This window comes from Erythrolamprus reginae, chromosome 1, assembly GCF_031021105.1.
Source record: "Erythrolamprus reginae isolate rEryReg1 chromosome 1, rEryReg1.hap1, whole genome shotgun sequence".
NCBI classification, from domain to species: Eukaryota; Metazoa; Chordata; class Lepidosauria; order Squamata; family Dipsadidae; genus Erythrolamprus; species Erythrolamprus reginae.
This window is the reverse complement of record NC_091950.1, coordinates 105,635,211-105,706,070: the sequence shown is the minus strand read 5'-3', so window position 1 is coordinate 105,706,070 and position 70,860 is coordinate 105,635,211. Positions and strand designations below refer to the sequence as shown.

Here is a 70,860-nt window from a genome sequence, read left to right as displayed (position 1 = left end):
TGAGTAAATCCATTTATAATCCATCATGTGGTTAACAGATAGGAAGCTCATACAGCCTGGGTAGCTTCAAGGCAGGGCTAGACAGATTCATGGATGCCAAATGTATCGGTGGTTATTGAAACGGATGTCCAAGTGCCACCTCTATGTTGGTTGAGGCAGGCAGGATTCCCTTGGGTACCATTTGTTGGGCGTCAATGGAAAGGGAGGGTTTTGCCTTCTCTTTCTGCTCAAGATCCCCATGTACAACTGGTGGGCCACTGTGTGACAAAGAATGCTGGACTCGATGGGCTTTGGCCCAATTCAGCATAGCTCTTCTTATGTTCTCACGTTTTTCTATATCCATATTTATATCCATATTATTTTTTCTAGGTATATTCTTATTGCTATCTTAATGCTGCCTCCTTTACTGCCTAATTTTGTCACCTGGATCTAACACCTTCAGCTTTCTATTTTTCTCTAATTTATTTGGTGTTATTTATCTTCTATGCATATTCATTTTCCATCCAGTTAAAATCGCCGAAATCTTGCATACATGTATGTCCCTCATGATATTTCAGTGTGTTTTTGCTTCCTACGCATGGCAGAAGCAAAAACATTCTGGAACATACATGCATACTGCATGCGTAGCACACAAATGTGCACACGCATGTGAGAAAATTAAAGCACTGGGAGCGGCAGTAATAGCAATCCCTCCCTGATCAGGTCCCATTGAATTTACAGTATATAAACTTATTTTCCTTCTCCCATATAGCTATCAGGCTCTCTGCCTATGATGATCTCTTCCTTTAGTTGCTGGAGAATCTAAAATGTCACCTGTTTTGTTCTGACTTGTTTGATACAGTGAATATTGACCTGATGAAAGACTGCAGCTTTTTCTGCTAATGATATTGGTAAGAAGTAAATAGGACTTTTTTTAAAAAAATCAGGACAAAAGCGTCTGGAGAACACATCCTTCTTTCTCTTTTACTGTCTCATACTTCAGCAGGTGTGTTCATTTTCTTTTGATCCTCTTATCAGAGTAACAAGATGAACAAGTCTGTATGTATGCATTATCAGAAAAAGCAAACCAAATCTTTATTTTCATTTTTGTCTCCTTGCAGGACTATTTCAAGTATAGAAGCTTGAGAAGAAAGAAGCAAGGAAGGAACATGATACTCCATAGATTACAACAAAACAGCCCTAAGAAAAAGTGGAAGGATAGGAGAGATTTGAACTTGAAAATGAATGTAATGAACACATGAAGACATAGTTAGAAATGAATGTCTGGCTGTGAACAAAGGTCTAAAATGTATGTCAGAATGTAATATTTCAAAGTTTGGTGATAATTACATGTTATTCTTTAATGAATAGTGATAACATAAGAACCAGATAAGAATTTGATGGAGTCATATATGCAGCGTTGAGAAGGAATGCTCTCCTGAACAGGAACATTTTGCTAGGTAAAACATGCCTAAAAACAAGTTGAACGCATATTTGTCTGTCTGTTTGTTTGTTTGTTTGTATGTTTGTTAGTTTGTTTTGTCACGTATGTGTTCTGTCGAGCTCTCTGGCAGAATCCTCCCAAAAATTCAGATACAAATTTCAGACACACATACGTTTGAAAATGCAAAACAATTTCTTCATAATGAAAATTCATTTAACTAAGCCCTCTTTTTGTATAGCAAAGAGCACTCGTCTCCAAACAAACTGGTAATTGGTACAAGTCTCTTATCAGTTCTGAGATACTTAGCTTGCAGCTGTGAGGCAATTCACAGTCCTTCTTCTTTCACAAAGTGAAACAACCTTTGCTCTGCTTTAGTTTCAAAGCGAGGAAAAAGCAACAGATCAAGGTTGAAGTCAGCAAGGCAGGCACGAAACACAATGATCAGATAATCCTCCATAATGGCCGAACCCACACGCTGCTCTTTATAGCAGCCTCACTAATTACCACAGCCCCACCCAACCACAGGTGGCCTCATTTTCTTTGATAATAATCTCTCAGTTGTTGCTGCCTATGCATCGGTCTCCACATGCGTGGCTGTATCATTAACTCTATTCTGAATCCAAGGAGAGAGATAATTGATCTCCTTCTGAACTGTCTGCCACACTCTCCTCCTCCCTGTCACTCATGTCTTCTTGGTCAGAGGAGCTTTCATCAGCAGATTCCACCGGGAGCAAAACAGGCCTGCAGCATGTGGATGTCTCCCCACATCCACAACCCTTGGAGCAGGGGCTGGGCCAGAGCTAACCACAACACGTATGTATTGGTGGTATACAAAGATATAATATTTATATACATGATACTAGTAAAAGAGAAACAGTAGGACAGGAGATGGAAGGCACTGTGGTGAACTGATGCACGCTCCTTATTGACCTCTTAGGAATCGAGAGACGTCAACAGTGGATAATCTAAGGATAAGGTTTAGGGGGTTACGCGATGGTACTAGAGAGTCTGGTAGTGAGTTCCATGCATCAACTACTCAATTTCATTAAATAATTGAATAAAGAGGAAGACAAGGCTGTTCTCTTGATTGTTTAATATAATAATGGATAAACATATGAATTGTTTGGTGATGTTGGATAATATGTTAGTTGATAATGTGAATGCATGTGTACAATTGAAGATTAACCCTATTGATTTCCAGAAGCGGTCGGTTCCTCCCAGTTCAGACTGGTTTGCCCGAACCGGTAGCAACCTCTTGGTGACGTCACAATTGCATCACTGAACTGGATCGGTCGGTGTCGGTCCGTGGGTGCCGCCATCTTTTTTTGAATTTTTTTGAATCTTTTTTCCTTCTGAGCATGTGCAGAGGCTGAGTTCCAGCACTGTGCATGCGTTCATCATCTTTTTTTCCAGGTTTGGGGGGGGGTTTCCATTACTGCACGTACACATGCATGTTAGGCATGGCCATCCAGTGAGGGAGGGAGCAAACAAACTGGCAACAAGATAAATTGGAATCCACCACCCCTGATTTCGAGTGAATATGAGGTCAATTGTATGATGCCCCAAGGAATATGGAACTGAAAATTAATGTTTCACTAACACATAAATGTATTTGACAGTGAAAAAGAAATGAAAACTTTCATCTTTTTGCAAAAAGCTGGGTCAAGGGGGTCAGTTTGTGTACCTAGCTAGAAAGTTTACTAAAGGTGGGAAAACAAAGGGAGACATTTTCAGGTGCTAAATCTGGATGACTCTTGCAAGTCAGGAGTAAAATTATCAGATAACAGTCACTTCAAATATCACGTGAAAAATGTGAGTCCAGCTGTATTGTCCCTTTCTCTGTCATGAGTCATAAAATTCCTGAGGTTCAGTGTACTTCAAGAAAGCAACTTTTTCTTCTGAGAATCCACCAGAAGACTCTATGTTCTTATGGGGACAGGTCACAAAGCCAAAATACATAAAACGAGGAGACATGCCCACACAGATCCATAGGCAGTATGGAAAACAAAAGATCCATGAGCAAATAAATGATTGAGCATTGATTATTTTTTTACCTTAACACTAACCCTCCCCCCCCTTCAATTAAAAAAAACCTGCTGGACAAAAAGGTTATTTATGAAAACTTTACCCAAATGATTAATTCCAAGATTAACATCATACCAGCAATTAAGTAAACAATAACCCAATCAAGGAACTGTCAAACAGTAATCAGTCGAAACAAAGAACTTCTAAGACTACCCCACCAACACTGAGAGGGCGAGCCACTAGAATATTACCTGAGAGCAAACACACTCTTTACTAGCAGTGATGATGCCGGTTTGGATAATGAAACATCTGCAAGAAAACAACCAATCTCATAGAGCACCAAGCAGGGGTGAAATTCAAAAATTTCCCCTACCCGTTCTGTGGGCGTGGCTTGGTGGGTATGGCAGGGGAAAGAGACTGCAAAATCTCCATTCCCACCCCACTCCTGGGGGAAGGATATTGAAAAATCTTCATTCCCACTCCATTCTGAGGTCAACCAGAGGTAGCATTTGCCGGTTCTCCAGACTAATCAACATTTCCGCGACTGGTTCTCCAGAACCCCTCCTACTAAGAATCCTGCTCATAAAGACCTTTGTGTCCAACAGTTTATCTTCCATTGAAAGGGAGAAAAAGAAAGCATAAAAAGACCAGTGATCAATAATTTATTTGCTCAGTGGTTTTGTCTTGTTTATCAAACTGCTTATGGATTTGTGTGGGCTGGTTTCTTCACTCTGTGCATTTTGGCTTGGTGACCTGAAGGAAGGTGTCCCCAAAGCGGCCATCATTGCAGCTGTTCTCCCTCCCCACAGCTCAGAGCTCCAAGCAGAAGAGGTCCTTGGCTGCTGTGAAGAAGCAGGAGCTCTGGGTGTGCCACTCCCGCTTCATTCTCTGAGAGACGCTTTGCTGGAATATCACTCAAGACTTGGCTCTTCCCCTAGATGCTGAGGTAGAGAGAGGTCGGTGAATGTTTATATCCATGATGGTGAACCTATAGCACGCATGCCAAAGGTTGCACACATGGCCGGTACATGAGACTTTGCCGTGTTTCAGCTCCAACTGATGTTTGGCCTTGGGAAAGGCCGTTTCACCCTCCTGAAGCTCCAGAGTCCAAAAACCAGCACAATGGGAAAGCAGGAAGTGCAGTTTACGAACTTCCGGTTTGTCCGTTCTGCTGCTTTTTTGCACTCTGGAGGGTTCATGAAAGCTTCCTGAAGATTCAGAGTGCAAAAAAACAGCACAATGGGCAAACAGGGAGCGCAGTTTCCGAACTTCCAGTTTGCCATTGTGCTGGGGGTTTTTTGCACTCCAGAGGGTTCAGGGAAGCTTCCTGAAACCCCAGAGTGCAAAAAAACCCCCACAATGGGCAAACAGGAAGTGCATTTTCCAAACTTCCGGTTTGCCATTGTGCTGGTTTTTTTCACTCTGGAGGGTTCAGGAAAGCTCCCTGAAACCCCAGAGTATAAAAAACAGCATAATGGGCAAACCGGAAGTGCATTTTCTGAAATTCTGGTTTGCCCATTGTGCTGTTTTCTGCACTCCGGAGCTTCAGGAAGCTTCCCTTGAATCCTCCAGAGTTCAAAAACAGCACAACAGCAAACTGGAGGTGCATTTTCCCTAACTTCTGGTTTGCCATTTGGGAATTTTTTTTACCTACCAGGCTTCAAAAAGGCCTGTGTGCATGCATGCGGGAGAGGGAAAGGATGTGTGCATATGCACGCATGCTAATACATCTGCAAACACCTCTTTTGGCATGTGAACCAAAAAAGGGTTGCCATCACTGGTTTATATGATGGGTTGCATTAGTGAAGTATGATTGCAGGATCAGGTTTTTCTGTTTTAGGTTGTATTGCCTTTTATGAGTTTTAAGCCTCTACATTGCCACAAGTTTGGCTTTAAGATGGGAGGCTATCAAATGTGTTAATTAAATTTAAATAAAAATATAATCAGCTTAACCTTTGCCTGGATTAAATACAGACTTTAGAGCAGTGATGGTGAACCTAAGGCACGGGTGCCACAGGTGGCATGCAGAGCCGTATCTGCTGGCACACAAGCCATTCCCCTAGTGTAAGAAATGCAATACACGATTTCTTCTATTCTTTTCTTTATTCACAGCAGGAGGTTAACAAGCGGCTGTAACACTTTCACTCAGCCGCGCTTCCAGCAGAAGACGCGTAAGACCAGAAGCCGTCCTATTTATAACATTTAGCCCAGCAACAAGCCGCGGCTGACAGCTATCCGATCTTGGCGCCAAATACAACAACCAATAGGAAACAGGTAAACAGTTTACATTACTTTGGATTATTTCTGCTTAACAACAAGTATTGGAAATTTACCTAGAAACAATTCTTTTTTATTTAACTGTGGACATAACACCCCTCCCCCTTCTGGTTAGTATTTATTCTGTCAAATAAGTAATATAATCATCCAACCGGGCAGGTCTTCGGGGTGTCCTGTCTGACCGGCGAGGATCATGGGATACTTGGGTGTCTACGGAAGAGGAGGGTTCCTCATGTCCTGATGCATACGATTCTCCACGACTGACAGGTGGTAGAGAAGGGGCAGCGCTGGAGAGGTCAGAGTGCCCAGGTAAGTCCCAGTCTATTTGTTCCTGGTTTCTGCCCGGTCTGTTGTAACTCCCTGCGGGGAGTGAAGGAGTAGAAGCCCCATTATTATTGTTATTCCCATTTTGTCTCAAACTGGCTGTCTCCTGTCTTTCCCTTATGTGGTCTATGTGTCTTTTCCACAGACGTCCATCAGTTAACTTGACCATGTAAGTCTTTGGGCCAGGTTGTTCGGTCACAGTGCCACGTTCCCATTGCTGGCCCCTGTCAAAGTTTTTAACAAAAACTGATTGACCTATGCACATTGCCCTTTCTGGAATAGTCATATTTACATTTTTTTAATTGCACAAAAGAGGGGTGCAGTCTGTCCAGGGGAGACCTCAACTTCCTCCCCATAAGCAGCTCGGCTGGACTTTTGTTAGTGGTCAAACTGGGTGTAATATGTTGAGTAAGGAGAAAGGTGTCCAGCCTCTCCTGCATCTCCCCTGCTGATGACCTTTTAATGGCCTCTTTGGCCACACGCACATATCTCTCTGCCATCCCATTAGACCAGGCTGCGTGGGCCGATGTTAAAGCATGTCTGACCCCTAGATGTGCCAAGAACACCTCAAACTGCCTTGATGTGAATTGGGGCCCATTGTCCGACACTATAACGTCTGGACACCCATGTATGGAAAATAATTTTCTTAAAGCAGTTATAATAGCAGTAGAAGTAGTGGAACCCAACAAAATAATGTCTAACCACTTAGAGTAGGCATCCACTATGATGAGGAACATCTGGTGGCCTACCGGTCCTGCCAGGTCTATGTGTACTCTTGACCATGGACTTTGGGGCATGTCCCACATTGCAGGGGTGGTTTTAGGTGGATTAGGTCTCGAATCTTGACACTGTGCACAAGTGGCAACCCAATCCTCAATTGCTTTATCTAATCCAGGCCACCATACATAACCTCTGGCCAGAGCTTTCATTCGAACCACCCCCAGGTGACCCAGATGTAACATCTTTATGACTTGTGGCCTTAAAGCAGCGGGAATGACCACTCTGTCACCCCATAGAATGCAATCATGCATGACTGACAGCTCCAAACGTTTAGTTTTGTACTCCCCCACACCTGGGTCTTCTCCATTAGGTGGCCAACCTTTTAAAATATATTGTAGTACCCTGTGTAAGGTAGTATCTTTTTTTGTTTCTATAGCCACTTCTTTGGCTGTAACCAAGGGGTCAGTATTTAAATCTATGAGGAGGACATCAGCTGCAGGGGCTGGGTCCTCTACCCTCTGACCCAAGGGGCAGCGGCTCAGTCCATCAGCATGGTTTATGCTTGAGCCACCTTTATGAATGAGCACATAATCATACCCAGCGAGGAATATTGCCCACCTAGACATCCGCGGAGACATAAAGGGAGGAGTAGGGCGACCAGTGGCTAGCAAACCTAGGAGAGGTTTGTGGTCAGTAATCAATTGGAAAGGGCGACCTAATAAATAGTGGTGAAATTTCTTCACCCCTGCCACTAGTGCCAATGCTTCCCTGTCGATTTGAGCATAATTCCGTTCGGCCATAGATAATGTTCTGAAGAAATAAGCCACTGGGGCTTCTTGACCATTAGGGAATACATGAGCAAGCACCCCCCCCACGCCGTACGGTGAAGCATCGCATGTAAGTCTAAGTGGTAGGGTCGAGCTGTATTGAATAACAACACTATTCGATGTCAATAGATTTTTGACAGCTGTGAAAGCTAGATGTTGTTTCTCTCCCCATTCCCAAGCTGCCCCCTTGTGGAAGAGCCGATGAAGCGGCTCAGCTGCGGATGCCTTTTGCTTCAAAAAGACGGAATAAAAATTTAAAAGACCTAGAAAGGCTTGCAGTTCCGCTTTACATGTGGGAGCTGGGGCATCCTTGATGGCCTTTATTTTGTCGTCTGTGGGGTGTATTCCCTGTGAGTCTATGCGGAACCCCAAAAATTCAACAGATGGTGTTTCCCACACACATTTTTCAGGCTTAAGTCTCAAACCCTTATCCCGTAGATGAGAGAGAACTTGCCTAATTCTGCCATACAACTGCGCAGGGTGTCCCCACAAATTAGGATGTCGTCAAAATAGGGGACCACCCCTTTAAGCCCACTCAGCAGTCTTTCCATCAACCTTTGGAAAATACCAGGGGCTACGCTGACACCGAATTGTAACCGTGTACATTTGAAAGCGCCCCGATGTGTAACAATCGTCTGTGCCAATGCTGCTGGTATGCCTGGGCAAGGTCCAGCCTCGCAAATAATTTTCCAGCCCCTAGGGTATGCAGCAACTGCTGTACAACTGGTATGGGGTATGAGTTATGCTGCAACGCTTTGTTAAGGGTTGATTTATAATCTGCACATACTCTGAGTGAGCCGTCCGGCTTTAATGGGGTTACTATAGGGGTTTCCCAAGGGGCATGTTCAACAGGGACTAGGATGCCTTGCCTCTGCAGCTTCTGCAATTGTGCATCCAGCTTCTCTAATAAAGGCAGTGGGACTCTCCGTGGCTTTAAACGAAGGGGAGGGACATTAGGATCCAATGAAAAAGAAATAGGAGGACCCTTATACGTGCCCAAACCCTCTTGAAATACCTCTGGAAATTCGAGTATGAAATTAGGCGTTCCCCAGGTGGTTATTTTGTGGAGGCCAGTGACAGCCAAACCCAAAGGAGACATCCAATCCAGACCCAAAAGGGAGTGATTTGCCCCTTCAACAACTAACATTGGCAACACATGGTGAACATTTTTAAAAGTGACAGGAATTCTAATTCTCCCCAAAACCTGAATAGGATGTCCCTGAAAGTCATTAATGGCAATGTCCAACGGTTGTAAAGAGTCTCGAGACAATGCTGGCACATAGAGCCGCAACTTATGCCACGGCATTAAAGTGAACTTTGAGCCAGTGTCAAGTTCCATGTGGCAAGGCAGGTGATTGAGGAGGATCGGGACAACAATTTTATTGGGGGGGGAGAAATAGGTGCCACAGTCGGAGTATGGGTTATTACCTCGGGGGGTCCACGGACGTCTGGTTCCTCTGCCTTGCTGCCTGAAGGGGCGATAATAGCGTCGGGAAGAAAAGGTGGGTAGAAATTCTTGGTTGCCAGAGAGATCATCTGGTAGAGTGGCCCGGCAGACGGCGGCAATGTGGCCTCGCTTGTCGCAGCGGCGGCAGAAGGCATCTTTGAAGGGGCATCTGGATCTCGGGTGCTGGCCTCGGCATCCGGCGCAGGGCTGGAACGGCTGACGGAGTTGTCTCGCTGGTGGTCCTCGTATTTGACAGCAGTAGTCTTCATAGGAATCGAGGTCTTGAGGGTGGTAGTCGTGGGGACGATTCCCTGGGGTGCGATGAGTGTCAGAGATTTTACAAACAGTTGGCAGCTTGTCATTTGATTTGAGGTCAGCTGCAGCGGCTTCGGCTACCTCAGCTGTTTGAGCAGCTTTGATTACATCCTGCAGGGTGGAATCTTCCGCTGCCAAAAGTTTGTTTCTAATTGTGACATTTCGCATGCCAAAAATAATGGCATCGGTCAATCGAGCTTCAGGATTCTCGAATTGGCATTTAGCTAAAATCGTCCTAAGACGAGTAGCAAATTGGTTAATGGACTCTCCCTCAGCCTGAGAGGTACGGGAGAATTGGTGCCTGTAAACCCTCGCAGGCTTTGTGGGTTTAAAATGAGATGCCAATTTTTCTCTCAGCGTGTCCCATGGCACGGAATTAGCGGGCTCAGGATCAGTCAAAGTGCCCGCCAAATCAAAAATTTGAGAGCCACAGTAGTTAAGAAAGAGGGCTCGTTTTCTTCCGTCTTCAGCATCCTTCATTCTTGCTGCCTCAAGGAATATTTCAAATTTAGCCATATAGGCAGTCCAGGTTGACCTCTCGGGGTCAAATAACTCAGGAGGTTGGATGATCGATGGGGTCGACATTATGATTTTTGTTTAAAAATAAAATCACCTCTAGACCCTCGTCGCCACTGTAAGAAATGCAATACACGATTTCTTCTATTCTTTTCTTTATTCACAGCAGGAGGTTAACAAGCGGCTGTAACACTTTCACTCAGCCGCGCTTCCAGCAGAAGACGCGTAAGACCAGAAGCCGTCCTATTTATAACATTTAGCCCAGCAACAAGCCGCGGCTGACAGCTATCCGATCTTGGCGCCAAATACAACAACCAATAGGAAACAGGTAAACAGTTTACATTACTTTGGATTATTTCTGCTTAACAACAAGTATTGGAAATTTACCTAGAAACAATTCTTTTTTATTTAACTGTGGACATAACACCTAGCTCAGCTCCAATGTGCACCAGTGTGCTGGCCAGCTGATTTTTGGCTCACACAGAGGCTCTGGAAGGCGTTTTTGGCTTCCAGAGAGCCTCCAGGGGGGTGGGAGAAGGTGTTTTTATCCTCCCTCAGCTCCAGGAAAGCCTTTGGATCCTGGGGAGGGCAAAACACAAGCCTATTGAGCCTACCAGAAGTTGGGAAAACAGCCTGTTCCTGGCCTCCAGAGGGCCTCCGGTGGTGGAGGCATTGAATGATGGGTATGGGCACTCACACAGGTCCATGCTCTTTCGGCACCCAAGGGAAAAAAGGTTCACCATCACTGCTTTAGAGAGACTTATAAGAATGCTTCTGGTTGAAGAACCAAGCATTTCAGATTAGCACATTAAATTTCCAAAACAAAGCCAGCTTTGTTTTGTACTTTTTATTACTAAACTTATTCAACTGAACCAGCTGAATTCCACCTCTGGTTGTGGACTGTGAAAGTTAAAGAATTCCAATAGACATGGTCCAGGAAGACAGCCTCTCTGCCATTGCCCTGCCCTGCGGAATATTTCCTTCCCCTCGTCACCATCAGAAATGAAGTAACACCCCCCCCCCCTTCTGGTCTTCCAGAAAGGAATGAAATTATTTATTTATTTGTTTGTTTGTTTGTTTGTTTATTTATTTATTTATTTACTTACTTACTTATTTAATTTGTCAATCAAGTATAGGATAGTAGTTTATATAAACATAACATAGAAAGTAATGATAAAAAAGACAACAGGACAAGGAGGTAGGCACAATAGTGCACTTATGCAACCCCTTACAGACCTCTTAGAAAAGGGGACAGGTCAACTATAGATAATCTAAGGTTGAAGATTTGGGGGTTGTGGGAAGAAACAATAGAGTCAGGTAGTGAATTCCAGGCGTTGATCACTCTATTGCTGAAGTTGTATTTTCTGCAGTCTAGTTTGGAGCGGTTTAATGGCCTTTGAGGGGAGCCAATAGGAGCATACAACGGTGGAGTTTGTTAGCACTCTTTGTCAATTTTTAATAATTTTTAATCACTTTTGCCGGTTTGTTAAATGTTTAACTTTTATATGCTCTTTTAATCTTTTAATATTTTATCATATGCCCTCCAGAGTCCCTGTGTGAAGGATATGGATGATTTTAAAATGGGATAACAACTATAAAAGCATAAAACTAAATTAAATTGAATTGAGAACCAAGCGCACAGAGGTCTTGTCTGTCTGTCTCTCAGTCAGCCACACTGGGGGTGGGGGGGGGTCCACTCAACAGGCAAATTAACACATATTTTCTCACTGTTTCTAGTCCGAGTTTTTAATACCAACATGTGGCTTTTCTAAATTTAAGCATGTTATCCAAACAAAAAGTATCATTTCCCACTAGGAGTGACTTTGCCCTAATAAGTGCTAAATAAATAGGCTTCAAAACGCTATATTGGATGGTAGCCACTCTGAATGTGGACAGTTCATTTAATCACAGACAAGCCACTAAATGTTGATAAGGAAGTATGTAGAGATTCTCCGTCATCCAGGACATGGTTTTCCCACAGGTGCTTTTTCAGCAGGCAACTGGACTTTGTTTTTTCTTTGAAGACGTTTCGCTTATCATCCAAGAAGCTTCTTCAGCTCTGAGAGGATAGTGGCAATGTATGTTTCCTGCAGGAATCCTTCCATTATATTCCTTGTGTTGATAAGGAACCACTCACAAAAGTGGGAAAGAAGTGGTGTGTCATTCACTGCTACAACTAGAATGGTTTAGCTTACAGGAGAAGCTTCAGCTATGCCAACAAAAAGAGCCTCAAGGTACACACAGACACAAAATCAATTCAGTCTTAAATATGCAATAACACTTTTATTGCAACAATGGCTTGCAAGTTAAAATGTAGTTGACAGTTTTATGAGATTCAAAAGATGTTCTGAACAAAAGTAAGTCTTTATATATCTGCATTTTGCTAATGTGAATGTCTTACAGATTAAATGTAAATTTCCAATAGAAATTAAGTAATGTAAGGAAAAATATGAAAAGTGCAGTACAGCAGTAAAATCGATCTATTTAATACTGTATCTTAATAATTTAATCTTTTCCAGGGGGAACACTTTCTCAAAAGATACCAGTGTTCCGTATTTTTTTAAACTGAAAGACAAGGCCCCATTTCAATTCTAGACTAAAGACTTTAACATATGAACAACAGTCAGCAAGAAAGAACCACTGAGAACTATTTTGCTAATTACTACATTTGGAACATTGTTGTTTTTAGTTTCTACAGTTGGAGCATTGTTGTTTTCAGTTTCCACAGTTGTAGCATTGTTACACAAATCACTTTGGCAGCACCTATATCTGAAGTTTTTTAATTTGAAATGGTCTGCAATAAAGTCTACATTGCAGTCAGAAAACTTCCAGCAGCTGGATTTATTTTGTGCACCTTAAAAGAAAAATAAACCAAAGATTATAAATTCAGTTTTATCCTACTTAATTAAAAAAGTTTTCTGTGCATATAGGTGGAAAATATAGTCTGTTCAATAATTTCAGTCTTTAAAATCAGTTTTTAAAGTAAAAACACCTTAAATGGTTTTGTAAGACTTTTCTATATGAATCCCCAAAAAGTTTTTAAAAGTTTCTGTAAAGATTTTGATTTGGCCCAAATCCTTAATCAAAAATATTCAATCTTATTTTATTGGGAGATTTTACCATCTCTATTTTATTATCCTTCTATCCCTACATTTGGTAAAAGCCTTAGGCTAAATAAATCAGAAAAAATAAGAAACATTCTTTTTTTCACCTCCAAAAAAGGAAGAAAATAAAATCAGTAATGATTCCTTAGCCACTCACTAGAAAACAGTTTGCATAATTAAGCATTTTAGTAAAAGTTACTACTGTCTCCCTGAAAATACAACCTACTTCAAAAACAAGCCCTTGCCTGATTTTCACATCTGCATGTAATATAAGCCCTACCCCCAAAATAAGCCCTAGTAAAGCCCTACTCACCACCGGGTTGTAGAAGGTGGGGCGAGGTGCATGTGTAAAAATAAAGCCTAGAGTGGAGGTAGAGCTGCCCCACACCCGCTTATCTTAGGATCGCCACAATCAGTTCTCCCATGTCCCGACACCTGTTGCGCTGCTGCTTGGCTTCTGTGGCTGGATGCCGTGCTGCTGATCACGCTGGTGCTGCTGCATGCACAACAGCACACCACACCACAAGATCTCCTGCCACAAGCAGCAGCATTGGCATGAGCCATACAATATAGTGCCGCTAGCAGTAGCACTGGCCCAGTGCAGAAGGGCAACTGTGTGACAGGTATCAGGGCATGGGAGGCATGGCTTTGGTGGTCCTAACGTAAGTGGTTGTTGTGGTCCACCAGCAGGCTGTGCAGCTGGTAGCTGATTCCAACAGCGCAGAGGCTGATGTGATGATGAGTTGGGACAGTGAGGAGGTTGGAGAGGATTCCACGCCAGAGGCGGAAATTCAGCCTCTGGTACAGAAGGATCTTCAGAACCTCCTGAAGCTCCCATCAGTGACGAGAAAGAAGAAGAGGAGCCCATTCCCAATGTCTGCAGAGCTGCCAAAAGGCAGGAATGGTTCCTCAGGAGGAGATCTCCTCAGGAGTAAGGCTTGAGACTAATTGGCCCCTCCCCTAGCATGTTTAACAGATGACAGCAAAGGAGCAATTTGCAGGAAACAATGTCATTCATATTCCTTCGGGTCTTGAATTCAGAAACTTCTGATTGGCTCTTGGTCTCCCTCTTGGAATTTTTCCTGAAAATTGCTTCTTTGCATTTTTCCAACCACCATAAGATCATTGTTATTTACAAGACTGTTTACTCAGCCTTGAGTTATTATTTTGTGAACTTGTGCTGGCTGTTGATGAAGTTGAATTAATAGGTGGTGTTCACTAAAAATTGTTTTACATTGCATTTGTGTTTGATGACTGCTAAGAAAGCTCATTAGTAGTCCTTAATTAATAAATTAAAGTTTGTACAGACTTTGTATGTGCTGCATTTTTTGTGGTCCATAGTTGGGGCAGAACAGTGGATAAGACATTGTCTGAAAATAAGACCTGGTGCTTATTTTGGGACCCCAAAGAAACTAAGATTGGGTCTCATTTTGGGGAAAACACTTTATTAGAATTAGAGCCACAGTTGCATAATTCTAACTGTTGAAAACAAACAATTCCAGAGAATTAGCTGTTGTCACTTCAAATGAATTCACAAAGTTGTGAGGAAGAAGGAAATTGCTTAAGCAGATGGTTGGATTAGAAGATCTCCATGGTTCCTTCCAACTCTGTTATTGTGCTATAGTGTGACTAAAAGAATGTAAGATTTCATTTGGAAATGAGCATGTGTGAAACATAGGTTAGTTTTCTCACTTTTGAAATTTCAATTTTAAATTTCCTGTATTTTGCCAACCATTGGAAGATCACTATTTCTTTACAAGACTGTTTACTCAGCGTTCAGTTATTATTTCGTGGACTCATGCTGGCTGTTAATGAAGTTGAATTTCAGCCAGTGTTCAACAAAGAATATACAGTATTACACTGTATTTTTGTTTGATGACTAAAAAGCTTCACTTTGTTAAGTTGTCTAAAACAATAATAAAGCAGTCTTTAAAAACTAAGTGTAATAATTTGAACATTCTATAGACATTTATAGTTATTGACTTACCTCCTTACATCTAGTTTCAGCAACTGATTAGCACATGAAAATAAAATTCTGCCTGTGTCTCTCCCTCCTGGCAATTTGCCTCCTTACCGTTTTAGTTTCACTTTAATTTTAGCACAAGTTGGTGCTAAAACAGTTGCTGGCCAGGAGGCCAAAAATCAGTTGCTTGTGCTACCAACAAGCTTTTAAATTCTACACAATGGCCACCTGCCCAGTAATCTTCCTGCCACCTAAGTGACTTTCAAGATTTTGACTGCCACACGTAAAAGCCCTATATGGCATAGAAACTAATTAACTGTGGGATCATCTCTTTTCTATGGTTTCTGCTCAACCTGTAAGAACTGACAAGAGGCTGGATTGCTGCAGATCCTATTGATTAAGCAATGCAATCTTCTACGATCCAGCAAGAAATATCTGTGTCACTTTCCTTCTGCAACATCCTCCCTGGAGATCTGTTTGGTCTGCCACCTTACAAGTGTTATCAGTACTTTTTTAAAAAGTACTAAAAACATACCATATTTTCCCAAAAATAAGCCTTATATTTTTTTTGAACCATGAAATAAGCACTTTATTGCCATGCACCCAAAAAAACCGATTGGGCTTATTATCAGGGATGTCTTATTTTGGGGAAAACAGGTAAATCTGTTCTATCCTAGAGGTGATGTGGTGGTGGGAACTGCTTTTGTTTGATTTTATCTCTACAATTGGGGGAGAGAGACAGTTCAATGTAATGATGAAGGCATCAGGCTAGAAACAGGAGACTGTGAGTTCTAGTCCTACCTCAGGCACAAAGTCAGCTGGGTGACTTGGGGCCATTCACTCTCTCTCTCAGCCTGCAAAAGAGGTAATGGCAAACAATGGTTTGCAGGGAAAACTGCAGGGATTTGTTGTGGCAGTCATCAGAAGTAAAAAATGATACAAAGGCACACAAGTAAAAGTGGGTGGGGGCAGGGGCAAGCTACTGCCCAGACGGGGGGGAACGTAGTTAGGTAGCGAAAATGGAGCTCCACCTCAGAGCACCCAATTTGCACTGAAAGATGTTGGAAGAAAATGCATAAGCCATGCCCACAGTGTGGTAGTAAAAATTTTGGTAGCCCTTCACTGCCTCCAAGTGATACTATACATTGAAATTTTATTGCTGACTTCATTGTATGGATATTAAACTACTCAGAATAATTAAAATCAGTCTAAATATCAGACAAATACATTTGCATATTTCTTCAGAAATTAAATACAAAAATGATAAAATAAAATAATACTCACCATAATTTACTATTAAGCATATATCTTGTTCACCTGTGCAGGTTACCTGATTGTCACAGTTAGTACTTGGACAATCATAGCACACTAAAGCATTTCCTAAATAAACAAGAAAAAAAAGAAACTAAACACAATGTTCCTTTGTGAAACAGAATCCCTGTGTCAGGAAACAAAATAGCATCTGAGAAATAAATCACATCCTACTCCTGTGCTCACACACACAAGGTTCGGATTTATTAACATGGCTAATTTGGCTTCGATGAAATTCATTCCAACGCTGAACTTCCCTCAGTTTCTGTTCTGCCGGTGTGTTTCAACTGCCCGTAATTACAGGGTAATTAGTCCAGGAAGACACACACCACATGATAAAAGGAAATGCCAAAAGTTTTTATAAACAGAAAAACAGAAACAGCTCCCTTTTTAAATGTCAAAGGGATTTTCTGATACACACAAGGCACAGGTTAAATGCAATTCAATTGCTCACCCAATAACTGGGAAATTGAGTCTAATTCTAAAGTCCAGAGAGTCCACACACAATCTTGAAGAGCACAAAACCCACGATCTTGACGAAACAATGAATCAGATAAACTGCCATGAGGCTAAAACACCAGGCTGCACTTTTATCTGTAGCACTAATTACAGCAGCCCCACCCAACCACAGGTGGCCTCATTTTCTCTTGTAATAATCCTTCAGTTGTTGTCTCCTATGCATCACTCTATGCATGCATGGATGTGTCATTAATTCTTGTTCAGAATCTAGGGATGATACAGATGATTGATCTCCTCCTGGGCTGTCTGCCAAACTCCCCTCTTCCCTGTCACTCATGCTTCCTTGGTCAGAGGAGGCTTCGTCGGCAGATTCCATCGGAAGCAAAACAGGCCTGCGGCATGTGGATGTTTCCCCCACATCCACCTGCACATTCCTTGGGGCAGGAGCTGGGCCAGTGCTAACCACAACAGTTTCCATCCAGGTAAAAGTTCATTTTACATCCCCACACCCACAAATGCAATCATGTGGACCAATGTGGTCCAGAGATTACTGGCTTCTTCATTTTCAATTGACCTTGGACTGCATAAAGAAATGTGTGTTGGTATCAATCTCTCTCTGTCTCTCTCTGAACCCCCCCCTTCCTAATCGCTGCTAGCTGTGTCACGCCAAAAAGCTCTAACTTCACATAATACTTTGGGCCTGACACCCTGTAAGAAAAATTATAACTAATCCTTTCTTACTGTTTTGTTTAGCAACTGTTCAAAGTTTTAGCAATGTTAATAGTAATAGCATTTAGACTTATAGTATGCTTTACAGGCCTCTTTAAGTGGTTTACAGGCAAACTTGTGCAAAGGACCCCTAGCTACAACTGTTAAGATATTTTAAGTTAAATTACATCAAGAGTATAAACAATAAATTCATTGATGATTATGAAAGACTAAGATATATAAAAAATGAAATAAAGCGGCTAGGAAAGGATGAATATCATGAGATTGTACACACTGAAAATATAAATAGATTAGGGAAGATAATTACACTGGGTTTGCAGCGAAAGACTATTAGTGTAGGGTTTTTTAATGTAACAGTGTGATAATGGACTGAAAGATGGATAGATTGGGAGCTACAATGGAGAAACAAAATTTATATTGATATTACAATTTTACTTAATTATTATTTTTTAAGAAAAACTTATGTGAAGATTATAAACAATGAATTTATTGATGATCATGATAAATTGAGAATTAGTATGAGGAAGTTTTTCTTTTCTTTTCTTTTCTATATACTTTTACTATAAATTAAATAATGTGGTTGGAAGTTGATTATGTCATGAATATGTAAAAATGTAAGTTTTAACTGATTGATGTCTAATTAACTGTTATGGCTCGGCCTTCATTTTCCGGTAATGCTATTGTTATGAGGATATTCAGTAAGATCTAGTAGATATGAAGGGATGATATAAGTAATAAGGAGTTGAAACGCCAAAAGAGACATCTAGAGAAGCGATGGAGGAAGAGTAGGTCTGAATCTTATCGAACACTTGTAAGAGCTTTTATTAAGACTTACAAAGTGGCGCTCAAGGCGGCAAGATGCGCATACCATGCCGCCTTGATTGCATCAGCGAAATCCCGCCCGGCCGCTCTGTTTAGGGTGACCCGCTCCCTTCTTAACCAGGGGGGGCCTGGGGAGCCCTTGCAGAGCAGTGCCGAGGATTTTAACACGTTTTTTGCTGATAAAGTCGCTCAGATCTGGGCCGATCTCGACTCCAATTGTAATACAGAGTCGACTGACAACGAGTCAGTCGAGGTGACTGGGGCACGTACTTGTCCACCTGTCTGGGAAGAGTTTCATCTGGTGACACCTGATGAAGTGGACAAGGCCATTGGAGCTGTGAGTTCCGCCACCTGTTTACTGGATCCGTGTCCCTCCTGGTTGGTTTCGGCCAGCAGGGAGGTGACACGGAGCTGGGCCCAGGAGATTACCAACGCTTCCTTGGTGAGGGGAGTCTTTCCAACTCTCTATAAAGAAGCGCTTGTGCGCCCCCTCCTCAAGAAGCCTTCCCTGGACCCAGCCTTACTCAATAACTATCATCCAGTCTCCAACCTTCCCTTTATGGGGAAGGTTGTTGAGAAGGTGGTGACACTCCAGCTCCAGCGGTCCTTGGAAGAAGCCAATTATCTAGGTCCCCAGCAGTCGGGCTTCAGGCCTGGTTACAGCATGGAAACCGCTTTGGTCGCGTTGATGGATGATCTCTGGCGGGCCCGGGACAGGGGTTTATCCTCTGTCCTGGTGCTCCTTGACCTCTCAGCGGCTTTCGATACCATCGGCCATGGTATCGTTCTGCACCGGCTGGAGGGGCTGGGGGTGGGAGGCACTGTTCTTCAGTGGTTCTCCTCCTACCTCTCTGGCCGGTCACAGTCGGTGTTAGTGGGGGGTCAGAGGTCAGCTCCGAGGTCTCTCCCTTGTGGGGTACCTCAGGGGTCGGTCCTCTCCCCCCTGCTATTTAACATCTACATGAAACCGCTGGGTGAGATCATCCAAGGACATGGGGTGAGGTATCATCAATATGCTGATGATACCCAGCTTTACATCTCCACCCCATGCCCAGTCAACGAAGCGGTGGAAGTGATGTGCCGGTGCCTGGAGGCTGTTGGGGCCTGGATGGGTGTCAACAGACTCAAACTCAACCCGGATAAGATGGAGTGGCTGTGGGTTTTGCCTCCCAAGGACAATCCCATCTGTCCGTCCATTACCCTGGGGGGGGATCACTGACCCCCTCAGAGAGGGTCCGCAACTTGGGCGTCCTCCTCGACCCACAGCTCACATTAGAAAACCATCTCTCAGCTGTGGCGAGGGGGGCGTTTGCCCAGGTTCGCCTGGTGCACCAGTTGCGGCCCTATCTGGACCGGGACTCATTGCTCACAGTCACTCATGCCCTCATCACCTCGAGGCTCGACTACTGTAATGCTCTCTACATGGGGCTACCTTTGAAAAGTGTTCGGAAACTTCAGATCGTGCAGAATGCAGCTGCGAGAGCAGTCATGGGCTTACCTAGGTATGCCCATGTTTCACCATCACTCCGCAGTCTGCATTGGTTGCCGATCAATTTCCGGTCACAATTCAAAGTGTTGGTTATGACCTTTAAAGCCCTTCATGGCATCGGACCAGAATATCTCCGAGACCGCCTCCTGCCGCACGAATCCCAGCAACCGATTAGGTCCCACAGAGTGGGCCTTCTCCGGGTCCCGTCAACTAAACAATGTCGGTTGGCGGGCCCCAGGGGAAGAGCCTTCTCTGTGGCGGCACCGGCTCTCTGGAACCAACTCCCCCCGGAGATTAGAACTGCCCCTACTCTTCCTGCCTTCCGTAAACTCCTTAAAACCCACCTTTGCTGTCAGGCATGGGGGAATTGAAACATCTCCCCCTGGGCATGTTTAATTTATACATGATATGCTTGTGTGTGTGTCTGTTAGTATATGGGGTTTTTAAATCTTTAAATGTTTTAAACTTACTCGGATTATTTATGATTTGTTTTTCTCTGTTGTGAGCCGCCCCGAGTCCTCGGAGAGGGGCGGCATACAAATCTAAATAATAAATAAATAAATAATAATATTGTTTTTTCTTCTCTTCTTTATGTTAATGTTTTTTTTCTTTTTATATTAAAAGGGGCAATTAAACTAGAAATAAGGATTCAGAGTTGTATACGAATAAGTAAGGATATATGAAAATTGAATTTAGCACTGTTAGAGGTCCCTTTGGCCCCAATGTGTTGATGAGTAAAAATACTTGTATTAGCCAATGGCTTTGTAAATTTGAGCAAGGATGTTGGACAATTTTATATTTGATTTTTCAGGTGACAAAAGAAAGGAGGCAGCACTTCTGGAAGAATAAATACCAAAAGCAAAAGGGTAATTATTGTATTATAATGTAGATGGAATGTATATGATATTGAATTGTATATGATATTTTTGAGTGGAGAAATTTTTTAAAAAAAATTTAACACCCCCCCCCCCCCCAAAAAAAGGAAAGATACCATGGTCAATGGCATTGAAAGTCACTGAGAGGTCAAATAGCACCAAGATGGAGGAATGACTCTCATCACCAGAGATAATCTATCAGAATGACTAAAACAGTTTCTGTGCCATATAAAGTGTCAGCTCAGTGATGGTGAACCTTTTTTTCCTCAGGTGCCAAAAGAGCATGGGTGTGCATCCATAATTCAATGCCTGGGGAGGGCAAAAACAGAAATGGCCTATTTCCCAAATTCTGGTGGCCCCAGTAGGCTCGTGCTCCACCCTCCTCAGCTCCAAAGGTTTCCGGGAAGGCTCTCTGAAGCCAAAAACGCCCTCCCAGAGTCTCTGTGTGAGCCAAAAATCAGCTGGCTAGCACGAACATGTATGTTAGAGCTGATCTAGGGCAACAGCTCACGGGCCAGGAGATTTGGATCCACGTACCACCTGTAGCACCAATGCCATAGGTTAGCCATCACTGGTCTAGATAATCCGTTTCATCCAATGAGTGTAGGAGCTGGAGTGCCACCACTTTCTCTACTACCTTTCCCACACAGGGTAGGTTGGCGACTGGATGAAAGCTCTTTAATACAGCTGGATCCAGGGAAGGTCCCAGCATTGTCATAATTTGGTTTCCACTTACCAAGGGGTTCACTTACTTACCCGAATGGAGGAACAAAACCAGAACAAAGGTGGTAATGACAGCAGTGACCAAAAGGGATTTCATCTTGTCTTTTTCTATTCAATCTACATAATAAAAAATATGTTGTCCTATCAGATTTTTTAAATCTAAAATAAACACAATAATCTTAACTGAACAACAGTATTTGTATCCCAAGCCTCAACTTTCTATTCCCCATGTCAGTATGCCAGCCTTACATAAAACATTTATTTAATTATTTATTCATTCATTCATTCATTTATTCATTTATTCGATTTTTATGCCACCCTTCTCCTTAGACTCAGGGCGGCTTACAACATGTTAGCAATAGCACTTTTAACAGAGCCGGCATATTGCACCCACAATCTGGGTCCTCATTTTACCAACCTCGGAAGGATGGAAGGCTGAGTCAACCTTGAGCCGGTGATGAGATTTGAACCGCTGACCTTCTGATCTACAGTCAGCTTCAGTGGCCTGCAGTACAGTACTCTACCTGCTGCGCCACCCCGGCTCTTTTTTATGAGTGCTCAATAGGAATAAAAGAATTTCTGGGCACGTGACAGAATATTCATGAAAGACAATGACACTGAGACTGAAGATCTGTTAAATTATTGACCTTTAAAGTCAAACCAATAAAATGAAATATTACTAAATTTGAAAGCACTTTTATCTCGTATATCAAATAATTGGAATTTATCACAATATGAAGAAAAGTGTTTAGGTACTTAACCTCCTACTCCATTTCATTGTTACCAAAATACACTCTTGCAGGAGATCTCTCACCATTAGCTTTACCATTTAAAATTATTTTTATGTATTATCACATGGGACTTTTGTCTCATCACACATCAAAATCCCAATTGAGTACAAGCATTTATTGAGCAGAACAGTAGAAATGGCAATCAATGCATAAATAGTCACCTCTCTCCTATTGGAGGAAAACAGTATAATGCAAAGTGATAAAAAGGAGTAAGGGGGAAAATGAGAGAAACAGCTAAGACTAATCGTCATCAACAATACTATATACAGTGGTACCTCTACTTAAGAACTTAATTTGCTCCATGACCAGGTTCTTAAGTAGAAAAGTTTGTAAGTGGAAACAATTTTTCCCATAGGAATCAATGTAAAAGCAAATAATGTGTGTAAACCCATTAGGAAAGAAATAAAAGCTCGGAATTTGGGTGGGAGGAGGAGGAAGAAGAAGAGGAGGAGGACAGTCACTGGGTGGGAGGAGGAGGAAGAAGAAGAGGAGGAGGAAGAAGGTGAGGTGAGGGGAATCAAAAAAATCCAAAACTTTAAAGCTTTAAAAAAAAAAGAGGGACTCTGAGGCGGCGAGGAGCACACGCCTCCCATGCACCCGGCGCAAGGCTGCCTCCCATACACTGCCCCAGAGAGAGAAACCCAGACTGGTAAGAAGGGGGAACCTCCCACTCCTTTGACCGAAAGGCAGCTGCTGCTGCTATCTGCTTCCTCTTTCTTCTCATGCTGAAAGGCTCCCCTCTTCTCTCGCTCACTTGCTTTGTAGCCAGCGCCTTTCCTTCACTGCGGTAACTCCTCAGTTTGGCTGAAACCGAGTTGATCCGTCTGGGGTGAAGCGCCCCGTTTTGCCTTTCCGTGCTCAGATGCTCCGGGAGGCAATTTCACGCTGAGTGTGTGGCAGGCAGTGTGAGGGAGTCACCACAGCAAAGTGGTTTATTCCCTCTCCAAGCACCCAGAGAAAGGAAAATGCTTTGTTCACTCCGGACTGCCAAAGCCTCCTTAAGCGCCACTGAAAGGCTCCTCTAGCAGCCCAGAAAAGCCCGAAATGGCCAAGATTAAAGTGGGAATGGCAGGAAACTAGCCAGGCCTTCGTGCCACTCTTAAATTTCCTGGGAAATTTTTCCAGACTCAGGTTCTTAAGTAGAAAATGGTTCTTAAGAAGAGACAAATAAATCTTGATAAGTAGAGGCATTCTTAAGTAGAGGTACCACTGAATTTCTATACCTTTCAATCATTTTTGCTACCACAGCCACATATTGCATCATACTTTACTTTTCCTTAAAACTTCTCATCACTGTTTTTTGTATTAAATTCTTCCAGCCATAATATTTTCAATCCTCTCTATGCACATCTTAACATGTTAACAGGAAGTGTTCACATGGCAAGGGTAGGAAACTGGCAATCTAGTTGCCAACTGCTATACTTTTATTTAAAAGCCACACAAAGGTAATTAAAAAGTACATTATAGCAATAGCATTTAGACTCATCTACCACTTCATAGTGCTTTACAGCCCTCTCTAAGCGATTTACAGAATTAGCATATTTCCTCCAACAATCTGGGTCATTTTACCCACCTCGGAAGGATGGAAAGCTGAGTCAACCTTGAGCCTGGTGAGATTTGAATTGCTGAACTACAGCTAGCAGTTAGCTAAAGTAGCCTGCAGTGCTGCACTCTAGCCACTGGGCCACACTGGCTCTTTATGCCTATGCTGTAGCACCAAATTCAAATTTAAGCATACGCTAAACAAAATACTGTATAGTTCATAGGCTTCACATTTTTTAATGTAGGCTTTAGTGGTTACTAAGTATTAAAATGGCAATAAGCTGATAGCAGAACTTGGGAGAAAATCGTTCATTTGGTGAAGGTTCCCAGAAGGCCTTAAAACCTGGCTCTGCCAATTGGGCTGGAGCCCCGGATGGGATGTATCCTCCTGGGAGTAATTAATGTGTTAGGAAAAGATTTTGCTTCCACCTTTGTATCTTTTCCATTCCCTTAGCCATTTTTTGTTACTTTTATTGGCAATGTCTATGATCTCAAATATTTTAAATGTAAGGTCATTTGACAGTGCAATGGCCGACCTATATATTTAATATACACAAGTTTTACTTTTGAGAAATCGAGGAAGACTAGGTTTTAAATTGTATCCTATCTCCATTTCACACACCCCTCCTCATTTTTCCCCAACGAGTTCATTCCATTCGGATTTTTCATTTTTAATGCTTATTTGCTGTTAAAAAGCATACTTTACTGAAGTATATCCTGTTTTTATTAGTTTTACAAATAACAAGAATAAGATTTATTAGACTCCGAAGCCTGCGGTGTGCCCTAAAATCCTGTTTTGCCGCCCCACCTTTGAGGCCTTATAGGGCAACATTAAGAAGGGAGCATTCAAGCTTTTACGTAGCTTAGGGCTCCATCAAGTTTCCATCTGTCACAGGCGAGCGATCTTTGTTGTGGACAGGGACGGCCGGGCCTTTTGAGTAGAGCAAGAAAGGTGCGGGCGGCGACGAGACGCCTTCTCGAAAACCGCGAGCCGCTCCAAAATGGCTTGAAATGCAGCTGCGCACCCATTAATAACTTTTTTATTTATTTTTGGCAACCGGGTCCAAAATGCTTCGACCTTCCACAGCTTTGGCTTGAAGGCGGCCACCCGTTTTTCCTCAACTTTCTATCTTACGCCAAGCGCAGGGAACGGGCTGGGAAGAAGGAAAAATGCTTGCCCTGAGGAGAAGAGGGGGTGGTGGTTAAATTTGGATTTCTGACTAAAACAAAACAACCAGGCAGGACTAAAGCGCTACTGTTTTATTTATTTATTGCCCTCCCACTCGTTCGCCGTGTCTTTGGTGCATTCTTGTTATTCCGAGACCGCGCTAGAGCCAAGCTGAGCCCCGAGGATAAGCTACGGCCAAACTCCATGCAACCTCCCCCGACAAAAGGGCCTGCGGGCGGCTGACTCAAGCTAGCAACGCGACCGCTAGCGGAGTCCAAATGGGCGTTCGACACAAACCAACTCAAGGCGCGCAAGGCCTTTTGCAAGGGGCCTCGTTTTCAAACGGGAGAAAACAGCCACGACTTACCAGGCAAAACGGGAGACGGCTAGACAAGGTGAGAACTCAACGTAGTCATAGAAAAAACACGATTCTATCCAAACTTGCCAGCCCCCGTCCAGCACTCTCAATTCTGGAAAGTGATACTCACTTGAGCGAGGCGGAGTCAATCTAATTTTGAAGTAATGCTGTTAGCGTGGAGCACTTTATTTCAGTCTTTGACTGAGCGATGAATTGAACGTCATCCCCTAAAACATATGCCACGTGGATTGGGGTTTTGTTTTTGTTTTTTTGGATTTTTTGTTTTGTTTAGTGGTATGGATTGTTCCCCTAGACCAGTGTTTCCCAACCTTGGCAACGTGAAGATATTTGGACTTCAACTCCCAGAATTCCCCAGCCAGCGGGGAATTCTTCTGAGCTCTTAATTCTAGTTAATGGACAATAAATAAATGCCCATACAATGACCTTGGAGAGAAGCCATATAAAAAAATCCAACTTCAGTGGAACAATGTGTTGACTGGGTACAAATCATTTTAGGAAGTAATATTCAAAATGTTTACAGCAATATTCATCACATTTATATCAATATATATTAATAGCAATAATAGTCATCCTATTTAACCAATTTAACACATTTTCCTTGTAACACTGATCCTTTCATATATTTACCTGTTTCTAGCTTATTTTTTATCAGCTAGCCATTAATTTAAAAAGTGCCCAGTCAAAAAATATTCAGTTTCTTTCTTTTCCTTAATTGCAAGTGTTAGCTTGTCCATTTCTGCAGTCTAATATTTTTCTAATCACATCTTCATCAGTTGGAATTTCTTCACTTTTCCACTGTTATGCAAATACTATTCTTGCTGCCATTAATGCATGTAAAATCAGATATACATTCCCTTTAATATTCTTATCTGGTAAAATGCCCAACAAAAATGTCCTTGGCTTCAAGTTTATATGTTGTTTTACACTTTTTCCAACCATATATGCATTTTTGTCCACTATTTTATCACTTTTTGACATGTCCACCACATATGGTAACATGAACCATGTGTCTGATGACATTTCCAACATTTTGAAGATTCATTCTTAAACATCTTTGCTGATCTTGAGGGCAGAAAATGCCATTTATAAAGCATTGTAAACCACAAAGCAAATATTCCCCACGCCTGCCTTCCGCGACCTGATCCAAAACACGTGGCTCAGAAGAGCTGTTGTTGGGCAAAAGAAGAGGGTGCTGTTCAAGGGAGAGGAGGTGTCCTTGTAGCAGCGAGGATATCAGAAATGTCGCTTTCTTTCCCAACGCTTCTGTTTGCTGAAAGAAGGGTGGGACGAGAAAGAGGTGATCCCCCAAAAGTTCTTTCCAAAAGTTTTGGAAAAGCGAGCGGATGAATGCGTTACTTTAAACACGTATGCCCACCAGAGATTTTTTGCCTTGTGTTGTATTTAAAGGAGCTGCCATCCTGCCACCGATCCCAAAGTCAGCGCTGGCCATGGTGGGCTTTGGTCACTGGTGGGCTGCGAGCTGGAATGCTAAATTGTGCTCGCCGCCCCAGCTCGTAAGTGCTTGCAGGGCCAGTGTGATTTTGCTTCTGCACCTGTGGAGGTAGTAAAATGGCACACAGAGCCGCAGGTGCACCCATGTTTCACCATGCGGGGAAGCAAAAAAACATTGCTGAAACATGGGCGCACCTGCAGCTCCTTGTGCGATTTTGCTATCTCCACAGGTGCAGAAGCAAAATTGCGCTGACCCCGCAAGCATTTACGAGCTGTGACGGCGAGCGCAATTTAGTGTTCCGGCTGGTAGCCCACCGCTGGGTTTGGTAGCATGTCTCCCCACCTTGGGAGGGAGCCTGACTAGCGAATTCAGCTTTTAGGCTCCCTCCTACTGGGTGGCAGCGGTGCTGGGGGAGAAGAAGGTGGTAGCGGCGGTAAAGCTCTGGCTCCATTTTCAGCCAGCTGCCACCTCCCCTTCCCTTCCTGTCAGACTTCCAAGCCACTGAGAAGACAAAAAGCAGAATCTGGGTTGCCAAGCACCGCCTGTGCTTTCTCTTGCTGATGGTTTCGGGGAGGATGAGATCATGTGTAACTTGGATATTTTTAGGTTCAGTGACTTTTTGAATACCCTTTGTGGGATTCATGGTCGGACTGGGAGACAAGATAGTTTCTTGCTGTGATGATGGAGTTGGGGAGGGATGCATTTAGCCATGTTTCGCAGTCAAAGATAATGTCGAAAGTGTCAATGTTTAGTAGTAGTAGGAATTTAACCATCTTGTTAATTAAGATTCTTGCATTGATTAGTTTGCATTTGAAATTAGTATTGGATTGGATTAAGGAAGTAAGGGGCACGCTTTCCTAGTCTTGGTTGGTTGTGCGTGGGATGTTGATTTGTTGTTGAGGGATAGTGGGTTGGATGATGGAGGATAGATTGTGAGTCTTGCTTTTGATGCGTTCAACATGGTAATCTATGTATAAGTTTGTTTCTCTTAGATCAAGTCGTTCTTGAGTTCCGCACAGAGTTCACGGGAGTGGATACCTTGTGTTGATAAGGAACCACCCACAAAAGTGGTTCCTTTCCACAAAAGTAGACAGGAGAGGGTGTATCATTCACTGCTACAACTAGAATGTTTTAGCTTACTGGAGAAGCGTCAGCTATGCCATCAAAAAGGGCCACAAGATACCAAAAAAAATCAATTCAGAGTTAAATATGCAATAACACTTTTATTGCAACAATGGCTTGCAAGTTAAAATGTAGTTGACAGTTTTATGAGATTCAAAAGATGTTCTGAATAAAAGTAAGTCTTTATATATCCGCATTTTGCTAATGCAAATTCCTTACAGATTAAATGTAAATTTCCCATAGAAATTAAGTAATGCAAGGAATAATATGAAAAGTGCAGTAGAGCAAACAAATTAAATAATAATACTGTATGTTAATAATAATCTTGCCCAGCGGGAACACTTTCTCAAAAGATACCAGTATTCTGGGTTTTTTTAAAACTGTAAAACAAGGCCTCATTTCAGTTCCAGATTAAAGACTTTAACGTATCAACAACAGTCAGGAAGAAAGAACCATTGAGAACCAGTATTTTGCTAGTTACTACATTTGTATCATTGTTTTTAGTTACTACATTTGGACCATTGTTGCACAAATTACTTTGGCAGCACATATATCTGAATCTTCTTATTCCAAAATGCTCTGAAATAGTGTCCACATTGCAGTCAGAATACTTCCAGCACCTGGATTCATTTCGTATACCTTAAAAAGAAAAAAACCCTCAATTATAAAGTTCAGTTTAATCCTACTAAATTTTTAAAAGTTTTCTGTGCATATAAGTGGAAAATGTAGTCTGTTCAATAATTTCAGTCTTTTTAATCAGTCGTTAAATTAAAAACACCTTAAATTGTATTGTAAGACTTTTCTATATGAAATCCCCAAAAGGTTTTAAAAAGTTGCTGTAAAGATTTTGATTTGGCCCAAGTCCTTAATCAAAAATATTCAATCTTATTTCATTGACATATTTTACCATCTCTATTTTATTACCCCTCTATCCCAACATTTGGTAACAGCCTTAGGCTAAATAAAACTGGAAAAAAATAAGAAACATTCTTCTTTTTCCACCAAAAAAAGAAGAAAATAAAACCAGCAATGATTCCTCAGGCACTCACTAGAAAATATTGTCTGCATAATTAAGCATTTTAGTAAAATAAGAATTTACTACCATTTCTCTGAAAATACAACCTATTCCAAAAACAAGCCCTAGCCTATTTTCACATCTGCGCCTAATATAAGCCCTACCCTCAAAATAAGCCTTAGTTAAGCCCTACACACCATCTGGTCGTACAAGGTGGGGTGAGGTGCATGTGTAAAAGGGCAGGGGTGGAGCTGCCCCACACCTGCTTATCTTAGGATTGGCGCAATCAGGACTCCCATGCCCTGACATTTGTTGCGCTGCTTCTTGACTTCTGTGGCTGGATGCTGTGCTCATAGTTCCCTCTAAGTTGAGCAGTGAGCAATCGCTCACTTAAAAATCATCATCAACTCAACATCAAACCTGCCCAGAAGCCGAGAGGGAAAGAGTGAGAGGGAAGGAGAGAGAGAGGAAGAGAGAGAAACAGATAGAAAAAAGAGAGGAAGGAAAAGAGAAAGAAAAAGAATGGGAGTAAGGAAGAGAGAAAGAAAATCAAAATCTAGTTTGAAACTAGGTCAACTATTTAAGTGGTATTTTGATATTGATAGAGTTGCCCTATTATGAGCTCACTGTTATAGACACACAGTACAGTATTTGATTTTGAAATTCTCTGAGGCAAAACAGGGTGGGTTTTTTATTTGTTTGTTTGTTTGTTTATTTATTTATTTATTTATTTATTATTTCTGTGCCGCCCAGTCCCGAAGGGACTGCTGCTCAGACACTATACTTTTCCGCCCACCCCCCAAAAATATTAGAGGGAACACTGGCAGTGCTGCTCATCACACTGGTGATGTTGCTTGCACAACAGCACACCACACCACAAGGTCTCCTGCCACAAGCAGCAGCATTGGCATGAGCCATACAATATAGTGCCGCTAGCAGTAGCACTGGCCCAGTGCAGAAGGGCAACTGTGTGACAGGTATCAGGGCATGGGAGGTGTGGCTGTGGTGGTCCTAATGTAAATGGTTGTTGTGGTCCACCAGCAGGCTGTGCAGCTGGTAGCTGATTCCAACAGCGCAGAGGTGCCAGCAGCCTGTGCAGCTATCACCTGAGTTGGACAGTGAGGAGGTTGGAAAGGATTCCATACCAGAGGTGGAGATTCAGCCTCTGGTACAGAAGGGTCTTCAGAACCTCCAGATGCTCCCATCAGTAATGAGAAAGAAGAGGAGGAGCCCATTCCCAATGCACAGGCACGCAGAGCTGCCAAATGGCAGGAATGGTTCCTCAGGAGCAGGTCTCCTCAGGAGTAAGGCTTGGGACTAATTGGCCCCTCCCCTAGCCTATTTAAGAGATGTCACCAAAGGAGCAATTTCCAGGAAACAACTTCATTCATATTCCTTTGGATCTTGAATTCAGAAACTTCTGATTGGCTCTTGTTCTCTCTCTTGGCATTTTTCCTGCAAATTACTTCTGTGCAGACTTTGCCATGTTTCAGCTCCAGTGCACATGCGCATGCTGGCCAGTTGACTTTTGGCCTTGGGAAAGGCCATATTCCTTCCGGATGCCTCAGGGAAGATTCCCTGAAGCCCCAAAGGCAAAAAAAAATACCCAACGGACAAACTAGAAGTTCAGAAAAACATACTTCTGATGTGCTGTTGTGGTGTTTTTTGCACTCCAGAACTTTAGGAAGCTCCCCTGAACCCTCCGGAGTGCAAAAAACAGCACAACGGCAATTTGGAAATGCATTTTCCGAAACTTCCAGTTTAGCCATTTTTTTCACCTACCAGGCTTCAAAGTAGCCTATGCGCATGTGGGGGGGGGCAGCGCAGAGGAGTGCACATGCATAGGGGGAAGCGAAGGGGTGTGGGCACATGCATGCATGCTAGCACACCCACACATAGCACTTTTGGTACACAAACCAAAAAAAGATTGGCCATTACCGCTCTAGAATTTACATAAGCCTACCTGCTTGACTCTTTTAGGGGTTTGCAGAGCTGCTGGCTCCTACTAGATAACTATTTTTCCAAGGAAGGCATGTGGGAGTACAATTCTGTTTAACCCAATATTAATTTTCCAAAACTATTAACTGTTCTTCCAAGACATAATACAATGGTACCTCTACTTAAGAACTTAATTTGCTCCGTGACCAGGTTCTTAAGTAGAAAAGTTTGTAAGTGGAAGCAATTTTTCCCATAGGAATCAATGTAAAAGCAAATAATGCATGCAAACCCATTAGGAAAGAAATAAAAGCTCGGAATTTGGGTGGGAGGAGGAGGAGGAAGAGGAGGAGGACAGTCGCTGCCGAAGGAAGAAGGTGAGGTGAGCGCTCCCCTTTTGCCTTTCCATGCCCAGACGCTGCAGGAGGCAACCTCGCGCCGGGTGTACGGGATGTGGCATGAGGGAGTCACCACAGCAAAGTGGTTTATTCCCTCTCCAAATGCCCACAGAAAGGAAAATGCTACATTCGCTCTGGGCTGCCAAAGCCTCCTTAAGCGCCACCGAAAGGCTCCTCAGAAAAGCCCAAGATGGCTGGGATTAAAGGGGGAATGGCAAGAAACTGGCCGGGCCTTCGTGCCACTCTCAAATTTCCTGGGAAATTTTTCTGGGCTTGGGTTCTTAAGTAGAAAATGGTTCTTAAGTAGAGGCAAAAAAATATTGAGCACCCGATTCTTATCTAGAAAAGTTCTTAAGTAGAGATACCACTGTATTTCTCAGCATCAACTCTCCATTTCCCTGCTTGCCTGGGTATTTGTTTGAAGGGGGAAAAAAGATTGTCCAGGACCAATCACATGTTCTTCTCAACCTTTGCTCTGCCATAACATTCATGCATATGTATCACTTTTCCTTTTTTGCTCTTTTCTCTAATAAAAAAAATAAAAATAAGAAGTGTCTTATCTTTTTTCCAACTCAAGACTTTTTGTAAATTATGCTTTGCACCAAAACCTATTTATTTTGATTTTTTTTAAAATAACCTAACAGCTGAAAAATCAAGATCAATATGTCCATCCTTAACATCACGTTTCTTTTTTTTAAATATATAACTCAATTGCTGAAAAATCAGCTTGCTACTTAATCACAACCACAATGGTGGAGAATGGAACAATTGAGGACTCAATGCATACTAGAAATCACATGTTTGATTTTTGTCTCAGGAGAAGATATCCTCTGCCCTTCATTATTAGCATTAGCATTTAGACTTATATACAGCCTCATTGTGCTTTTACAGCCCTTTCTACGCAGTTTACAAAATCAGTCTATTGCCCTCAACAATCTGGGTCCTCATTTTACCCACCTCAGAAGGATGGAAGGCTGAGTCAATCTTGAGCTGATGGTGAGTTTTGAACTGCTGAACTACAGCTAGTTAGTTAGAAGATAGCCTGCAGTGTTGTAGATGCTTCTTGGCATGCTGGTACTATCAACAAGCTTGTAAATTCTACAAAATGGCCACCTGAGCATTGAACTTCCTGCCACACATAAAAGCCCTAAATGGCATAGAAACTAATTAACTGTGGGATCATCTCTTTCCTGTGGTTTCTGCAGTGACTGGCTTTGTTAGGACTCTATCCATAACAGTTGGGTTAGCAATACTATACTGTATACAGTGATCCCCCGTTTATTGCGTCCCCAACCATTGCGAACAGGGTACTTCGCGATTTTTCAACCCGGAAGTCAAAATACCATCTACGCATGCGTGCCGGGCACGCATGCGTAGATGGCAGCGGCTTCCCTGGGTCTTCCCCCTCTTGCTGGCGTCAGCGAGGAGTTTCCCCACCGCCCACGCAAACTCCTCGCTGCCGCTCGCCCGCCCTTCGCCTGCCCACGCCGTTCGCTCCCCCCTCTTGCTGTCGGGAGGGCGAGAAGCCCTCCCCAGCACCCGCTCGCCCGCCCTTCGCCGCTCGCCTGCCCTTCGCCCTGGCGGAGAAATTCCAGCCCCCACCTGGTCCCGCCCGATCCTCCTCCCTGAGGCAGCTCGCCCTCCCATGGCCGCTTCCTCCACCCTCTATTGCAAGCCCTCGCCACCGCAGCCAACGCGCGCTGCGATCTTCAAGCCCGGCTCCTTTCGGCCCAGCATCCCGGGCCAAGCAGCTGCCTTCCGTGACTGAGCCTGGCTGGCCCGGAAGATCGTAGCGCGCGTTGGCTGCAGCGGCGAGCGAAGCCAAGCCGGCAGCAATGTCGCCGCCGGTGCAGCCAACGCGCGCTACGATCTTCCGGGCGAGCCAGGCTCAGTGACGGAAGGCAGCCGCTTGGGCCGAGAGAAGCCGGCCTTGATCCGCCAACGCGCGCTGCGATCTTCAAGCCCGGCTCCTTTCGGCCCAACATCCCGGGCCAAGCAGCTGCCTTCCGTGACTGAGCCTGGCTGGCCTGGAAGATCGTAGCGCGCGTTGGCTGCAGCGGCGAGCGAAGCCAAGCCGGCAGCAATGTCGCCGCCGGTGCAGCCAACGCGCGCTACGATCTTCCGGGCGAGCCAGGCTCAGCGGATCAAGGCCGGCTCCTCTCGGCCCAAGCGGCTGCCTTCCGTCACTGAGCCTGGCTCGCCCGAAAGATCGTAGCGCGCGTTGGCTGCAGCGGCGAGCGATTTCGCCGCCGGTGCAGCCAACGCGCGCTACGATCTTCCGGGCCAGCCAGGCTCAGCGGATCAAGGCCGGCTCCTCTCGGCCCAAGCGGCTGCCTTGATCCGCTGAGCCTGGCTCGCCCGGAAGATCGTAGCGCGCGTTGGAGACAGGCTTTGAGTTTTGGCTGCGGGGCGAGGGAGTTAGGAAAGTCCTACTTCTCCCCCCGCAGCCAAAACTCAAAGCCTGTCTCCTGCTGCCCGGTTTAGCCAGGACACGAGCGGCGAAATGACTTGGAGGAATGTGAAGCTGAAACCGGCCGGTTTCAGCTTCACATTCCTCCAAGTCATTTCGCCGCTCGTGTCCTGGCTAAACCGAGCAGCAGGAGACAGGCGGTGGGCTGGGAGCCGCAGGTGAAAGGAGCTCGGGCATTGTTCTCCGGACCCCGCCCGCAGCCTGGAGAGGGAAAGGGCCGCCGCGGGGCTGAGCGGGCGGGGTCCGGAGAACAATGCCTGGCGCCGCGCTCCGATGCCCGAGCTCCTTTCGCCTGCGGCTCCCAGCAGCACTTTGAATCCAGCAGCTTCTGCTGGATACCGGCAGTGGGTGGGACGAGCGGCGCGGAAGCCAGGGGCTGTGGCAGCTCGCCCCCCCATCGCCCGTATCCAGCAGAAGCGGCGGGATTCAAAGGGATTCAAGGCTAACTTCTGCGCTTGGCTTGAGGACTCAGCTCGGAAGCTGCACGGGTGTTTTAAAAGGTCTCCGCCGGCATGGGGGGCTTCCTACCACCTCCCGAACCCCCAACTCGGGTTTGGGGGGGTGCTAAGAAGCCCCCCATGCCGGCGGAGACCTTTTAAAACACCCGTGCAGCTTCCGAGCTGAGTCCTCAATCTTCGTCTCCTCGCTAGCGCTGCGGAAGTAAAAATACCATCTGCACATGCGCAGATGGTGTTTGTACTTCCGCAGCGCTACTTCGCGAAAACCCGCTCGTTGCGGGGGTTCCTGGAACGGAACCCTCGCAACGAGCGGGGGATCACTGTATACATAAACCAACAATATGTGTTATAAATGAGCTATGTCTATTTAGCTGAGGTATTTCAGATTGCCACAAGAGGGAGCTAGAGTTCATAGTTAATTTAATTTAATTTAATTATTTTATTTTATTTTTCCAATGTATAGGCCACCCTTCTAAGGGACTCAGGATGGCCTAAACAATAAAATGACTACAAAAATTAAAAAATACCCCAAAGTACATGTAATAAAAACAAATACAAAATTTTAAACCCAATTTAAAGCAAGCATAAAACCATCACTCATTCATACTATAGTCTGGAGCAGGGTATTATCACTCAATAAATGTCAGTATTAACCCGGAGCCAGGCGGGAGGGCTTTTTTCAAAGCAGAGAATGAGGATAAGCCATCCAAACACAGGAAAATTCAGGAAAAAAAGATGGTGCTGCTCATTCTCTGAGTCACCTTCTTTGTTTCTCTTTGCCTTGCTACTTACTGCTAATGGCTACTCATTATTAGGTTAGATCTACAATCTCTCTGCATTAGTTATGTATTACAGCTAAAATGTGTTTAGGCTTGATATCTTTGTTTACTGATTATGACAAAGACAACTGGTAAGAAAGATTATGTACTTGGTAATATTTGGATTGTTATTCTGACTTATGGGTATTATTTTAAAGTGTTTATAGGAACATGCTAAAGTGTTTATAGGAACATGTTTATAGGAACATGCTTAAAGTAAACTAACGCAAGTTAGTATATCTGCCTGTGGCTGAGTAGTTATTCGCAGCTTATCTCAATCTAAACGTTTCTGTGTGTGCACAACCTTAGTAAACAAGGATTACTCTCCTCATACATTAACAGGCTTGCTGCAGATCCTGTTGATTAATCCAGTGTTTCCCAACCTTGGCAACTTGAAGATATTTGGACTTCAACTCCCAGAATTCCCCAGCCAGCAAATGCTAGCTGGGGAATTCTGGGAGTTGAAGTCCAAATATCTTCAAGTTGCCAAAATTGGGAAACAGTGGATTAAGCAATGCAATCTTCTAGAATCCAGTAAGAAATCTCTGTGGCACTTTCCTTCTGCAACATCCTCCCTGGAAAGCCGTTTGATCTGCCACCTTACAAGTGTTATCAGTACTTTTTAAAAGAGTACTAAAAACTTACCACGTTTCCCAGAAAATAAGCCTTATATTTTTTGAACCCTGAAATAAGGGTTGACCTTCTTGCCATGCACTCAAAAGCCTGATTGGGCTTGTTGTTTATTTATTTAGTTAGTTAGTTATTTTATTGTTTGGTATTGGTGGTATACAAAGATATAACAATGTTTATTATATACTTCAGTGTTTTTCAACCAGTGTGCCGTGGCACACTAGTGTGCCGCGAGACATGGTCAGGTGTGCCACGAAGCTCAGAGAGAGAAAGAAAACAAGAGAAAGAAAGAGAAAGAGAAAAAGAAAGAGCAAGAGAGAGAGAAATAAAACAAGAGAGAAAGCAAGTGAGAAAGAAAGCAAGAGAGAGAGAGAAAGCAAGCAAGAGAGAAAGAGAACAAGAGAGAAAGAAAGCAAGAGAAAGAAAGAGAGGAGGGATGGTGGGAGAGAGAAAGAGATAGAGGGAAGTAGGGAGGGAGAGAGAAAGAGAGCAAAAAAGAGGAAAGAAGGAAGAGAGAAAGAAAGAGGGATGGAGAGATAAAAAAGAGGAAGGGAGAGAAAGAGGGAGAGAGAAATAGAGCGAAAGGGAGGTAGAGAGAGATAATTTTTTGTCCAAACTTTTTTTAGCCCCCCCCCTACACCTCCCACTCAATGTGCCCCATGGTTTTGTAAATGTAAAAAATGTGCCGCGGATCAAAAAAGGTTGAAAATCACTGATATACATGATACTAGTAAAATAGAAACATTAGGACAGGGGATGGAAGGCACTCTGGTGCACTTATGCACGCCCCTTACTGACCTCTCAGGAATCGGGAGAGGTCAACAGTGGATAGTCTAAGGGTAAAGCTTTGGGGGTTAGGTAATGATACTACAGCGTCTGGTAGTGAGTTCCATGCATCAACTACTCGGTTACTATTTATTTATTTATTATTTATTTATTTATTGGATTTCTATGCCGCCCCTCTCTGGGGACTCGGGGCGGCTCACAGCATATAAAATAAACAGTACACAATATCTTAAATCCAATTAACTAATTAAAAATCTAAAAAAAAACCTAGAAAATCATCAAAAAAACCAATCATCCTATTCACTCCACATTCTCTCAACACATTCATTGAGCAGGGGACAAGATCTAATGGCCCCAGGCCTGGTGGCCTAAGTGAGTCTTCAGACTCTTACGGAAGGCAAGGAGGGTGGGGACTCTACAAATCTCCCGGGGGAGCTGATACCAGAGGGCCAGGGCCACCACAGAGAAGGCTCTCCCCCTAGGCTCCGCCAAACGACATTGTCTGGTTGACGGAACCTGGAGAAGGCCAACTCTGTGGGACCTAACCGGTCGCTGGGATTAATGTGTTATAGATCATAACCAACACTTTGAATTGAGTCCGGAAACTGATTGGCAGCCAATGCAGACTGCAGAGTATTGGAGAGATACATGCGTGTCTGGGCAAGCCCATGACTGCTTGTGCGGCTGCATTTTGCACAATTTGTAGTTACCAAACACTTTTCAAAGGTAACCCCATGTAGAGAGCATTGCAGCAGTCAAACCTTGAGGTGATAAGAGCACGAGTGACTGTGAGCAGAGACTCCCTGTCTAGGTAGTGCCACAACTGGTGCACCAGGCGAACCAGGGCAAACACCCCCCTTGCCACAGCTGGAAGATGATGTTCTAATGTCAGCTGTGGATCGAGGAGGATGCCCAAGTTGTGGACCCTCTTTGAGGGGTTAAAAAGTTCCCCCCCAAGGTGATGGATGGACAGATAGAATTGTCCTTAGGAGGCAATATTCACAGCCACTCATCTTGTTTGGGTTACGTTTGAGCCTGTTGGCACCCATCCAGACCCTAACAGCATCCAGGCACCGGCACATCACTTCCACTACTTCACTGAGTGGACACGGGGTGGAGATGTACAACTGGGTGTCATCAGTGTATTGTTGACAACTCACTGTGTGCCCTTGGATGATCTCACCCAGCAGTTTCATGTAGATATTAAACAGCAGGAGGGAGAGGACCGACCCCTGAGGTACTCCACAAGGGAGGGGCCTAGGGACCACCTACTGACACCGACTGCCACCGACTGGAGAGGTAGGAGGAGAACCACCGCAAAAGGGTGCCTCCCACTCCCAGCCCCTCCAGTCGGCACAGAAGGATACCATGGTCGATGGTATCAAAAGCCGCTGAGAGGTTAAGAAGCACCAGGATAGAGGATTAACCCCTACTCTGGGCCCACCAGATAGATAGATAGATAGATAGATAGAAAGATAGAAAGATAGATAGATAGATAGATAGATAGATAGATAGATAGATAGATAGATAGATAGAGATAGATTTGATTTGATTTGATTTGATTTGAATGCCGCCCCTCTCCGTAGATTCGGGGCAGCCAAAGCAGACCAAAGCAGTTTCCTTGCTGTAGCCAGCCCTGAATCCTGACTATTGAGGGCCTATATACTAAAGGAGAGATCTTTCCCATTCTAGAGGTAATGTGATAGGAACTGCTTTTGTTTGATTTTATCTCTGCAAGTGGGGGAGAGACTTTAATGTAATGATGAAATCAGCAGGCTACAAAAAGGCTGCTGGGTGATTTGGGGCCATTGACTCTGCAAACCATAGTTTGCCCTTACCTCCTTTAAAGGCTAAGTGAGACCTTAGCCTTTAAAGGAGGTAAGGGCAAACTATGGTTTGCAGAGAAAACTGCAGGGATTTGTTGGGCAGTCACCGGAAGGAAAAATGATTCAAAGGCACACAAGTAACAGTGGGTGGGGGTTGTTGTTCCTTCAAAGTGATACTATGTATATTGAAATTGTATTGCTGACTTCATTGTATGGATATTAAACTACTCAGAATAATTAAAATCAGTCTAAATATCAGATGAATACATTTGTATATTTCTTCAGAAATTAAATACAAAAGAGATAAAGTAATACTCACCATGATATATTGTTAAGCAAGTATCTTGTTCACCTGTGCAGGTTACCTGATTGTCACAGTTAGTAACTGGACAATGGTAGCACACTAAGGCATTTCCTAAATAATTAAGGGGAAAAAAGAAACTAAACACAATGTTTCTTTCTGAAACAGAATCCCTGTTAGAAAACATTATAACCAATCCTTTCTAACTCTTTTGTTTAGCAACTGTTCAAAGGTTTAACAATGTTAATAGCAATAGCACTTAGACTTATATACCACTTTACAGTACTTTAAAGCCCTCTCTAAGCGGTTTACAGAGTCAGCATACCGATTATGTAATCTCATGCCCCAACAATCTGCGTTTCTCATTTTACCCACCTCAGAATCATGGAAGGCTGAGTCAGCCTTAAGCTTGGTAAGATTTGAACTGATAAATTGCAGTCAGCCGGCAGTCAGAAGTAGCCTGCAGTACTGCACTCTCACCACTGTGCCACCAAGGCTAAAAAACAGCTTGGCAAACAAATCCATGTATTTACAATTACAATTGCGTTATCGTTCACAGCTCCACAACTAGTTTCTGAAAAGATTTCAGATTTTCAAAAATCTTGACAGGGAAACTGCATGAACATATTCGTATAGCTGCCAAGAGTCAAAACTGACCCAAACACACACACAAAATGGTAAGGATCACTAGGATTGCTCCAACAATTTGGTGATAAAAGAGTGTTTCATACAATTCAAGCCAAGAATCTGTTGTTCTCAAAGGAATATACTTTTTTCTATCATTATTATATTATCTGTGGAATTCCAAACCATCAAACTAAAACTCAGTTTGAGCCTTAGGAAGCCACCTTCATCTTCCTGTTCTATTCTTCTGGTTCTAGCATTGTCATCATTCGGTTTCCACTTACCGTGGGGTTCATTTACTTACCCGAATGGAGGAACAAAACCAGAACAAAGGTGGTAATGACTGCAGTCACCAAAAGGGATTTCATCTTGTTTTTTCTATTCGACCTACATAATAAAATATATGTTGTCCTATCAGATCTTCTAAATCTAAAACCAACACAATAATCTTAACAACGGTGTTTGTATCCCAAGCCTCAACTTTCTATTCCCCATATCAGTATGCCAGCATTATATAAAACTTTTATGAGTGCTAAATAGGAATATTTTTTTTCTGGGCACGTGACAGAATATTCCTGAAAGGCAATGACACTGAGCCTGAAGATCTGTTAAATTACTGGCCTCTAAAGTCAAACCACTAAAATGAAATATTACTAAATTTGAAAGCACTTTCTATCTTGTGTATCAAATAATTGGAATTTATCACAATATGAAGAAAAATATTTAGGTACTTAACCTACTATTCCATTTCACTGTTACCAAAATACACTCTTGCAGATTTCTCACCATTAGCATTATCATTTAAATTGATTTTTATGCATTATCACCTGGAACTTTTGTCTCATCACACATCAAAATCCCAAAAGAGTACAAGCATTTCTTCATCACAACAGTAGAAAAGGCAATTAAACTGCACAAATAGTCACCTCATTCCCATTGGAGGTAACTCAAAGTGAAAAAAGGAGTGTGGGGAGGATGAGAGAAAACAGCCAAAACTAGCCCATCATCAATGCTATATATTTCTATACCTTTCCATTCTTTTTGCTTAGAAACATAGAAGACTGACCTCATGATCCATCTAGTCTGCCCTTATACTATTTCCTGTATTTTATCCTAGGGTGGATATATGTTTATCCCAGGCATGTTTAAATTCAGTTACTGTGGATCTATCAACCACATCTGCTGGAAGTTTGTTCCAAGGATCTACTACTCTTTCAGTAAAATAATATTTTCTCATGTTGCTTTTGATCTTTCCCCCAACTAACTTCAGATTGTGTCCCCTTGTTCTTGTGTTCACTTTCCTATTAAAAACACTTCCCTCCTGGACCTTATTTAACCTTTTAACATATTTAAATGTTTCGATCATGTCCCCCCCTTTTCCTTCTGTCCTCCAGACTATACAGATTGAGTTCATTAAGTCTTTCCTGATACGTTTTATGCTTAAGACCTTCCACCATTCTTGTATCCCGTCTTTGGACCCGTTCAAAGACGGGCTACAAGAATGGTGGGAAGTCTTAAGCATAAAACGTATCAGCTTTTTTTGTTTCTTTTACTGGCAATATTTATTATCTCATGATTTTAAATGTAAGGTCATCTGATGGTGTGATGGCCGACCTATATATCTATATATATACAAGTTTTACTTTTGAGAAATTGTGGAAGACCAGGTTTTGAGTTGTATCCTATCTCAATCCCCCCCCCCTCATTTTTTGCCAACGAGTTCATTCCATTCGGATTTTTCATTTTTAATGCTTGCCGGTGCGTTGACCGAAAATCTTGTTTTACCGCCCCACCTTTGAGACCTTGTAAAGTGCAATATTAAGAAGGGAGCCTTCAAGCTTTTACGTAGCTTAGGGCTCCACCAAGTTTCCATGTGTCACAGGCGGGCGACCTTTGATCGTGGGCTGCGCCTTTGGAGTGGAGCAACAACAAGGCGTCATTTGGAAAACAGCGAGACGCTCCAAAGTAGCTTGAAATGAAGCCGCTCATCCAATAACATTTTTTTTTTTTTTGCAACCGAGTCTAAAGTGCTTCGACCTTTCGCAGATTTGGCTTGAAGGCGGCCACCCGTTTTCCCCTAACTTTCTTTTTAAGCGCAGGGAAGGAGCTGGAAAGAAGGAAAAATGCTTATCCCAAGGAGAGAGAGATGGTTAAATTTGGATTTCTGAATAAAATAAAGCAACCAGGCCAGATTAAAGCGCTATTATTTTAATTGGGGGGGGGGGCTCCCACTCGTTCGCCATTTCTTTGGTGCATTCTTGCTATTCCGAGCCCGCGTTAAAGCCAAGCTGAACCCCGAGGAAAATCTACAGTCAACCTCCATGCAACCTCCCCCGACAAACCGACCTGCGAGCGGCTGATTCAAGCTAGCAACGCAACCGCTAGCGGACTCCAAAGGGGCGTTTGACACAACCCAACTCAAGGCGCGCAAAGCCTTTTGCAAGGGGCCTCGTTTTCAAACGGGAGAAAACAGCCACGAATTACCAGGCAAACGGGAGACGGCTACACAACATGGGGACTCGACGCCGAGTCACAGGAATAACACGATTCTACCGAAGATTGTCAGCTCCAGACTGGCGCTTTCAATTCTGGAAAGTGATATACTGTATATCACTCCGGGGAAGAGGAGTCAACCAAATTCTGAAGCAATGCTGGCAGCCTGGAGCGCTTTATTTCAGTCTTTGATTGGGTGATGAATTGAACCTCCTCCCCTAAAACAGATGCCAGGTGGATTGGGTATTTTTGTTGTTGTTGTTGTTGTTTTTTGTTTAGTGGCATGGATTGTTCCCCTAGACCAGTGTTTCCCAACCTTGGCAAATTGAAGATATTTGGACTTCAATTCCCAGAATTCTCCAACCAGCGAGTTGAAATCCAGATATCTTCAAGTTGCCAAGGTTGGGAAACACTGCCCAAGACCACTTTAAAGGTTTGAACCCACCCTGACCTGTCCCCATAAGAACATGGACTCCCAAAAGAAGAAGTTGCTTTCTTGAAGTGTACTGAACCTCAGGAATTTTATGACTCATGACAGAGAAAGAGACAATGCAGCTGACCTTGCATTTTTCATGTGATATTTCACATGATATTATTATCCAGTAATTTGACTTCTGAGTTGCAAGAGTTATGCAAGTATGCAAAGCTTTGCTTGATACAAAGCCACACTAACTTGTTTTTTTTTTTTACTTGATTCTCCGAGTACATAAACCTCTGGTTATATTAGCAGGAGCATAAGAATTAGAGCCACATATAATATTTATTTATTTTATTGATTTGTTTTGTCAAGTGCTATTGGTGGTATACAAAGATATAATAATATTTATATACATGATACGACTAGCAGGGGTGGGCTACTGCCTGGCCCGGGATGGGTGGCTGGGTGGGGGGGGACGGAAAGCAGTGGGGTAGCAAAAATGGAACTCCACCCCAGAGCACCCAATTTGCACTGAAAGATGTTGAAAGAAAATGCAGGGTGTCCTGCATAAGCCACGCCCACGGTGTGGTAGTAAAAATTTTGGTAGCCCTTCACTGGATACTAGTGAAAGAGAAACATTAGGACAGGGGACGGAAGACACCCTGGTGCACTTATGCACATCCCTTACTGACCTCTTAGGAATAGGAAGAGGTTAACATTGGATAGTGTAAGGGTAAAGTTTTGAGGGTTAGGTGATGATTCTACAGAGTCTGGTAGTGAGTTCCATGCATCAACTACTTGGTTACTAAAGTTGTATTTCTTGCAGTCGAGTTTAGAGTGGTTTACTTTAAGTTTGTTTGAAAAAAAATATAAATATATATAAATATAAATATTAAAAAATATAAATATAAATATATTACATATATATATTTATATGTCACATGTTTTTTTGCTGAATTTGACAATTAAGGGAGACTAGGATAGATCTATTTCAGCCTTATTTTGGCCTCATCAGCTAGCCATACCCATTGGGACTGGAACCTGCAACCTTTTCCTTATAAGGCAGAGAATTATCCTCTAGGCTACAGTATCCAATCCCTTCAGCTCTGCACCAGGGAAGGGTTACAAATTTTTGTGTCGAATCACCCTGGTGTATTGAAGCAACATCACAGCTCCTTTTTTTTGCCTCTGGGCCCAACCCAGGGCCATTTCCAAGGCAGTTAATTTTATTGATAGCCGACAATTCTATCTGTATGTGTCACATGTTTTTTTGCTGAATTTGAAAATTAAGGGAGACTAGGATAGATCTATTTCAGCCTTATTTTTGCCTCATCAGCTAGCCATACCCATATAAAAAAATATCTTAATAATTTGAAAAAAAGAAACATCATTAAGGTCTTTTGATATGGCCATGCGCATTTCAACCCTCTACCAATGTTTTCATTTACTGTATTCTTAGTATCGCAGACAGTCTCTGTACAGAATGCTAAACTGATATTAAAGGAAATTGCTTTTGTATCTAATCTTTTGTATCTAATCTTTTAAAACCTCGCAGAGTCAGAAGTGCCAACAGACGTTTGTGGTTTAAAAGAAACTCTCACAATAGTAAAACATTTTCTGGCAGAAGTCATGCTATACTTTTGAAGGATGTGCTAAGGATCCATCTTGGGGACAGTTCAAAAATTAAATGTGATTTAATGAAGCAGATACAATGCCACTAAGACAATATGGTGGAACTTAAGGCACATGAACCTCTGGGGCAGAACTTCAGATATATGAACCTCTGTGTCTCCTTATTAAAAAGAATGAAAACATGTCACATCAATTTAAATAGAATATGGGGAACTGCACACATGTCAGCATCTACAAGTCTACGGCCTCTATAATATACGGTTTTCATTAGTGTAATTAATTTTATTAAATAATATATCTAGTATGCATGATATATATGCACGTTTAGAAATTATTATATTTGAAGTAAAAATACACCATAGCAAACTATGCTATGTGGGGTGCTTAGATTTGGCTTGTGGGGCTGCCCTGGAAATAGAGAAGGACTGGCTCGTGGTGCCTTTGCCCGCAAAAACAGAGCTTGGGAGGGCTGTGAGAAAGGTGTTTTTGCTGGCAGAGGGTTGCAGGTGCAGGAGGCTGTCGTAGCTAAAAATGTAGCTTCAGAGCCTGTTTTCACTGGCAAAACACGCAGGCCACCACAGGCACCCCTGACAACGTTCACTCTAAGGTGTGCGGCCATACACCCAAAAATAATCCCTCGCGCACCTTTTTCCAAGGCCGTGCAAGGAACTGGGCATTGGAGTTGGGGGCGGGGAGCGACAAAAGTGTGGAGGCTGGCAAAGGTTATTTTATGTGTCGGGCGCACGTTCACGCGCGGTCCCCATCCCCCTACCAGCCCGCAGGGGGGCAGGGGCCGGGAGGGGCCGGCAGTAGACATAGGCAGAAGGAAAGGGAGCCGCAGCTGCCCCCGCCCCACGACGATGCCTCCAGCTTCCTCGTGCCCCTGGCCTCTCGACGCTGCCCCCCACCCACCCGATCCACCCACCCGATCTGCCCCTCTTTCCGGCTCTCTCCTCCACCTCCCGCCTTGGGGCGCCGCTCTGCCTGCAGCAGTGGCTGCAGCGGCGGTGGTGGCTGTGGCTTCTCCTCCTCATCTGGCCGCTAGCAAACGGGCTGCAAGAGGTGCGGGGCTGGCATCCCCAAAGCACTGGGAGAAAAGCCTCTTACAGCCAGAGCGCTTCTGGAAAGCCTGTCCTTATTTTCAAAATAAGAAAAACCTTCCCCGGCCTACAGAGAAGAAAGGAAGAGAGAGCAAGTGAGAAAAAGAGAGAAAGAGGGGGAGAGAGAAATAAAGCGAGAGAAGAGAGGAAGGAAGAGAGAGTAAGAGAGGAAGAAAGCAAGAGAGAGAGAGAGAAAGAAAGCAAGAGAGAGAGAGAAGAGAGGGAGAGAAATGATAGAAAAAAAGGGAGAAAAAAAGAGAAATGAGAAAATGGTTGAGGCAGAGAATGAGAGGAAAGAGAGAAAAACAGAGAGAGAAATGACTATTGATTTAAAGCATATGGTAAAAAGCACTTAAATAATAACAGGAAAAAAACCCCAGCCCTTGCGTTTTTGGAAATGGTTCAAGAGTTCACACACACACACAAAGGGAGAGGACACAGGGATGGAAAAAGAGAGACGTGAGAGAGGGAAGGAATGAGAGAAAAAGGGAGGAAGAGGGAGAAATGAGAAACAAGTGAGACAGAAAAGGGGGAAGAGACAAGAGAGGTACCCAGAAATGAGAACAGTGGTAGAAATTTGAGGAGGGATGATTGATTATTAAATATGGATTGATTATGGAATATTGGTAAAAGATGTACAGTATTTAGGTGTTGTTTAATATTAAGATGTATTAATTTTAAAAATTGGATTAGAATTTTAGAACTACTGTATATAGAATTACATAGGTAAAATTAATGGAAGATACATATGATAAATAAGGGGTTTGTGATATGTACTGTATGATTTTATGACTTTGCATTATGAATTTAAAATATACTTGGAAATGTAGAAGATTGATGAAAGTTAATAATAGTAAATGCTAAGTACCTGAAAATTAATTGAGCTTGGAAATATTGAATGAAATTATAGAAAAGTATGATTTATGGAAATATATTTATTGATGCATTGGTGTTCAGATAGATTTTCATAGTATTACTAGATTACTATAATACTACGATAAATATTTAAGAAATGAAGATTTTAAAGCATGGATTTATTAATAGTTGTGTTTTTGGTTTTGCTGGTTGTTTTAGTTTTAATAGTAATTTTGGTTTTGTTTTATTATTAATTTCTTTTAATAAAAAAGAAGGAAATTTTTCCTTATTTATTTATTTATTTATTCATTTATTCATTCATTCATACATACATACATACATACATACATACATACATACATACATACATACATTACATACATACATACATACATACATACTTCTTTGCCGCCCAGTCCCGAAGGGACTGCCACTCAGACACACATTTGCAACATTTTGCGGACATATTCCTAAACATCTTTGCTAGTCTTGCTGGTGGTAAATGCCATCTATAAAACATTTCATACAAATTTTGCTTGTAAGAGGTATTCATTGTCAATTAATAATTTCTATCCCTATTTTTTTTATCATTTGGTTCTCAAAGAATCAAGCATTTCAGCTTAGCATATTAAATTTCCAAAATGATTAAAGTAGGCATCTTACACCTTTAAGTTAACAAATCAATAAACCAAGCCAGCATTGTTTTGTATTTTTTATTATCAAACTTATTCAACCGAACCGGCTGAATTCCACCTCTGGTTGTGGACCATGCAAGTTAAATAATTCCAAAAGACATGGTCCAGGAAGACAGCCTCTCTGCCACTGCCCTGCCCTGTGGAATATTTCCTTTCCTCCCCAGCATCAGAAGTACTCCCCCCCCCCCCGGGCCTTCCAGAAAGGAATGAAATCATAGTTTAGTGGTCTTTGTGGGGAGCCCATAGGCGCATACAGCTGTGGGGCTTGTTAGCCCTCTTTGCCAGTCAAATTTTAACAAACTTTGCTGGTTTGTTAAATTTTTAACTTTTATATACTATTTTCATGTTTTAGTATTTTACTATATGCCCCCCGGAGTCCCTTTGCGAAGGATATGGATGACTTTAAACAGATATTTTCTCACTGCTTCTAGTCCGGATTTTTAGTACTAACATGTGGCTTTTCTAAGTTTAAGCATGTTGTCCAAACGAAAAGTATCATTTCCCACTAGGAGCACCCTAATAAGTGCTAAATAAATAAGCTTCAAAGTGCTAAGTGGTACCTTAAGACAGAGGTCCCCAACCTTTTTTGCACCAGGGACCGGCTTTCAGCTAGACCAGTTTTCCATGGCCCGGTGGGGGGGGGGGGAGCTAGCTGTCAGCGGCGCCGTAAAAGGGGCGATCAAGAGAGGAATGGGTGAATGAATGGACGGAGGGTGGGAAGGAAGGAAGGAAAGAGGGAAGGTACAGGAACAGAAGAAGGGTGCAAAGAAGCAAAGAAAGGTGTGAAAGGGGAGAGTAAGAGAGGAAGGAGTGAAAGAAGGGAATGAGGGAGGAAAGAAGGGAGGAAGGAAAAGGAAAGCAAGAAATGGAGGGAGGAAAGGGAGGGAGGAAAGGAAGGAAGGAAGGAAGAAGGAAAGAGGGAAGGGACAGGAACAGAGGAAGGAAGCAAGGAAACTTATGAAAGGGGAGAGTAAGAGAGGAAGGACTGGAGGGAGGGAGGGAAGAAGGTAGGAAGGAGAAAGAAAAGAAATAGAGGAAGGAAAGGTAAAAGAGAGAAAGAAAAAGAGCAAGAAAGAAAGAAAGAGAAAGAAAGAAAGAAAGAAAGAAAGAAAGAAAGGCAACTTCAAAGAAAGGCTCACTGAGCATCTCTCACTCTCTCTCTCTTTCTATCCCTCTTTCTTTCTTTCTCTTCCTTGCTCTCTCTCCTCTTCCTTTATCTCCTCTTTCTCTCCCCCCTCTCTCCCCCTTTCCCTCTCTCTTTCTCTCTCCCTCTCTTGCTATCTCTCCCCCCCTTTCCCTCTCTTTCTCCCTCTCTTTCTCTCTCTCCCCCCTCTCTCTTTCTCTCTCTCTCCCCCTCTTTCTCTCTCTTCTTCTCACTTTCTCTCTCTTGTTTTCTTTCTGTCTCTTTTGCTTTCTCTCTCTCTCACTCTTTCTCTCTTGTTTTGTTTCTCACGCTCTTTCTCTCTTGTTTTGTTTCTCACGCTCTTTCTCTCTCTTGTTCTCTCTCTCTTGCTATCTCTTTCTCCCCCCCCCTTTCTCTCACTCTCTTTCTCACTTTCTCTCTATCTTGCTGTCTGTTGCTTTCACTCACTCTCGTTCTCTCTCCGTTCTTCTCAGCGGTGACGCGCGCACGCCCTGCCCGCCTCACATTTGCCGAGAGGACTTTCGCCCCGGGCTCTCAGCAAGGGGGTTTGCATGAGAGGCGGGGCCGGCGGAAGGTGATATTCAATGTCGGGGGCGCACGGGCGGTTTTGCGCGCGCTCCCTATCTCCCTGCTAGCCCACTCGGAATACGTATTCAAAATAAGAAAAGCCTTTGCCGGTGAAGGCTTTTCTTATTTTGAATACAGTATTCCGAGTGGGCTAGCAGGGAGATAGGGAGCGCGCGCAAAACCGCCCGTGCGCCCCCGACATTGAATATCACCTTCCGCCGGCCCCGCCTCTCATGCAGCCCCCTTGCTGAGAGCCCGGGGCGAAAGTCCTCTCGGCAAATGTGAGGCGGGCAGGGCGTGCATTCCGGGTGCGGGAGGAGCTGCGGTGAAAGGCAGGAGGTGGCAGAGGAGCAGAGGGGGCAAATCGGGCGGGCGGTGGGCAGCGCGGAAAGGCCGAGGGGGCCCTGGCGCCGCGGACCGGCTGAAAACCCCCAACGGCCCGGTCCCGGTCCGCGGACCGGCGGTTGGAGACCCCTGCCTTAAGATACGAACTTAATTGGTGCCGGGGGGAGGTTGGTAAGACGAAAGGTTCGTAAGACGAAACATTGTTTCCCATAGGAAACAATGTAAAGTCAATTAATCCGTGCAACAACAAAAAAAACCCGCAAAAAAAACGTTGTCACCTTTTAAAACAGCCGGGGGGGGGGGCTTCCCAGCAGCCTCCCGAACCCGGCGAAGTGACGTGGAGGAATGGGAAGCTCAAACTGGGCGGTTTGAGCTTCCCATTCCTCCAAGTCACTTCGCCGCTCCTCTCCTGGCTAAACCGTGCGGCAGGAGATAGGCTTTGAGTTTTTGGCTGGGGGGGAGAAGTAGGACCTTCCTAACTCCCCCCCCCCAGCCACAAGGAGCGGCGAAGCGGCGAAGTGACATGGAGGAATGAAGTGACGTCCCCCTCATCGCCCGTGTCTGGCAGAAGCTTTTGCCCGAGTGCTCTTGGCCGGCGGGATTCAAAGTGCTGGGGTGGGAGGTGTCCCGACAGCCCCCCCCCCCCCAGCACTTTGAATCCCACCGACCAAGAGCACTCGAGCAGAAGCTTCCCCCTCATCGCCCATGTCTGGCAGAAGCTTCTGCCCGAGTGCTCTTGGCCGGCGGGATTCAAAGTGCTGGGGTCGGAGGTGTCCCGACAGCCCCCCCCCCACCCCAGCACTTTGAATCCCGCCGGCCAAGAGCACTCGGGCAGAAGCTTCTGCCAGACACGGGCAATGAGCGGGACGAGCGGCGCGGAAGCCTCTTGCAGCAGCTGCCACAGCCACCGGCTTCCGCGCCGCTCGTCCCGCTCATTGCCCGTGTCTGGCAGAAGCTGCCACCCAAGCGCTCTTGCCCAGCGGGAGGTGAAGCACTGGGGTGGGTGGGGTCTGTCGGGACACCCCCCACCCCAGCACGTTGAATCCCGCCGGCCAAGAGCACTCGGGCAGAAGCTTCCCCCTCATTGCCCGTGTCTGGCAGAAGCTTCTGCCCGAGTGCTCTTGGCCGGCGGGATTCAAAGTGCTGGGGTGGGAGGTGTCCCGACAGCCCCACCCCCACCCCAGTGCTTCGCCTCCCGCTGGGCAAGAGCGCTCGGGTGGCAGCCCCCGCTCCCCCGGCACAAAGCTAACCCCGCCCCCTGGGCAGTCAGAAGGCTCCTTTGGGAAGGCGGTGGCAGGGGGAGGAGGTGGAGAGGCGGGATAACTTTGCGCCGCTTTGGAGCCCGTTTCTTTCCTGCTGCCACTATCTCCTTGAAGGTTTTCCCGACGAAGCGCTGCGCTGGGCTCCGAAGTGGCGCAAAGTTCTCCCTGCCTCCTCTGCGGTTGGGAGGCTCCTTGGGGAAGGTGGCCACAGAGGAGGCAGGGAGAACTTTGCGCCACTTCGGAGCCCAGCGCAGCGCTTCGTTGGGAAAACCTTCAAGGAGATAGTGACAGCAGGAAAGAAACGGGCTCCGAAGCGGCGCAAAGTTATCCTGCCTCTCCACCTCCTCCCTCTGCGGCCGCCTTCCCAAAGGAGCCTTCTGGCTGCCCAGGGGGCGGGGTTAGCTTTGTGCCGGGGGGAGCAGGGGCTGCTGCAGCTTATCCTCCTCTTCCTCCTTCTGCGGCCGCCTTCCCCAAAGATCTTCCCGTCTGCAGAGGCTGGCTGAGCCGGAAGATCGCAGCGCGCGTTGCCTGCACCGGCGAGGGAAGCCAAGCCGGGAGCGATCTTCCGACTCAGCCAGCCTCAGCGGATCAAGCCCCACCCGGCAGCTGCCTTCCGTCGCTGAGCCTCACCGGCCGGGAAGATCACAGCGCGTGTTGCCTGCGGCGGCGAGGGAAGCCAAGCCGGGAGCGGCGCCGCCGCTGCTCCGGTTGCCTGGTCCTCTCCTGCCTCCCACACTGATGTTCCCCGCTGCGTCAGGCGCCGCCAGCCCCGAGTCGGACGCACCCTCCCCGCAGCGCCCAGCCGCTGCCCGCCCCGTCCTAGCCGGAGCCTGAGCCGGGTCCGCTCGGTCGCGCCTCCTCGCCCGCCGCCCGCCCAGGATGCAGACCTGCTGCCTCTTCCCGCACCCGCCGCCAGCCCGATCCTGCGCCTCCTGCTTCCCCCCCCAGCCAAAAATACAAAGGCGGTCTGCCGCCGCCCGCGGAGCAATGGGAAGCTGAAGCCGCTGGCGGTTTCAGACACCCGCTGCTCCACCCTGCCTGTCATGCGGGGGCAGACCCTCTTTGTGTTTTTCACTGAGGGGGGAGCAGGAGGACCTTCCTGACTCCCTCCCCCAGCGCCGGACCTCCTGCCCTCCCTCCCAGCCAAAAACCCAAACCGGCCTCCCGAACGTTTTCCGTCTTACCAACCTGCCGCCGCCGCCGCCCGGCTGTCACCTTTTAAAACAGCCGGGTGGCTTCCCAGCAGCCTCCCGAAGCCGAACGCCAAACCTGAACTTCCGGGTTCGGCTTCGGGAGGCTGCTGGGAAGCCCCCCAGCTGTTTTAAAAGGTGACAGCCGGGCTGCGGGGCTTCCCAGTAGCCTCCGGAATGCTGAACCCGGAAGTTCGGGTTTGGCGTTCGTAAGACGAAAAAAGTTCGTAAGAAAAGGCAAAAATTTTCTCAACCCCGGGTTCGTATCTCGGGTTGTTCGTAAGACGAGGGGTTCATATATTGAGGTACCACTGTATTGGAATGGTAGACAGTCTGAATGTGGACAATTCATTTAATCACAGACAAGCCACTAAAAGTTGATAAGTATGTAGAGATTTTCAGTCATCCAGGACACGGATGTGTTTTTTCAGCAGGCAACTGGACTTTCTCTGAAGATGTTTTGCTTCTCATCCAAGAAGCTTCTTCCTAAGCTCTGACAGGATAGTGGGGAATGGAAGGATATATATTCCTTGCAGTAACCCTTCCATTATATTCCTTGTGTTGATAAGGAACCACTCACGAAAGTGGAAAGGAAGTGGTGTGTCAATCACTGCTACCACTAGAATATTTTAGCTTACTGGAGAAGCGTCAGCTATGCAATCAAAAAGAGCCACAAGATACAAAAAAAAAAATCAATTCAGACTTAAATATGCAATAACACTTTTATTGTAACAATGGCTTGCAAGTTAAAATGTAGTTGACAGTTTTATGAGATCCAAAAGATGTTCTGAACAAAAGCAAGTCTTTATATATCCGCATTTTGCTAAAGTGAATGTCTTACAGATTAAATGTAAGTTTCCAATAGAAATGAAGTAATGTAAGGAAGAATATGAAAAGTGCAGTAGAGCAAACAAATTAAATAATACTGTATGTTAATAATAATCTTCTCCAGCAGAAAGACTTTCTCAAAAGATACCAGTGTTCTCTATTTTTGAAAACTGTAAACCAAGGCCCTATTTCACACTAAAGACTTTAACATATGAACAACAATCAGCAAGAGAGAACCACTGAGAACTATTTTGCTAGTTACTACATTTGGAGCATTGTTACACAAATTTCTTTGGCAGCAGTCATATCTGAAGTTTTTTGTTCCAAAATGTTTTGAAAGAGCGTCTGTATTGCAGTCAGAATACTTCCAGCAGCTGGACTCATTTCGTGTACCTTAAAAAGAAAAAACCCCAAAGATTATAATGTTAGGTTTTGTCCTGCTTAATTTTAAAAGGTTTTCTTTGCGTATAGGTGAAAAGTATAGTCTGCTCAATAATTTCGGCCTTTTTAATCAGTTGTTAAATTAAAAACAGCTTAAATGGTATTGCAAGACTTTTCTATATGAAATCCCCAAAAGGTTTTTAAACATTGCTGCAAAGATTTTGATTTGGCTCAAATCCTTAATAAAAAACCCTCAATCTTATTTCATTAGAAGATTTTACCATCTCTATTTTATTAGCCTTCTATCCCAACATTTGATAACAGCCTTAAGCTAAATAAAACAGAAAAAAAAAGAAACATTCTTTTTCTCAAGAAAGGAAGTAAAATAAGTAATGTTTCCTTAGCCATTCACTAGAACACATTGCTTGCATAATTAAGCATAAATAATAAAATATATAACAAAATAAGAATTTACTATAGTTTCTCTGAAAATACAACCTACTCCAAAAACAATCCCTAGCCTGAGTTTCACGTCTGCGCCTAATATAAGCCCTACCCCAAAATAAACCCTAGTTAAGCCCTACCCACCATTGAGTTATAGAAAGTGGGGGCAAGGTGCATGTGTAAAAATTAAGCTAGGGCAGGGATGGAGCAGCCCCGCACCCGCTTAGCTTAGGATTGCCGCAATCAGGTCTCCCATGCCCAGACACCTGTTGCGCTGCTGCTTGACTTCTGTGGCTGGATGCCATGCTGCTCATCCCACTGGTGCTGCCGCTTGCACAACAGCACAACACACCACAAAGCCTCCTGCCACGAACATCAGCACTGGCACGAGCATGTGACATACTGCCACAAGCGGTAGCACTGTCCCAATGCAGAAGGGCAATAGTGTGACAGGTGACAAGAGTGTGGGAGGCCTGGCCGTGGTGGTCCTAAGATAAGTGGTTGTTGTGGCCCACCAGTAGCCTGTGCAGCTGGTAGCTGATTCCGACAGCACAGAGATTGATGTGATGATGCCTCAGCAGCCTGTGCAGCTGGCACCCGAGTTGGAGGCTGGAGAGGATTCTGTACCAGATGCAGAGATTCAGCCAGGATCTTCAGAACCTCCAGAAACTCCCATCAGTGACGAGTGTGGATACAGAATGGCACATCTTAGCGGCTGGCATACCACACTAGATAAATGTGACATTCTGTGATAAACACTATGACCTGTGTGACCTTTTGTCTACGTGACATTCCATACATTTCCTCCTTCCCCTGGAAGAGCATGCTTCCTTATCAGTTGTAAAACTGCTCTGGAGAAGATCTTCAGAAGTGCACATAGGCAATGGACCTTAGGCAATGACATGAATTGATCACTCCCTTTGCACGAGGTGATCACAAAAACCCCCATTCATTCATTAACCAATGACCTTCTGTAAAGTGTTCTCTAATATCCATTGAGATGTAACTTGATGACTAATGGTATGCAACTTGAGGATAATAAAAAGGGATGCCAGGCTTTGTTCTGGGTGGCTTCCCACAAGATGTTATCCAGCCTCCTGACTCTTGACTGACAACAATAAAGAAGAGGAGGAGCTCATTCTCAATGCATGTGCGTGCAGAGCTGCCAAAAGGCAGGAATGGTTCCTGAGGAGGAAGTCTCCTCGGGAATAAGGCTTGGGACTAATTGGCCCCTCCCCTACACTGTATATTTCTGTGCATGTGTGCCCGAACCATAGAAATAGCAAAGAATTGGAGAAATGTACATTATGGCAGTACAGTATATTAATGCCAGAAAGTTTTCTTAAATGTAGTCACACTAACCCTTTCCAATTATTTAAATAGATCTACTCCAAGCATGACTAAGTCAGGATTTAACTTAGCTGCCTTATCTTAATACTAAACAGGGCACTGTTATATTTCAGATTATACTTGTATAGATGCTGTTAAAATTGATGTGGCTTTCTTGAAGTATACATTATTCTCGGCTATATAAAGAAGATACAACAGCACTGAGTATCTTCAGATCAAGCATTTATTTTAAAAAGATTTAATCTTTAAAAATATAAGTGTAATAATTCGAACATTCTTTAGACATTTATAGTTACTGATTTACCTCCTTGCATCCAGTTTCAACAACTGATTAGCACAAGAAAATAAAATTCTGTCTCTCCCCCCCCAGCAATTTGCCTCCTTACAGTTATAGTTTCACTTTCATTTTAGCATGTGGGCCATCAGCTGCTGGACGGGAAGCCGATAATCAGTTGCTTGTGCTAAACAGGTTCTGTGCTATTTGCTGCAAGGAGGTAAATTGCTGGGAGGCAGAGGGCAAAGGATGGTAGTGGCTAGGGGTTACATTCAGTGCATAAGACACACCCAAGTTTTCATCCTCTTTTGGGGGTAAAAAGGTGAGTCTTATACTCTAAAAATACGGTAGCTTGTGGAAAGTAGTCTTCGCTGCACTTAACAAAGTTGGGAACTTTGGCAGAACGAACCAGAGGAGAACTTATTTAACATAAAACAGCTCTGATTTGTGGAAGAAAAGTTCCTGTAGACTAAAAGGCTGGTGGGAGATGGTGGAGAATGGCACAATTGAGGGCCCAATGCATACTGGAAATCACATGTTTGATTTTTGTTTCAGGGGAGGATATCCTCTGCCCTTCCTTATGGACAGATTGCTTCTTGGCATGTTGGAGCTACAAAAAAGCTTGCGAATTCTACAAAATGGCCACCTGAGCACTGATCTTCCTGCCACCTAAGTGACTTTCAAGATACTGACTGCCACACTTAAAAGCCCTACATGGCATAGAAACTAATTAACTGTGGGGTCATCTCTTTCCCATGGTCTCTGCTCAACCTGTAAGAACTGACAAGAGGCTGGCTTGCTGCAGATCCTATTGATTAAGCAATGCAATCTTCTAGGATCCAGTAAATCTCTGTGACATTTTCCTTCTGCAACATCCTCCCTGGATGTCTGTTTGATGTGCCACCTTACAAGTGTTATCAGTATTTTTCAAAAGAGTACTAAAAACATACCATATTTCCCCAAAAATAAGCCTTGTATTTTTTTAAACCCTGAAATAAATGCTTGACATTCTTGCCATACACCCAAAAGCCCAATAACAGGAGATGTCTTATTTGGGGGGAAACAGGTAGATATTTCCTATCCTAGAGGTAATGTGGTGGTGGGAACTGCTTTTGTTTGATTTTATCTCTGCAAGTGGGGAAGAGAGACCTTTTAATGTAATGATGAAGGCATCGGGCTAGAAACAGGAGACTGTGAGTTCTAGTCTACCTCACAAAGCTGGGTGATTTGGGGTCATTCATTCTCTCTCTCTCTCTCTCTCAGTCTTCAAAGGAGCTAAGGGCAAACCACGGTTTGCAGAGAAAACTGCAGGGATTTGTTGTGGCACTCGTCAGAAGTAAAAAATGACTCAAAGGCACACAAGTAACAGTGTGTGGGGGTTATTGTTCCATCCAAATGATACTATATATTGAAATATTATTGCTGACTTCACTGTATGGATATTAAACTACTCAGAATAATTAAAATCAGTTTAAATATCAGATTAATACATTTGCATATTTCTTCAGAAATTAAATATAAAAGAGATAAAGTAATACTCACCATAAAATATAGTTAAGCAAGTATCTTGTGGAGATGTGCAAGTTACCTGATTGTCACAATTATTAACTGGACATTGGTAGCAGACTATAGCATTTCCTAAATAAATAAGGAAAAAAAGAAACTAAACACAATTTTCCTTTCTGAAACTCAATCCGTTCGAAAACTTTAGAACGAATCCTTTCTTACTGTTTTGTTTAGCAACTGTTCAAAGGTTTAACAATGTTAATAGCAACTTATATAACTTAGACTTATATACCGCTTTACAGTGCTCTCTCATACCCCAACAATCTGGGTTTTTCATTTCACCCACCTCAGAAGAATGGAAGGCTGAGTCAACCTTAAGCCTGGTGAGATTTGAACTGCCAAATTGCAGTCAGCCGGCAGTCAGAAATAGCCTGCAGTACTGCACTCTCACCACTGTGCCACCAAAGCTAAAAAACAGCTTGGCAAACAAATCCATGTATTTACAACTATTGCATTATCGTTCACAGCTTCACAACTAGTTCCTGAAAAGATTTCAGATTTTCAAAAATCTTGACAGAGAAACTGCATGAGCATGTTCAGATAGCTGCCAGGAGTCAAAACTGACTCAAACACACACACACACATGGTATGGAGTTCCCTTCAAACTGGATCACTAGGATTGCTCCAATTATTTAACTGGTTATAAGAGAGTGTTTCACACAATCCAAGCCAAGAATCTGTCGGTCTCAAAGGGATATACAGTGGTACCTCTACTTACGAATGCCTCTACTGACGAACTTTTCAAGATACGAACCTGGTGTTTAAGATTTCTTTGCCTCTGCTTCCAAACCATTTTCTACTCTCTTACTGCCACAGGGTTTCCCGATTTGTGAGTGCCACCACCGGGATTTCCCTTTTGCTTGCCACCATTGCCAGGATTCCCCACCTCCTTTTGCAGTCCAGAATCAGGCAATCCTGGCTGTGGCAAGGACCGGTGCTTCGGCCTCAGACAAGGCTCCCTGACTCTCACTCCGTGCCTGGCACCAGCTTTCTCTGGGGGAGTCCCTTCAAGGTGCCCAAAGCAGCTGGCTTTAATTCCTCCCACCTTCTAACTCCGTGGACCCTTCCCGACACCTCCCTGCCAACCGCTGAAGAAGAGAGTGGAAAAGTTGTGAGGGATGGCAGAAGGGCCCACATGAGGAGTCCACTCTGCAAAAGGAAGAATCCAGAGTGCTCTCCAATTGGCCAGTGTGGCTGGCTCTTTTTTGGGGTGGTGTGGGGGTTGTCCCTGAATGCCGGTAGGGAACCGGGGGGAGCTCCTTTCCTTCCCCTTTGCTCACGGGGATCGAGCCGCTGAGCTCCGGTCCTCAGCGAAGCACAGGCAATGGAAACTAAAGCGGAGAAAAACTGGAGCACTGTGGGCTATGAGGATGGGGGCGCGCATATCTTCCACCTGGTTTGGGGCTGCGTGACTGTTTAGTTTCCGCAGTTGATCCAAGTGTTGGTGTGGAAGAAACGGCGACCCTTCCATGGGACCGTCCTCTTGCAATGAAAACAGCCTTGCCTGCAGTTGATCCAAGCACTGGCTAGGAAGAAACGGTGACCCCTGCCTGCTTCTGAACTGACTGAACAAAGGAAAAGTGGGAGGGAGAAGAAGGCGTGGCATTAAGGCTGTTTTCATTGCAAGAGGATGGTCCCATGGAAGGGTCGCCATTTCTTCCCCACCAGCGCTTGGATCAACTGTGGGGAAAATGTACAGAGTACAGCTGAGAGGAAGGTAGGAGCCAGTCACCCCTCGCCGTTCCTTGCGAGAGGGGGAGCCGTAAAGAAATGGGGGGGAGAGAAAATGAGGAGACTGGGAGAAACTTCCTCACGAAGTTTTCAGCGCTGCTAAAACTAAACAATTTTGCGGCCTCAAATTAGATGGAAGAAACACGCCCCCCGCCATCCTCAGAGCCCACAGCACTCCAGTTTTGCTCCTTTTTACTTGACAGACTGACCTCCCCCTAAACCACGTCTCCATTGCCTGCGCTTTGCTGAGGACTGGAGCTTGGCGGCTCGATCCCCCTGAGTGAAGGGGAAGGAAAGGATCCTCCGCCGGTTCCCTACCAAGCATTCATGGACCCCCCCCACACCACCTGAAAAAAGAGCCAGCCACATTGCCCAAGTGGAGAGCGCTCTGGATTCCTCCCTTCACGGAGTGGACTCCTCACGCAGGCCCTTCTGCCGTCCCTCACAACTTTTCCTCTTATTCTTCGTTAGCAGGGAGGCGTCGGGAAGAGTCTGCGGAGATGGAAGGTGGGAGGTATTAAAGCCAGCTGCTTTGGGCTCCTTGAAGGGACTTCTCCAGAGGAAGCGGGTGCCAGGCACGGAGTGAGAGCCAGGGAGCCTTGTCTGAGGCCGAAGCGCCAGATCCCCTTTTGCTGCCGCCGCCAAATACACTTTCAAGGAGGGTGGAAGCCCTGCCGGCTGACAAGCCGCCAGGTAGCTTCCCGCGCATATCAATCCACCCGTGAGGCTCCCTCCAGGCAGCCTCTGCTGTCTTCCCCCCCACTCCTCCACCCACCCCAGAATGCCGATGGTAATAAGCCAAAAGGGGTGAGTTTTGGGATGGGTTTACATACATTATTCGCTTTTACATTGATTTCTATGGGAAAAATTAACGTTTCTACTTACGAACCTGGTCACGGAAATCAATTAAGTTCTTAAGTAGAGGCACCACTGTACTTTTTTCTATCATTATTATATTATCTGTGGAATTCCAAACCATCAAACTAAAACTCAGTTTGAGCCTCAGTGAGGCATCTTCGTCTTCCTGTTCTATTCTTCTGGTCCCAGCATTGTCAATATTCAGTTTCCACTTACCGTGGGATTCACTTACTAACCTGAATGGAAGAACAAAGCCAGAACAAAGGTGGCGATGACAGCAGTAACCAAAAGGGATTTCATCTTGTTTTTTCTATTCAACCTACATAATAAAAAATATGTCCTATCAGATCTTCTAAATCTAAAACAAGCACAATAATCTTAACTCCGTTCTGAGTCTTTGGAGAGGGGCGTCATACAAATCTAACAAATAATAATAATAACTGAACAACAGTATTTGTATCCCAAGGCTCAACTTTCTATTCCCCATATGAGTATGCCAGTGATATATAAAACTTTTTAAAAAAGGTTTATTTAGTTTTTCAAATACAATAAAAAGGAAAATAATCTCATTATATAGAATAGAATAGAATAGAATAGAATAGAATTTTATTGGCCAAGTGTGATTGGACACACAAGGAATTTGTCTTGGTGCAGATGCTCTCAGCGTACATAAAATAAAATATACATTTGTCAAGAATCATATGGTACAACACTTAATGATTGCCATAGGGGTCAAATAAGCAATGAAGAAGCAATATTAATAAAAATCTTAGGATATAAGCAACAAATTACAGTCATACAGTCAACATGGGAGGAAATGGATGAAAGGAATGATGAGAAAAACTAGTAGAATAGAAGTGCAAATTTAGTAGAAAGTCGGACAGTGTTGAGGGAATTATTTGTTTAGTAGAGTGATGGCGTTCGGAAAAAAACTGTTCTTGTGTCTAGATGCAGATCATTGCCCGTTTCTATGACATTATACAAATGTTCAATGTCTAATTGATTAAATTCGTTATTTAAAAGATGAATAGAAAAATAAATAACTACTATCTTACTAAACATAAATATTATTTTGTTGTTATCTGAGTTTGTAAAGGTCTTTTAACATTTCTTAGGGTTATTCTATTCTGCATCCAGTCGTACCATTTATCCCATGGTTTGTGGGTTTCATCAACATTCGTACCCCTGATGTCTCTTGTCATTTGATCCATCTCCGCACTCCTGTATATTTTCTCTATTACTTGCTTTTCTGATGGGGTGTCTTGATTTTTCCAATTTTGAGCATATGTTAATCTCATTGCAGTGATTATATGGGTCACCAAATAAAGTGTTGGTTTTGAGTATTTTTTATCCCATATTCCTAATAAGAACGCTTTCAGGGAGAATTCAATTTCAGTTTGTGTTATTTCTAATAACCATTTGTGTATTGTTTTCCATAATGTTTTTACTTTGGGGCACATCCACCACATATGGTAAAATGTACCAATTTCTTTTTTTACATTTCCAGCAAGTTGCACTTGTTTTTGGGTAGATTTTAGCAATTCTGAAAGGGGAGAGATACCATCTGTAAAATAGTTTAGAATAATATTCTTTGTAAACAGCAGATAATGTGATTTTGGTGATTGTTGTCCAGGTTTTCTCCCATTCAGCAAGATGTATATTTTGTCCTATATTTTTTGCCCATGCGAGCATTGGGTCTTTAACATTTTCTAACAGATAATTGTAAACTTTTGTTATGTTTTTCTCATCTGGGCCTGTAAGAATCTTATCTAATGGGTTCAGAGTTGGTTCTATGCCAACTTCAGTATCTTTTTTATATCAGGTGCTGATTTGGGTATATGATTTGGAGTTCGGGAAATCCAATAATTCTCAGACGGCCATCTGGAAATAATATATCCTTGTAGCTCAGGGTTTTGGTTGGGTCTAATAAGTTTGGATAAATGATGGCCTCCATTGTGGAGAGCCATCTTGGAATTTAGATGTAATGTCTTTTTTTAATTTCGTGCCAATTTTTCAAGAGGGATTTTCTAATTAAATGTTCATTAAATGAGGTTAGTTTTTTTATTTCATCTGTCCATGGGTGGGCGTGCCAACCTATTTGTAGGTCATGCCCTTCGAGTGTCAGAGTTCTTTTATTTGTTAGTTTAATTCAATCTTTGATCCATGTTAATACGGCTGCTTTGTAGCAAAGTCTGATATCCGGTAAGCCCAGGCCTTTCATTTGCTGTCCTGTAAATGTAATAGTTTAATTCTTGGTTTTCTCTTATTCCAAATAAACGTTTTGATTATTTTATTGAGTGCTTTAAAATACTTTTTGTTTAAATATATTGGGGCTGTTTGGAAAAGGTATACAAATTGTGGCAGAATGCACATCTTTATTGTTGCTATCCGTCCCAAGATTTGTAATTTTCCCAATTTTTCTAATTTAATTCTAGTTTCTTTGGCCAACGAGTCATAATCCGAATCTTTCTATTTCATTTAACAGTTCTAAGCCTGATTCTAACTCCAAAAAACCCCTTATGTCATCTGTATCAGCTTGTATTTTATATTCTTGGTGTTTGATTTTAATGCCTTTTATCTGTGTATTATTGCGAATTTTATTGAAGAGAATTTCCTGTGCAATTATGAATAGAAGTGGAGACATGGGACAGACTTGACGAATACCCTTCTGAATTGGGATTTGGTTAGTCATATCTCCGTTCACCCTAGCTAGTTGAGGGAGTAGATGTTCCGAATCAAATTCTGAAATTTAGTTCCTAAATTTAATTTTTGAAATAAATCCAATAAATAATCCCAATTGAGATTATCAAAGGCCTTTTGTGCATCCAGGAAGACAAGTGCTACTTGCATTCCTGGATGGGGCCAGTGTTATATAAAACATTTATAAGTGCTAAATAGTAATACAATATAATTTTTTCAGGACATGTGACAGAATATTCCTGAAAGGCAATGCCACTGAGCTGAAAAGATCTATTAAATTACTGGCCTCTAAACTCAAACCACTAAAAGGAAATATTACTAAGTTTAAAAGCACTTTTCTCTTATGTATCAAATAACTGGAATTTATCTAAGGTGACCGGATTTGAATATTGGTAAAGCGGGACACCACTGACGAGCGGGGGGAAGGTCCTTGATTAAAAATTTGGTCTAGTCTCCCTGCCCATCCCCAGAGCCATCGTTCTTTCATCCCTCCTCCCCTTTTCTAACAGGGAAGAAGCAGGGGGAGGAGGTGCTCCATCCCAAGATTTGCAGACCAGCCCTTGTAGACCTGTGTTATTATTATTCCAATGTGGTATTTATAGCCACTACTTCCTATGCAATCACCCTTCACATGATCCATGGAATAGATGCATGCAGACAGATCCATGCAGACTTAGAACACAATAATGAAAAATTAAAAACATACTAATATAAAAGAATTTTCAAAAATTAAAGCCAAAATAAAGGGGTCCCCCACCCAAAAAAAGGTGGACCCCCCCCCCCCCCCGTTTAAGATAAATCTGGTACCGCTTTCTTTTGGGCTTAAGGTTCGGATTTGGAAACAGCTTTAATATAAGATATCTGCATGTGGCTTTTTTTTTAAATCTCATAACAATAACAGAGTTGGAAGGGACCTTGGAGGTGTTCTAGTCCAACCCTCTGCTTAAGCAGGAATCATATTAACTGCATCATATGAAAGGCAAAATAACCTGCCCAGAGCGAATGAAGTGTTTCCTTTCTCTGGGCAGTAGAAGTTTATTTACCCTCCCAGTGCCCAGAGAAAGGAAACACATTATTCGCTCTGGACGGCCCAGAGTGAATAAAGTGTTTTTTTTCTCTGGCCACTGGGAGAAGTTTGTTCCCTCTCCAAGCCCCCAGAGAAAGAAAACACTTTGTTCGCTCTGGATTGCCCTGAATGAATAGTGTTTCCTTTCTCTGGGTGGTGGGAGAAGCTTCCTTCTCCCAGCGCCCCGAGAAAGGAAACACTTTATTCACTCTGGACAGCCCAGAGAAAGGAAAATCGGGACTTTTTTAAAAACCCACGGGACATGGGACAAATTGTTAAAAAGTGAAACTGTCCCGCCAAAAGCGGGATGTCTGGTCACCTTAAATTTATCACAATATGAAGAAAAATGTTTAGGTACTTAACCCACTACTCAATTTCACAGTTACCAAAATACACTCTTGCAGGAGATCTCTCACCATTAGTTTTACTATTTAAATTGATTTTTATGCACATTTTTATGTCTCAGAACATATCAAAATCCCAAATGAGTACAAGCATCTTTTGAGCACAACAGTAGAAATGGCAATTAAACTGCACAAATAGTCATCTCATTTCTATTGGAGGTAAATAGTATACAGTGATCTCTCGGTTAGCGCGGGGGTTACGTTCCAAGACCTCCCGCGCTAACCGATTTCCGCGTTATACTGGATGCGGAAGTAAAAACCACCATCTGCGCATGTGCGCCATTTTTTTCATGGCCGCACATGCGCAGATGGTGGAGTTTGCGTGTGGGCGGCGGGGAAGACCAAGGGAAGATTCCTTCAGCCGCCCAACAGCTGATCTGCTCCGCAGCGCGGAAGCAGCGAGGAGCCGAAGATGGGGTAAAGGCAAAGGGGAAACCCCATCTTCGGCTCCTCGCTGCTGCCGCGCTGCGGAGCGGATCAGGTGTTGGGCGGCTGAAGGAACCTTCCCTTGGTCTTCCCGCCAGATCACTTGCCGCTTGCCAGTCCACGCCCCCCTGGATGAGCGGCCCCGCATGGCCCCAGCGCCGGACTCCGAACGCCGAAACCGGAAGGGGTGAGGTGGGGGAGAACGGGAGGCTCAGCATTCCGTCAGTCGCAGCGCTGGCTGTCAACTTTTCTTTTTAGCACTGGGGAGGCAAGTCAGCTCCTGCCCAGTTTTAAAAAGAAAAGTTGACAGCCAGCGATTGTTCCGCTGCCGCCAGCATGGCCTGGCTGGCAGCGGAAGATGTAACGGAGCCCACGGGGGATTCGCCTTCCTCCCACCCGCAGCCGAGACTGATCGTGGGCTCCTTCGCAACCTCGGAGAGCTTCCAGGGCATGAAAGCTCACGAAAACCAGGAAGCTCTCCGAGGTTGCGAAGGAGCCCACGATCAGTCTCGGCTGCGGGCGGGAGGAAAGCGAATGCCACGGGGCTGGGCTCGGCTCCCCCCTCGGCTCCCCCCCTTACCAGCCCCGCCGTGGAAGGCTCCATTCTGTTCCCTGCCGGCCCGATTGAGCGGCCGGCGGTCTCCATTCAGGGAACAGACGTCCACCCCCTCCTCGGAGTCCCCGGCACCCAGCGTCCCCACGCCGCCTCCACCTCCCGGTAATGCGCCCGACCTCTGCCTCTCTCTTTCTCTCTCATATACCACGCCGGCAACAGGGAGAGAAAGAGAGAGAGAACTAGTGTTGACTTATTTTTTATTTTTTAATATTTTATTTTTTTAATTAATATTTTTTGAAAAACCGCGTTGCAGCGTTTCGCGCTAATCGAGAACGCGCAAATCGAGGGATCACTGTAATGCAAAGTGAAAAAAGGAGTAAGTGGAAAAATGAGAGAAAATAGCTAAGACTAATCATCACCAACACTATATATTTCCATACCTCTCAATCCTTTTTGCTACCAGACATATATTGCTCATACTCTGCTTTTTCTTAAAACTTCTCATCACTGTTTTTGTGGATGTATTAAATCCTTCCGGCCATATTTTCAATTCTCTCTATGCACATCCTTAACATATTAACAGGAAATGTTCTGCGTGTGGCAAGGGTATCAAGCTGGCAATCTAGTTGCCAACTGCTACACTTTTATTAAAAAGTCACAAGAAGGTAATTAAAAAGTGCATTATGACTATGCTGTAGCATCAAATTCAGATTTAGGCATAGGCTAAAAGAAACAACAGCTTAGGCCTCAGAATTGTTTTATGTAGACTTTAGTTGTTAATAAGCATTAAAATGTCAACAAGCTGCATAGCAGATCATGGGAGCAAATCATTCATTTGGTGAAGGTTCCCAAAAGGTCTTAAAACCTGGTTCTGCCAATTGGCCTGGAGCAGGGGTGAGGTGTATCATCCTGGAAATAGTTAATGGGTTGGGAAAAGATTTTTGCCTCCATCTTTGTTTGTATCTTTTCCCTTCCCTTAGCCGTTTTTTTTGTTACTTTTACTGGCAATGTTTATGATTTCAAGATTTTAAATGTAAGGTCACCTGAGGATGTGGTGGCTGATATGTAATAAATACAAGTTTTACTTTGGAGAAATCGAAGACGACCGGGTTTTAAGTTTAGTATGATTAATTGGGTTGAGTGTGTAGTTGCGATTTTATGATATTAATTATGTTATATTAATGTTTTTTAATTGACTTTTTAAATTTTAATATTAGATTTGTAATGTATTGTACTATTGCTATGTTGTGAGCCGCCCCGAGTCTTCGGAGAGGCGCAGCATACAAATCTAATAAATTATTATTATTATTATTATTATTATTATTATTATTATTATTATGTTATATCCGAGATCCTTTCCCCCCTCGTTTTTTTGCTTGATGTTAAAACAGCAAACTTAAGTATATCCTGCTTTTTATCATTTTTTGCAACCAACAAGCCTGCGGTGTGTTTGCCCGCGGACGGAATGCGTTGACCGAAAATCCTGTTTTGCCGCCCCACCTTTGAGACCTTGTAAAGTGCAATGTTAAGAAGGGAGCCTTCAAGCTTTTATGTAGCTTAGGGCTCCACCAAGTTTCCATCTGCCACAGGCAAGTGATTTATGTTGTGGGCAGGGACGGCCGCGCCTTTGGAGTGGCGCAACAACAAGGCGTCGTTTAGAAAACGGCGAGACGCTCCAACATAGCTTGAAATGCAGCTGCGCATAAAAGAACAACTTTTTTATTTATTATTTTTGGCAACCGGGTCCAAAATGCTTCGACCTTCCACAGCTCTGGCTTCAAGGAGGCCACCCGCCTTCCCCTAACTTTCTATCTTACGCCACGAGCAGGAAACTAAAGACGGAAAAATCCTTACCGCGAGAGGAGAGAGACAGGTGGTTAAATTTGGATTTCTGAATAAAACAAAGCAACCAGGCAGGACTAAAGCGTTATTGTTTTTATTCCCCCCCTCCCACTCGTTCGTCATTTCTTTGGTGCATTTTTACTATTCGCAGCCCGCGTTAAAGCCAAGCTGAACCCCGAGGATAAGCTACGCTCAAACTCCATGCAACCTCCCCCGACAAACCGACCTGCGGGCGGCTGACTCAAGCTAGCAACGCGACCGCTAACGGACTCCAAAGGTGCGTTCGACACAAACCAACTCAAGGCGCGCAAGGCCTTTTGCAAGGGGCCTCGTTTTCAAACGGGAGAAAACAGCCACGACTTACCAGGCAAAACGGGAGACGGCTACAGAAGATGACGACTTGGCGCCGAGTCACAGGAAAAGCGCGAACCCACCGAAGCTTCAGAGCCGCTCCCAGTTCTGGTAAGTAATATATAGCACTCGGGCGAGGCGGGGCCAACCTAATCTTGATTTTCCATTGGCCAGTTTACAGGTTTCCCTTTCCCTTATTGGCTGCGTGCTCATGGAGATATTTTCTATAGTCACGCATTAAACTCATCCTCGTCTATTTAAAATATTTTATTTTAATAATCCGTTTGTAACCAAATATATGAATATTCTTGTATTTTGGTATTGCTTAATTGTAAATACAGGCTGTTTCCCTTGTATCAGGGTCTTGTGGTGCAGTCTTACTGAACATGCCCATGTGTTCTTGATCTGGTTTTTGTAAACTTGTGGTGCTGGTTTAAATGATGTAAGCGGGTGTGTCGTGACATATTGTAACATGTACAACATGTTGTAACAGCCAAGGAACCCGCTTGCTGCAATTAAACCAGCAATCTACACAGCCCCACTAATATTTTTAGAGAGACGGCAGCTCTGACGACTCTTTCTTCGCTTAGGATGAAGCCGAAAACACCAGGCTGAAGATGACGAGTAGGACCTCGTGGAAACGTTGCCAAATTTTATCAATGTTACACGGGAACAGACCTGAATACTCCAAGACCTACATATCTATATACCTATACCTACATACCTGAAGTAGTTCTCAATTCTCGTGTGTCTGTTTGTGTGTGTGTGAACAGTGAGCACTACTTCAGACCTTAAATCTTGAATTCCCCCTCATGTTTCTAACTCCATGCTTTCAATACTATTAAAGGAGCGATCCTATACATCAGATCCAGGGGTGGGCTACTGCCCAGACGTTGGGGAACGCAGTGGGGTAGTGAAAATGGAGCTCCACCTCAAAGCCTAGAACTACGACGCCTTAAACATGATCTAAGTATTGCCCACAAGATCATATTGCGGCATACAAATCTAATAAATAATAATAATATGCTGCAATGTCCTGCCTGTCAAAGACTACTTCAGCTTCAACCACAACAACACAAGAGCACACAACAGATTCAAGCTTAATATTAACTGCTCCAAACTTGACTGTAAAAAATACAACTTTAGTAATCGGGTTGTCAAAGCATGGAACTCATTACAGGACTCTGTAGTATCATCCCCTAATCCCCAAAATTTTACCCTTAGACTATCCACGGTTAGTAAGTAAGTAAGTAAGTAAGTAAGTAAGTAAGTAAGTAAGTAAGTAAGTAAGTAAGTAAGTAAGTAAATAAATAGCACCCAAATTTGCACGGAAAGATGTTGAAAGAAAATGCAGGGTGTCCTGCATAAGCCACGCCCACTGTGTGGTAGTAAAAATTTTGGTAGAACTTCAATGATCAGATCCCACTGAATTTATACAAACCATTAAAGGAGCCATTTAATCATTCCATATATGGCCAATAGCTCTGTTCCTCTGGTGACTTCTCCTTTAGTTACTGGAAAAAACAGGATGTAATGCAGAAAGGTTTTTATTTTGTTCTGAATTGTTTGTTTCATAAGGTGAACACTGACCTGATGAAAGATTGCAAGTCTCTTATGAAATTGATATTCCCGTTGGTAAGTAGAAATGTGGACTTTTAAAAAACTGGAGTGAGGAGAAGTGTCTGCAGAAAATATTTTTCTTTTTCTTGTATTGTTTACCATTTTAACAACCACATGTTACTTTATTATTTTGTCTGACCCTCTCATCAATGTAATGGAATGAACAAGTCTTTTTTCAGAAATAGCAAACAAAATCTTTATTTTCATTTTTGTCTCCTTGCAAAACTATATGTATGTATGTATGTATGTATGTATGTATTTATTTATTTATTTATTTATAATATTTATAAATATTGTTATAGTATTTATTTGTATTGTACTGTATATATTGTTATGTTATAATGATTATATATTATAAATTTATCCACATTTATTCATATGCTTATCCTGTATTCATAATAATGTTTATACCTATATCTGTTATATTATATGTATTTGACAAATACAGTAATCCCTCGTTTTTCACGGGGGATGCGTTCCAAGACCACCCATGAAAAACAAATTTCCGCAAAGTAGAGGAAAGATTTTTTAAATGTATTTTTATGTATTTAATGAGTATGTGGACTTTTAAAACCCTTTAAATTTTAAATTTTAAGACATGTACTGTATGTAAGAAATACTTGTAAATGATTTTTTTGTCACCTACAGGCCTAGTCTAATACATGCAAATAATAAAAAATAATAATACTTTTAATTTACACCTCATAAGAAAAAACTGTTTTTATTTACAATAATACAGTAAAGAAAAAATGCTTTTCATTTATGCACCGTAAAAAACTTTAGTCTAAGCCACGTAACATTTAAAAAAAATCTTATTTGCAAGGATGGAAAAACATTGTGATCAGAAGTTGTTGTCGCTTTTTGCGGTCAAAGAGCACCTTGTAGGGTTGCAAGACCTCGTCAAGCTTGTTACAAAATTGCAATGAATGAGTCATATCATCGTCCCATCCCTGGCTAGCCACTTTTGCTCTTTGAATGTGACTGAAGATCTCTAATGTCAAGCCGGGTTGCTTGACAACTTCAGTCTCTTGCTGCTCTTCTTCTTCCTCGCTGCCCGACTTGGTCAATTCTTCAAGTTCTACATCAGTTAGTGGTTTGGAATGTCAGTCCTACAACTCGTCAAGGTCTTGCCTTGTCATGTCCGAAAATCCGGCACCTCCAATATAAGTAGCCAACTGCACAGCTTTCTGAACAGTGGAGTGTTGGATTTTGGCAGGTGTAAAGCCCTTGTCGTTGTCAATGATATCCGGCCACAACTTCTTCCAGCTCGCGTTGATGGTAGCAGGCTTCATGTCTTTTAATGCCTTCTGGATATTTTGAAGGAATGTAGCAATTGTGTACTGCCGCCAGTATGTCTTGACATTGATGTTTTCTTCTTCCTTTTCTTGAGTGGCATTGACATAGGCAACAATGTTGTCCATGGCATTCCTTGTGTATAAGGCCTTGAATGCCTTGATAACCCCCTGGTCCATTGGCTGAATAAGCGATGTAGTGTTGGGCAGCAGAAACTCAATCTGTACACCGTCATACTGTAAATCAGTAGCGTGGCCACCAGCGTTATCCCTAAGGAGAAGAACTTTGAAAGGCAAAACCTTCTCTAATAGATAAACCTTCACTTCTGGGACAAAACACTGGAGTAACCAGTCTAAGGTCAGCATCCTTGTCACCCACACCTTGGGTTTGTTCATCCAATGTACAGGTAGCAAATTCTTGTTTTTATTCTTCAAGGCCCTTGGAGTTTTAGACTTGTAAACAAGCACTGGCATTAACAAATATCCTGCAGCATTGCCGCACATCACGAGGGTTACGCAATCTTTAAAGGCTTTAAAGCCAGATGCTTTTGCTTCTTCTTTAAATAGGAAAGTTCTTGACGGCATTCTTTTCCAAAATAAGCCAGTCTCGTCCATATTTTTTTATTATTATTATTATTTAGATTTGTATGCCGCCCCTCTCCTTATAATCACCATCTGATATAATCTTCTTGAACTTTTCGTTCACCTATGCTTCAGCAGCTTCCTTGTCAGCAGAGGAAGCCTCCCCATACAAGGAAACATTTCTCAAGTTGTAGTGTTGCTGAAATTTTACAAACCACCCTTTGCTAGCAGGAAAAAATAATGTATGACTAGTTTGAGACTCACTGAATGTTCCTGGTTGCGGTTCATCACCTTCTTCTTCCTCCTCCTCATTGTTCGAATTCAAGGCTATGCCCTTCTTTCAGCAATCATTTATCCATACAGTCAAAGCAGCTTCCATAGGGGTGATGGTTTTATTACGGGCCGTAACCACCCTCTTTGCCGTCTTATTAAAGGAGAGAGTAGCCGTCTTCCTGATGCTAGCCTCACACTTCTTGGTGGAATGTACGGTGGATTCATTAACACCAAAGTTGTGTCCCGTGGCTGTGCAGCTTCTCCTTCCCTTCAACATATCTAAAAGTTGAATCTTCTCAGCAATTGTCATCATTTTTCATTTGCGTTTAGTGTCATTACCAGCCTTGGATAAACAAGGACACTAGGGAGCCATTGCACAGTGAATACGACCACCAATCACCAATAGCCAATCACAGGCCAGAATTCAAAATGAGAGTCTGTGATTCATCATTTTCACACCAATCACAGCCCCTGTTACAATGCACTTTACACTACGGCATCGCATCCGATAGTGCTGAATTTTTAAAAAATATATTCATCTTTAATGGGTTTTCCAGAGTTTTCTTTTATTATCCGCGAGGTAGTGGCAATCAGCCGCTTTGGAAAAAACCGTGAAATAGCGTATGAGGTGAACCGCGAAGTAGTGAGGGATTACTGTAAATAAATAAATCTTCAAATATAAAGCTGCAAAAAGCAAGGAAGGAGCTGGTCGAAACCAAAGTGTTTTTTGCTAGCTCTTGGAACTACTTTCCTCCCTAGTAATGGAATGCATGGTAAAATAGATGGAGGGCCCCAATAAACTGGAAATAAATGTTTTCTTTTGTCCATCCTTATCCCCCCTCCCTACTTTTTTCAACCATCTCAGTTCATCTCTTTCATTCCTATAGCCTTCCTGCTTTCTCTCAATTGTTACTTAAAAAGTAACTCAGCTATATTCTATGAGGGTGAAATACTATGGAGCAAATGTTGTGGGAGACATCTGATTTGATGGTGACCCATGTTCCTCTTGTCCAGTGATGGGATATCAAAAATTTTACTACCACACTGTGGGCGTGACTTATGCATTTTGTTTCAACATCTTTCAGTGCAAATTGGGTGCTCTGGGGTGGAGCTCCAAATTTTGCTACCAGAACTGCGTTCCTGACTGTTCCTGTAGGAGCCTATCACTGCTCTTGTGTTAGGATAAAAACATTATCACAAGGCTACAAAAGTCTTGAAGAAAAAGAGGAACAAAGTTGAAATAGATTTCAACTCTTGAAATAGATTCAGCGAATATACGAATGCAGAGTTAGAAATGAATGTCTAGCTATAAACAAACATCTAAAACATGTCAAAAACTCAAAATTAATGTCATTGAGGCCCTGTTGAATTGGGTGAAAGTAATATTTAATAGGTTGGTGATAGTTACATATTACGTCCACGGAAAGGGGCAGCATACAAATCCAATCAATCAATCAATCAATCAATCAATCAATTAAATTACAATGGCGAATATTTAGTCACTGTGTCCTTAGTTTCGCATACTTCCTGTAGTATAATTAGTAGCTGCT

General features: G+C 43.5%; 2 protein-coding genes and 2 long non-coding RNA genes across 5 annotated transcripts in view; 1 reads left to right on the top strand and 3 right to left on the bottom strand.

The window, feature by feature from the left end:
* The window catches only part of LOC139172299 (uncharacterized), a 15,469-nt gene extending 5,267 nt beyond the window's left edge, over positions 1-10,202 (top strand). Inside the window, exons 2-5 of the long non-coding RNA XR_011559862.1 lie at positions 1,101-1,288; positions 5,561-5,722; positions 5,885-6,034; positions 10,041-10,202. This is a non-coding gene — a long non-coding RNA (uncharacterized lncRNA). The remainder of the gene's footprint in view (positions 1-1,100; positions 1,289-5,560; positions 5,723-5,884; positions 6,035-10,040) is intronic.
* A 6,019-nt stretch (positions 10,203-16,221) lies between these two features.
* LOC139172292 (uncharacterized) lies at positions 16,222-25,510 on the bottom strand. The gene is made up of 4 exons (XR_011559861.1): positions 25,339-25,510; positions 21,383-21,466; positions 20,222-20,293; positions 16,222-16,321 (listed from the first exon to the last, which is right to left on the bottom strand). It is a non-coding gene; the product is annotated as an uncharacterized lncRNA (long non-coding RNA).
* A 2,375-nt stretch (positions 25,511-27,885) lies between these two features.
* Positions 27,886-41,709, bottom strand: LOC139157876 (CD59 glycoprotein-like). 2 transcript variants are annotated; one of them, XM_070735099.1, is made up of 4 exons: positions 41,550-41,709; positions 39,370-39,452; positions 38,460-38,555; positions 27,886-28,443 (listed from the first exon to the last, which is right to left on the bottom strand). In XM_070735099.1, exons 1-4 carry the CDS (start codon positions 41,576-41,578, stop codon positions 28,205-28,207), a joined length of 447 nt encoding a protein of 148 aa, XP_070591200.1. In that variant the 5' UTR covers positions 41,579-41,709; the 3' UTR covers positions 27,886-28,204. The 2 variants fall into 2 exon arrangements, with proteins under 2 accessions (XP_070591200.1, XP_070591209.1); XM_070735108.1 differs by lacking the exon at positions 41,550-41,709 and adding an exon at positions 41,412-41,492.
* Positions 41,710-51,474: 9,765 nt separating this feature from the next.
* Positions 51,475-65,658, bottom strand: LOC139172280 (CD59 glycoprotein-like). The gene is made up of 4 exons (XM_070761233.1): positions 65,557-65,658; positions 58,435-58,517; positions 55,586-55,681; positions 51,475-51,987 (listed from the first exon to the last, which is right to left on the bottom strand). The coding sequence occupies exons 2-4, from the start codon at positions 58,496-58,498 to the stop codon at positions 51,785-51,787; spliced, it is 363 nt and encodes a 120-aa protein (XP_070617334.1). The 5' UTR covers positions 58,499-58,517; positions 65,557-65,658; the 3' UTR covers positions 51,475-51,784.
* Between the last annotated feature and the right edge of the window lie 5,202 nt (positions 65,659-70,860).

What these genes read in the sequence shown, in the direction of transcription:
- LOC139157876 (XM_070735099.1), bottom strand. Translation starts at nt 41,578, where the DNA reads ATGTTGTGTAGCCGTCTCCCGTTTGCCTG. An exon ending in AGCCGTCTCCCGTTTGCCTG is followed by an intron (nt 39,453 to 41,549) that starts GTAATTCGTGGC and finishes TTTATTATGTAG; the next exon opens with GTCGAATAGAAAAAACAAGA. An exon ending in TTGCTTAACAATATATCATG is followed by an intron (nt 28,444 to 38,459) that starts GTGAGTATTACT and finishes TTTCTTTTTAAG; the next exon opens with GTATACGAAATGAATCCAGG.
- LOC139172280 (XM_070761233.1), bottom strand. Translation starts at nt 58,498, where the DNA reads ATGAAATCCCTTTTGGTTACTGCTGTCATCGCCACCTTTGTTCTGGCT. An exon ending in GGCTTTGTTCTTCCATTCAG is followed by an intron (nt 55,682 to 58,434) that starts GTTAGTAAGTGA and finishes TTATTTATTTAG; the next exon opens with GAAATGCTATAGTCTGCTAC. An exon ending in TTGCTTAACTATATTTTATG is followed by an intron (nt 51,988 to 55,585) that starts GTGAGTATTACT and finishes TTTCTTTTTAAG; the next exon opens with GTACACGAAATGAGTCCAGC.